Raw genomic sequence first — 72,089 nt, 5'->3', positions numbered from 1 at the left:
CCAAAACTTTGTCGACATTTTGAAAAACAAAATTCAAAATATGCCAAATATTTTCAAAAAAAAGGTCATGCTTTTCTGACCGAACTACGCGAGTCTGATTCTCACCGGATGTGAGATACGTAGGCAAACCTCATCGGTTCCGGTCCCAATTTTCAAAAATTCAAAAATATTTTCCTTTAATTCCTTCTTTAAAAGTTTTTCTTTGACACATAAAATCCAAAACTTTTCCTTCTTTTGTAGAAGTTTTTCTTTTGGAAATTTAAAAAGAAAAAGTCAAAATCCAAAAATATTTTTCTTTAATTCATTCTTTAGAAGTTTTTCCTTAGAATCCAAAATCCAAAAATATTTTCTACTTTTTTTTTAGAAATCTTTCTCCAAAATATATTAAAAAATCCAAATAATCTTTTCTTTCTTTTCAAAAATTCTGGAAAAAAAAACAAAGAAATCGAAATCAAAAAAGAAAATTCTTTCTTCTTTATAAGTCTTTCGAAAATTAAAAAAAAAAAATCAAAATCTAGAAGAAAAAAAAGAGTTAGTTTATTTACTTTATTCCTAATCTTTCTAAACTACGCAAGATCTGATTCATGCGGCGTCATGATACGTAGGCAATCCCCATCGGATTCAATCATTGACATCAAATAAGCTGAGTGAAAAAAAAAGAGAAGAAAGAAAAGAGTGACAAAAATAACAAAACAAAAAAAAGCGAAAAAAAACAAAGAGCGAAAAAAAAAACTAAAAAAAAAAGCAAGAGTGAAAAATTCAAAAAGAGAACTGTGTGTCCATATTGACAAAGAAAACCGTGGAATATTTTTGTGATTATGCTGTCATATGGCGCGAGCAAGCCACCAGGGGAAAGCCTCCGATAGACGAAACAGAAATGGTTACGGTCTTCCTACTGGCCCAAGAGGCGAACTACTTCCAAAACATGATGTCTGCAATGAGTAATCCGTTCGCCGATGCTATCAAAATTGGGAAGATGGTCGAAAATGGTTTAAAAACGGGCCAAATCTTGAGTCATGTTGCCTTTAAGGCCACATCACAGGCCGTTCAGGCTGGTTCGGAGGGTTTGATGAACAGAAATTGGAGAGAAGAGGAAATTGATACGGCACTGAAGGCCCTTACAGCCCTTGCCGAGATAGAGAAAAAGCCAAAAATGGTCGCCAAACCTGAAAGTTCCCTATCAGACGGGAGTCTTATTAGCCAGTCTTGCTATCCTTTCTGCGTCCGGATTATCCCAGGGTGTGATCCGAATGTTTTACTTTATTGTCTTACCTTTTGGTGTAAACCCTTCTATCTTTAAAATTCAAAAAAAAAAAAAATCAATCAAAATAATTAAAAAAAAGAACAAAATCAAATGAAATTAATATTTTATTGTCGAGGAATGTCTCTTTTCTTAATTTTGTCACTTCTCTTATTCTTTTTTCAATTCTGTTAAATGCAGATTTCAATAACATGGCATACTTGCGGACTTCATGCCCTGATCCTAAAATCCTGTCAAACTTTGAAATAATGAATCAAGAATCAGAATGCAATGAAGATAGGTTTAAGGAAATAAAATAAAGAATCGGAACAGCTAAAGGAAAATTGGCTTCAGGTTAGAAAGGTCCATACATTGAACAAGAGTACTGCCAAAAGACAGCGTTGTACTTGGGACACATTGAAGAAAATGTCCCTGAAATAACTGTCAACGCATGTGCAGTTAAAAGGTACTATGTTGGATCCTCTATATAGCATTAATGTTCTTCGGTTAGGATGAAGAAGGCTTTCTTTCTCACTATCCAAATATTTAACCATTTGCAAACCCTTTTGAGCCGGCTCCCATTCTTTGATTACCCTCATTGGAACCCGGAAGTCATTAAAAAAATGAATGAAAAAAAAAATGAAAAGAGAATAAAAAAGAAATATAAAAAAAAGGAAGAAAAGACAAAGAAAATGAAAAAAAAAAGAGAAAACAAAGGAAAGGAAAAAGAAAGAGAAGAAACCAAAACAGAAAAGAAAACCAAAACAAAAGAGAATCAAAACCAAAGTTCTCGTCCTTGAACTACGTTTGACTTGATTCCAAAAGGATACATAGGCAGCCTCTCTCTGGGGTTCAGTCACACCAAAATAAAAATTCATATTCCCCAAAAGTTGAAACTAGGGCAGAATTTATAATGGTTTGGTGATGGTTTTGTCTAAAAGGTTCCAAAGTTGTAATTCAATCCAAATCTTTTTTACCCAAATCCTTTTCAAATCCCTCCGATCAATCGGCAAAGAGATTCAAAATGGGAGGATACAGTTACCCGGATCTAATACAACAAAATGAGAGAAATAAAATAAGAGAGTCTTATCGGTGAAAACCCTCACGGGCACCGTAAGGTAATGGTAAGCAGAGAAATTCAAAAATGAGAGAGTCTTGTTAGTGAAAACTCGCAAAGAGCACTGTAAGGTGATGGTGAGAAGAGAAATGAGAGAGGCCAACTGGTGAAAACCCGCAAAGGGCGCCACTGATCGAAAAGAGGATCCTCACAGTCACTGGCATCGACACAGTCCTGGGCAAAGTTTCTCAGTCTCAAGGCAAGAGTTGTGATGAATTTCTGAGAGTTGGACGGTTTACACAGATCAGGCATCTAGTCCAAGAGGCATGTCATGTTCATTGAAGTCCGTATACACTCCAGATAAGTCTTTCTTTCTTTTCCCCGAAAGGGATACCTCTCGTCTAAATTCATTTGTCCATTCTATTGTTTGCTTTTCTTTGAATCCTTTCGGCCTAACTCTGTTTCGAAACTAAGACAAAGAAAGGATGGCAAGACTGATTTACAAGGTTCTCACTTGATACAAGCCAATATGCAAAAAAGATACCCAGCCTCGGCAGGGGCATCAAGTCGACTCCGACTGGCCATGGTGGCCGATGCTTCAAAATCAAAAACTGTTGAAAGAGGAAATTCAAAGTTAAATGTCCACAAAGGCAAAATAAAGTTGGAAAGGTTAAGTCCCACGTGACTGACCGTCATGGTAAAGTCTGAAAAAGCCAGAGGTTCTCCAAGGTTAGAAATACAGTCGGTATTCAGGAAACAACCAGTTGCAGTTGAAAGGGCCGAGATCAAGTGCTTGAAACAATCAAGGCCACAAAACCAACCACCGTTTCAAACTGACAAATTATTCTTTGTTTGGAAAAACAGGAAACAAGTGTAATCCAAAAGCAACCTTGCAAGAAACACGTGCAACCAAAAGGAAATTGTGCAAAGGCTAAAACAGTTTTGCAGCAACCACTCCAAAAGGGAAGTCTCCTCCAAAAAATTATTTCCCGGATTTACTCATTCTCTGAATTAAAATAAAAATGACGAAAAGAAGGAAAAAAGAAGAAAAAGTTCAAAATCATGCTAGTATAGGGTCTCCAATACCTAGCGGCGTTTTTCCAACATAGGGTCTTCACTCCCTAGTTGATTTTATTTTAGATATAAGGTCTCCACTCCCTAGTCTCTTTTCCAACATAGGGTCTTCACTCCATAGTTGATGATTTTCCAACATAGGGTCTCCACTCCCTAGTTGAAGTTATTTTAGACATAGGGTCTCCACTTCCTAGTCTATTTTCCAATATAGGGTCTTCACTCCCTAGTTGATGAGTTGCCAACATAGGGTCTCCACTCCCTAGTTGATGATATTTTAGACATAAGGTCTCCACTCCCTAGTCTCTTTTCCTACATAGGGTCTCCACTCCCTAGTTGATGATTTTCCAACATAGGGTCTCCACTCCCTAGTTGAAGTTATTTTAGACATAGGGTCTCCACTTCCTAGTCTATTTTCCAACATAGGGTCTTCACTCCCTAGTTGATGAGTTGCCAACATAGGGTCTCCACTCCCTAGTTGATGATATTTTAGACATAAGGTCTCCACTCCCTAGTCTCTTTTCCTACATAGGGTCTCAACTCCCTAGTTGATAATTTTCCAACATAGGGTCTCCACTCCCTAGTTGATGATATTTTAGATATAGGGCTTCCACTCCCTAGTCTGCTTTTGCAACATAGGGTCTTCACTCCCTAGTTGATGATTATTTTAGACATAGGGTCTCCACTCCCTAGTCTCTTTTCCAACATAGGGTCTCCACTCCCTAGTCGTTTTTCCAACATAGGGTCTCCACTCCCTAGTTGATGATTTTTAGACATAGGGTCTCCACTCCCTAGTCGTCTTTCCAACATAGGGTCTCCACTCCCTAGTTGATGATTTTTAGACATAGGGTCTCCACTCCCTAGTCGCTTTTCCAACATAGGGTCTTTATTCCCTAGTTGGTGATTTTTAGACATAGGGTCTCCACTCCCTAGTTGATGATATTTAGACATAGGGTCTCCACTCCCTAGTCTTTTTTTTTAACATAGGGTCTACACTCCATAGTTGATGATTTTTAGACATAGGATCTCCACTCCTTAGTCTGTTTTTCCAACATAGGGTCTTCACTCCCTAGTTGACATTTTTAGACATAGGGCCTCCACTCCCTAGTCTGCTTTTCCAGCATAGGGTCTTCACTCCCAAGTTGATGATTATTTTAGACATAAGGTCTCCACTCCCTAGTCTGCTTTTCCAATATAGGGTCTCCACTCTCTAGTTGATGATTATTTTAGACATAGGGGCTCCACTCCCTAATCGTTTTTCCAACATAGGGTCTCCACTCCCTAGTTGATGTTTTTAGACATAGGGTCTCCACTCTCTAGTCTGCTTTTCCAATATAGGATCTCCACTCCCTAGTTGATGATATTTTAGACATAGGGTCTCCACTCCCTAGTTCATTTTATTTTAGACATAGGCTCTCCACTCCCTAGTCGCCCTTTTCAACATAGGGTCTCCACTCCCTAGTTGATTTTATTTTTAGACATAGGGTCTCCACTCCCTAGTCGTCTTTTTCAAAATAGGGTCTCCACTCCCTAGTTGATTTTATTTTAGACATAGGGTCTCCACTCCCTAGTTGATTTTATTTTAGACATAGGGTCTTCACTCCCTACTCGTCTTTTCCAACATAGGGTCTCCATTCCCTAGTTGATTTTATTTTAGACATAGGGTCTCCACTCCCTAGTCGCCCTTTTCAACATATGGTATCCACTCCCTAGTTGATTCTATTTTAGACATAGAGTCTCCACTCCCTAGTCTTTTTTCCAATATAGGGTCTCCACTCCCTAGTTGATTTTATTTTTAGACATAGGGTCTCCACTCCCTAGTCGCATTTTCCAACATAGGGTCTCCACTCCCTAGTTGATTTTATTTTAGACATAGGGTCTCCACTCCCTAGTCTCTTGTCCAACATAGGGTCTCCACTCCCTAGTTGATTTTATTTTAGACGTTGGGTCTCCACTCCCTAGTCTTTTTTTCAATATAGGGTCTCCATTCACTAGTTGATTTTGTTTTAGACATAGGGTCTTCACTCCATAGTCTCCTTTCCAACATAGGGTATTCACTCCCTAGTTGATTTGATCTTAAATGCAGGGTACACTACTCCCTGATATCTTTGCCAATATAGGGTATCCCATTTATTTTTCCAACATAAGGTACACCAATCATTAGTTGAGACATCCTTTTGACAATAAAGGAACACCATCCAAAAATATCAGCATGACTTTTTCGGGGTACACCACTCCCGACCTTTTATTGCTTTCAATAAAGAAGTAGTTTAGAATTTTATTACAATAACTCACGAAATTTTCCTAGTACAAACTGGGGCAGAAATATTTTGTCCGTTTGTTTGTTTTGGTGTCTGAGTAGGTTTTACCTCGAGGCACAGGGTTCAAGATGACCAAAAGAAGAAGTCCTAATTCAAAAAAAAGTGAATCCAAAATGCAAAATTAGTTGAAAAGATGTGGAATGCTCAAGACATGACTGAAGCCACGGGCATTAGAGTCCCGTTTTGATTAGAAGAAGCTATAGAATAATGAACTAGAACCTACAGCTAGAGAGCATCAAAGTTTAGATCAGAATCTGCATGAAGAACCAGTCAAGACTCAAAATCAAGTTTCAGAAGACTCATAGATAGGAATCTTGTAACTCATAAGTGATAGGCTTGTTTAGTTTCTTTTCTATTTTGATATAATAGCAGGACCGCGGACCGGAGCCTCGACAGAACCTCACTCGACTCCTTAACTCATCACTCCATCATTCTCCTTGAACTATATGCGACCCGATTCCCCTATAAACCGGGATATGTAGGCTGTCCAAAACCAGGACTCGGTTGCACCGTATCTTTTATTTCTTTTCCTTTTGAATAATGATTTGGTCACAAATTAGTCACATGGCTCACCTAGTCTTTGCCTGAAAACTCTTCATGTTTTCAAGCAAAGAGGGGCAGCTGTGAGCACCTAATTTTTTACTATATTTGAATTTTTATCACATTTTACTATGTAAATATTTTCAAAAATTTAATATATATATTTGAGCTTTGTTACACTTTTATATATATATATATATATATATATATATATATATATATATATATATATATATATATATATATATATAGGGTAAAAATTAATAATAATTTAAAAGGTTAATTATTACTATTAGTATTATTTTTATTTTTATTTTTATTTTTAAATAAAATGAATTAAAAACCGAAAACAAATAAACATTAATTAAATTTTTTAATTAATTTTAAAACAAATTTCGGATGGGAATTAAAAAATAGGAAAATTAGAAATATAAAATTAAAAAGTAAAAGTAAAAGTAGGTGAAAATTGTTTAATAAAAAAAGTAAAAGAAAGTGGAAAATTAAAAAAAAAAATTAAAAGAATGTCGAAATTTAAAAAATTAAAAGTAAAATAAAGTTGGAATTAAAAAATAAAATTAAGGGTATCTGATTTTTTTTTAATAAAAGTAAAAGTAAGTGGAAATTTTTAAAAAGAAAAGTAAAATAAGTGGAAAATAAAAAAGAAAAAGTAAAAAAAGTGGGATTTTAAATATAATAAAAGTAAAAAAAGTAATAAATTAAAAAATAAAAGTAAAAAAAAGTGGGGAATTATGTTTTTTTTTTAAAAATGGGAAGTGCAAATTCTTTTTAATTAAAAATAAAAAAAATAAAAAAATAAAAAAATCTGAAAATTTCGAAATTTATTTTTCTACAAATAGAAGAGAAATGTGAGGGAAAACAAGGGGGACAAAAAGAAAAAAGAGGGAGGAGGGAATTGAGAGGAATTTATTTTCTTATTTTAGGATAAGGGAATTTCTACTTGCGTCATTCTTTCTTCGTCTTTCTTTCGAAAAAATCAGTAGCTTCACCACCCAAAAACAACCTTTAAACCTCCATAGAACAGCCCTTTTAATACCATAAACTACCATCCAAACCCAGTCGAAACAGTGAGGTTTTTAGTTGAGGTCGTCGGTGAGTTTCGGTGCTCCATTTGAAGTCTTGCGTGCGGTCTGAATGAGTTTAAGATTCAAAGCTGTAAAATCGTAAAGTTTCAGATTCAACTTTTGAGGTCCACTTCTTATCTTGTTTTGATTAATGATATGAGTTGCTTCTTTTTCTTTTGGTGTTCTTTGGTGTTCATTTATATCTTGAATGAATGAAATTATTCTCTGTTAAACATGCCAATTTTTGAGCTTCCTCTTTGTATATTTATTTTAATTCATTAGCATGTTCTCTTAAAAAAGGATTCATCCATAAATGGTTGTTGAAGGAAGTGGAGTTGTGAGGTTACTATAGGCTAATGAAGAAAGTTATTTTATTTTTGGGTCAAAACTTGACATCTGCTAGGCCCATTAATCTCATACAATGGCCCATTTTTGTAGTTCTTGAATAATTAATTTAATCTATTTCATACTTTTCTACAATGACATACTCTTATGGCTTTACAAATCTCAAATTAGTTTAAGACAAATAATTCATAAACGTCGTAGCTTGATTTAGGCGTGATTAATAAATTATCGCGGCCATGGGTACGGTTCCCGTGGCATGGTCACGATATATAAATCTCAATTCGAGTGCGCGTTTCACGTGACTTGACCATAATTTTAAATAATAATAATAAACATGTTGTAAATCTCTTGTGCGTTTCACGTAGCGCGGTTTGCAATGTGTATCAAACGACAAGTGTACGACATCGTAACTTATTTAAGAAATAACTCCATAAATGCTAAAAATTGATTTAAATACATAATTAAAAGCGATCAAAGGTAAAATGCACAATAAGTTTAAAACAAGTAATAAATCAGATAATTAAAAAATAAAAAAATAAAAATCAGATAATTAGGCCAAGTATTAATTGTTAAGCGACCGTGCTAAAACCACGGAACTCGGGAGTGCCTCACACCTTCTCCCGGGATAACATAATTCCTTACCCGATCTTCTGTGTTTGTGGACCATAAAAAGAGTCAATTTTCTTTATTTGAAATTTTAAAATAAATCGGTGACTTAGGACACCATAACTTATTCCAAGTGGCGACTCTGAATTAAATAAATAATCCAATTTCGATTAAGGTCACTTTAATTGGAAAAACTCCCTACCCCTACCCCCTAGGGAAAAAGGAGGTGTGACAGTGTCTTAGGCACATTATGGAAAGGTTGAATGTGTAAGGTAATTTTCGTCTATAAAAGGTGTGTAATAGGGATTTGGCCCATATTTGAGGGGTAACTTATGTATTTTGCCTAAAATATCTAAAAGGAAGTTTGTCCCTCTTTGCATAATAATTAATTAAAATGGCAGTTCGGTGCACAAAGCATCCCGCGTTCACGCAGAATCCGGGAAAGGGTCGCACTCCAAGGGATGTGATGTAGACAGTCTGCTCTGATGCAAACGTCAATGACTGATTTCACAGCTCGAACCCATAACCTATAGGTCACACTGAGATAATTTGACAGTTCTCAAGGTTCCCCTTCTTTGTCATAATTAATTGAAAAAAGTATTTACAGCAGAGTGAAAACAAGAAAAGCATTAAAAATGCATATATTAACAGATCTTTTTGATGTGCTTAGAAGGAGAAGAAGGAAAGCAAAACAAAAAGAAGGAGTGCTTAATTGTTTCTTCTTCTTCTTGGTTTATTCTGAAAATGGGTGTTGAGGTGAGTAAACAGGTGGAAAGAAGAAAATCTATTCATACTCAGAAGAAAATCTTGTATGATCTCAAGGAGAAAAATGGATGCAACTTTTCTTCAGGTAGCCACCGGCGTTTTATCGTCGGCCGGCCTCGATGAAGAAGCGTTTTTCTTTTGAGGAACAGTCTTTGATATTTTTTCCATTTTTGTATGGATTTGAAGTTAAAAATAGATGCAGATGATAATTTGGTATTTTGAGAGGATGGTAGCAGTGAAAATCGTAGATGTGCAGATGAAGAGGTTAGAAAATATAAAAAGTTTTGAAGATTAAGAATCTGAAAGTAAAAGTTCGAAATAATGGAAAGAGGGGCTATTTATAAATTTCACAACAAAGGTTCAATATTGGCGGTGGCCGACCATCGACTGACGCGCAGTTAATGCCTATGAAACTGTACAGATGGGACGTTTCAGTCACTTCCGTCGCTTACGTCACAAGGATGATGTCATGACAGGTCGAGATAGAAAATCGAAGGCTCAATTCATTTCTTGTCATTACACTCCAAAAAAATGAGGGGACTATCTGTATACGGTTAAAATCGGACCAGCCCGATTTTACTGTTTGACCGAGACCGAGAGTTTACATCGAAGGACGACTCCAAAGTAGATCGGATCGAGGCACGAAGATAAGGTACCGAGATCGGGATTTAAGGCACCTGCCAAGATCGAGGCCGACAGCAATCGAGACCGAATGAGACAGGTATCGAGCAATAACGAAGATTGTGTAATAATGAAAAAACGAGATATTCGCGACCGGTCGAAGATCATGGCGAAAATCTCGGAAAGTATCGAATCAAGAATGGTTGTTTAGTTAATCATGAGATTTTCATCTGTAATTAGAATTGTACCATACATAGAATTCCTCTACTATATAAAGATGAGTTCTAACCATTTGTAGCCACGACTGATAACAAAGCAATATAATTTTCTTCCTCGCTCACACTCTTGTTCTTCAGCTTATTGTATTTTTATTGTCCTTGCATCAATTAGTTCGAGAATACTTTAACTTAAGGGTTGAGTGCTACTCAAATACTGGTTTGATTTACTTTAATGTATAATTCTATCTTTAATCTTTATATTTATCAATCGGTATTAAGTGAAATCACGTGCCCTTAAATTCACATTATAAATTTAATTGTTATTTAATTTTGAAGGTAAACAACCATCATTGCACTTGTCATAAAATTGGCCTTCTAACGTACCAAGGCACGATATCCATTTTCTTACCGTATCAAACCTTGAGACACGGTTTCCGCGGTTTAGGAAACCTCTTAAAGATTTAAAAAATAAATCATAGCACCAATTAATCTACTAATACTTTCCTTTATGTTGCTTAATTACCTTGTTTTGAAAATGTGTAGCCTTGATTAGAACTTGATCGATGAGGTTAAGCTAACGTAAAGTTTACGAGGTACAGGTGTCTCTGTGTGTGTGGAATTTATGAAGTCAAAGAACCTATATGGAGAAGAATATATGAATCCGAAATCAGTAGGTGATCCTCCACGGGTTCAGGATTTTTATATGACGGGCACAATATTTTGTTTAACCGTATTCCCTAAAGGCCTTTTAATATTAAGGGTGACAACTACTTTAAATTAATTATTTTAAAAGTATATACGTATACATATACAAGATATCTCACGAAACTTATTGGGTCTGGTGACCCCTCATGGTAACACGTACCAGTGTCGGCCCAAGGGTAAGGCTACTAAAGCAGCTGTGTTGGCTCTCATAATTTTTGGGGCCCCAAATGTTTATAATAGGTTATATAATAATTTATTTTTAGAAGAATATTTAGTGCTTTAAATGAGAAAGTATAAATTTTTATAGCAAAAACGTATGATTAAATTGTTGATATAATCCCACAACGTATATATCTCAAGAAAAATTAAATGGATTAGATAAAATTATTAATAATTTTACATATGAAAAACTAGAAATACAGAATTTAAATGAAGTTATATATGAATTTTTTTTTAATATAAAAAAGGGTCTCATTGAATTTTTGCTTTAGTCATTCATATATATTGAGCCGCCCCTGTTACGTCCGGCTCTGGTGACCGCGATAGCCTACAATTGAACACTTTGACCGGACACTTTGATTTGATATATAATGCGTATTCAGTACGATAGAAAACGGTGTCCAAAAACTGTATTTTGAAAATAAATTATTTTTCTGATCTTTAGTTGTTAGAAAATATTTTTCACCAACAGAAGAAATAATTTTCTTCACTTTTGAGCGGAATAGACATTTTCCTTCATAACTAGTTAGCTCATAACTTGATATCACTACTCCGATCATAGACATAATTATCAATCTTTAGTACTTCAAAATATTTCATGGAATCACTATACAATTTGCTAACTTTATTATTATAAATGTCATGGGCTTATTTCCATCATCGACCCATGACCTCTTGGACGCACCCCATAGCGTTCTGGCAAGCATCCCAACGCCTAGCGCCACGGTCGGCCCCGTGGTCTCGGCAGCGCCAAGTGACAAGCGCACATGCACCTCTGTCACCCCACCGATAAACAGTGTCAGCGCCCAGCGACTGGCGAATGCCAACAATGTCGCGCGCACAAACCATTATGTTTCCAACAGCGCTGCATGCACAGACAGTGCCGCCCGTGCAGATCCAATGCCAAAGCACCCAGCCGCAGGCAGATCCAAATAGTGTCGCGCGCGCCGACAGTAATGCGCGCGCAGACCCTGATGCTCAAGACAAAATTGTTGTCATCGGACTTGCTTATACCTTGTAGAAGACTAAGTCCTTTTCATTGTAATTATAGAGTAGTTTTACATCATTTTCTTTCAGTGTGCTTTTACAGCTTTCATAGGTCAACTCATGTAACTTTGGTTTAATTTTTTTAAGCATTATTAAGGGGGACCAAAGCATTCAAGCAAACAATCATTTCTTTGTACTGGTGTCCCTCCATTCCCCCCCTCCCCGGACACCGCATAGCACTTTGTAATAGCTTTTGTCATTATCAATACAATCATCAGCTTTCATCATCAATTGTTCATTTTCGCTGCTCATTTGCTCACGACATTAGTTTTCCTGTACGACACTGACAATCTAGTATAGCGTATGGAGGGGGCCTCACTTGGCGGACAGCAACCACACTGACATCGGTTGCTTAAACTTACGTTGCCCTTCCAAGGAACCTCAGGAAGGCGCCGCGTAACAGTTGGTATCAGATCATAGGCTCGACATCGGACGAGGGAACTCATTGCCATCACCACCATTTCTGACCATGGTGAATTATGGGGATCGAATCGCGACCCTTCAAGAGACGGTTGACGTATTACGGGCCATCGTGGATACGGTGCCTGATCTAAAAACTAGCCTAGTGCAAAAGGTTGGACGACCTGGACCGCAGAATGCGGTGGGCTGAAATTGACATTGCAAACATCAGTCGCGAGTCTGAGGAAGACCGGGAAACGGCAACCGTCGAGGTAGCCGAAATTCATGGCAAATTCGAGGACCTCCAACAGGAGCGCGAGGATTTAGATCATTGGGAAGTAGAGGCAAACTGACTGATTGCCATGCAGCAAACCACAGAGAACTTGATAGGCCAGCTCAATGTTGTCAATGCTACCCTTCAAAACCTTCTCAAAGGAGGCGAAAACCAAATCAGGGGTGCAATGAACTTTGCCCCTATGCCACAAAAGCTGAAAATCCTGGAGCCCAAGCCATACAACGGAGCTCCTGATGCTAAAGAAGTGGAAAATTACATCTTCGACATTGAACAGTACTTTGATGCCGTATGACAGTTGGAAGAAGCCAAAAAGGTAGCAAATGCTGCCATGTATCTTCAAGATGATGCTAAACTCTGGTGGCGAGTGAAATACGAAGCCATCAGGGCCGATGAAGATACTCTCCAGACATGGGCAAAATTGAAGGCAGCCATACGCCTGCAGTTCTTACCCGAAAACGTGGAATACAATGCAAGGAGAAAGCTGCGTGAACTCTGCCACACCAGGTCAGTGCGGGATTACGTGCGAGAATTATCCACACTCATGCTAAACATACGGGATATAGGGGACAAAGACAAACTATTCGCATTCATAGAAGGTTTGAAACCTCATGCTCGTATGGAGCTGTAAAGACCAAAGGTAGATACCTTGCCCAAGGCCATTCAAGCTGCAGAGTGCCTTGGGGATTATCATATGGAAACTCAGAAGGATAGGCCCCAACCGCCTGTCCGAGGGGGATACAACGGGAGCCAACCTAGCAACGGTAGCCCTAACAGAAACGGAGGAGATTGAAGTGCATCCAAATCTAAGACTCATTCCTCAAGAAGCAACAGTGTTGCATCAGTCAACAACAATCAGGGGAGAAAGCCCCCTTAAGAATGCAGTCATTGCGGCGGGGAGCATTGGAACAATCAATGTCCAAATACACAGATCAATGCTCAACGGACTGTTGAAGATGAGTCAGATCATGACGACTCAGACGGCGCAGAGCAAGTAGGTGCCTTCAATGCATTTGTTGGCTCCATTCCTAATACATTGGCGGGAACCAGTGCTGGTAACCCCAATCATGCCTCATGCCCAATTTTCAATAAAGGGAAAGAAAAGGTGGATGAGAGGCCTCCAACCACACAAAAGAGGACCTTAATGTTCGTCGACATAAAAGTAAATGGCAAACCCATTCGGGCATTGGTAGACACGGGTGCTACCCACAACTACCTGGCCTCAACTCAGGTGCAGCACCTCGGTCTAGCGGTGCAAAAGAGTAGGGGTCGTGTCAAGGCTATCAACTCTCTATCCCATCCAGTAAGTGGAATAGCCAAAGAAGTGCAAATGAAGCTTGGCCCATACAAGGGAATATTCAACCTATGCATGGCTATCATCGATGACTTCGAAGTGATAGTGGGATTGGAATTCCTCAGGCAAACCAATACCATCCCGGTACCATATGCCAACATAATCCTAATGATGGGAGACAATGGGGCCAAACCCCGCACTATACCGTGCATACCCATAAAGATGGCCGCTGAAAATATCTCGGTCATGCAGTCAAAGAAGGGAATCAAAAGACCTGAACCTACGATTCCAGCTTCCCTCAGCATCATCAATCAAACATCATATCATCAACGTCCAACAACTCATGGCGCCCCTCAGTATGTGAAGACTTGTCAAACATGCCAAAAGGACAAGTCGGATCGCTCAGCACAAGCGGGACTCTTGGAGCCGCTACATGTCCCACAAAGACCTTGGAAAAGCATTTCCCTGAATTTCATCACAGGATTACCCAAGGTCGTAAATCTTGCAACCATCTTGGTGGTAGTAGACCGGCTTCCCAAGTATGCTACCTTCATAGCAGCCCCACAGAACATATCGGTAGAAGATACAACTCGACTCTTCTTCTCTCATATTATCAAATATTAGGGTATGCCCAAAGACATCATTAGTGATTGCGACTCACGCTTCACTAGAAAATTTTGGACCCATCTCTTCAGGTGCCTCGGATCCAAATTGAGTCATAACTCAAACTTCCATCAACAAGCAGATGGCCAGATAGACCGGTTCAATGACATGCTGGAGGAATATCTCCGCCAATTTGCAATCGGATCACAAACAAATTGGGTGAAGCTTCTGGATGCTGCTCAACTGTGTTTCAATTCACAAAAGTGCTCCAGCACAAACAAAAGCGCTTTTGAAATTGTTACCGTACAACAACCACTACTCCCACAAATGGCTAATGCACCAAACATGCCATCATAGCTGCGTGCTGCCAGTTTCTCGAAAGAATGGGATCAAACTTTAGAGATAGTGCAGAGCTATCTTGTCAAAGCCCAAGAGAGGGCAACGAGGTATGCCGAACAAAACCTTTGCTTTGCCCAACATCAAGCAAGAGACAAAGTGATGGTAAGAACCCCGAGGTGGAACTTATTTGCAAAGAGGACCCATATCCTCGCCTATTGCAAAGATACATCGGACCCTTTTCATTGAAAGACGCATCGGGAAATCCACATTCCAACTGAACACACCAGCCTGGAGGAAAATTCATCCAATCTTCCATGTCAGCCGCCTCAGAGCATTTCAGAAATATATGGAAGATCATTCGGAAATCCACCTCACAAGACCGAGGGGAACAGACCTCTCAGTCAACAAGAGCCTGACCAATCATCATCTTGCAGGTAAGGCTCCGAGGACGTCGCCAACTCAAGTGGGGGAGAATGTCATGGGCTGCTTTCCATCATCGACCCATGACCCCTTGGACATCCCTTGTGGCGTCCTAGAAAGCCTCCCAATGCCTAGCGCCATGGTCGGCCCCGTGGTCTCGGCAGCGCCAAGTGACAAGAGCGCATGCGCCTCTGTCGCCTCACCGATAATCAATGCCAGCGGGTGGCGAATGCCGACAGTGTCGCACGCACAAACCATCATGTTGCCAACAGCGCCGCACGCATAGACAGTGTCGCGCGCGCAGATCCATAGCCAAGCGCCAGCGCCCAGCTGCAGGCAAATCCAAATAGTTTCGCGCGCACCGATAGCAATGCGCGCGCAGACCCTGATGCTCAAGACAAAGTTGTTGTCATCGGACTTGCTTCTACCTTGTAGAAGACTAAGTCCTTTTCATTGTAATTAGAGAGTAGTTTTACATCATTTTCTTTCAGTTTGCTTTTACAGCTTTCATAGGTCAACTCATGTAATTTTGGTTTAATTTTTTTAAGCATTATTAAGGGGAACCAAAGCATTACAGCTCTTCAAATCCTATTCAGTCTCATTAGATATGTCACTGAAACAAAGTGATTTCATTCTGTCTTTGTGTGGTACGGAGTAAGAGCCCTTCTCACCTCCTACGAGTCGTTCGGCGGAAAAGACTTTCTGAATGTACCGAGCATTTTAGGGGTTTAGCTCGCTGATATAAAAAAGCGGAAGATTCAATCCAGTCCCAAGCGAAATATCTAATCCTCCTTTTCCATGTCTGGTGAAGCCATTCAAGCAAACAATCCTTTCTCTGTACTAGTGTCTCCCCCTCCCCCGACACCGCATAACATTTTGTAATAGCTTTCGTCATCATCAATACAATCATCATCTTTCATCATCAATTGCTCATTTTCGCTGCTCAATTGCTCATGACTGGAGGTGTCAATGGATATTCGAAAATCGACTAAACCGACCGAATTATACCGTACCGAACTGATTTTTAGGTTTCTTTTAAAGAAATCGTAGGTTTTTTATATAAATCTATAACTGTACCGATAATTAGGGTAGGTTTTTATTTTATAAAAATAAATCGAAAAAATACCGAATTGTACCTAATAAATTTTACATGTGAAAAATATATTTATATAATAAGTTTTAAAATAACAATGCATTAAATTATTCTTTGGGCGTTGGAATTATGAAAACTGTTACAAGCCAACAAGTAATTAAACTCAAAATACTAATTCCTAAAATTTATTATGCTGCTTCTACTTAAACTAAGTTATTTCAAGTATCTTCATTAGCAAGACACAAAGTATTCTAGCGATTATGAGTAGCAAACTACAATGTATTGAATATGTTTTCTTTTATATAATTTAGATTTATCTTTTTGAATATTTAATATTTTATAAACTTTATTCTTGAGTCCCAGTTTGGTTAATATCTTTCCACTCGTGTGATTTATATTTTTTTTGCCTTTACTTGGTTCTTTTACGTTATTGTAGAATAGTTGATGGATCTATACTCTAGCCATCTTTCATTTTTTTTATTCATCGCCCTTTAAACAGTAAAAATATCTGGAAAGTTTTGCTAAGTCCTATAAAAGAACGTATGCTATTACATTCTACTTCTACTGGTGAATTTTACATGATATTTAAAAATATCAAAAATTAACCGAACCATACCGATAACGAAGAAAAACCGACATGATTGGGTCGGTTTCAAAAAGTCTAATTTTGGTTATACATAATAGAATAACCGAAAAATTGGTATGGTACAAATTTTATAAAATAACCGGCCGAACCGAACCATTAACACCCCTACTCACGACATTGGTTTTTCCGTACGACACTGATAATCTAGTCTAGCGTACGGAGGGGATCTCAGTTGGCGGACAACAACCGTACTGAAATGGTTGCTTAGCCTTACATCGCCCTTCCAGGGAACTTCAGGAAGGCGCCACGTAACATAAATCATACTCCCTACATAATCATTATTTGTGCATACTTTGACTATATACGAAGTTAAGGAAAGAAAACACCTTTGAAATCTGTGATCGAAAACAAACCGTAAACATTTGTATAATTATAAATTATCTTATTAAGGATAACTAAATAAGAAGTTTAAAATTAAATTATTTCTATATATATAAAGATTTTATTCTTTTTAGTACATAGTAAAAAGGAAGATCATGTGCCATGTAAATTGAGACTTATAGAGTAATAAATATTTAACTTTTCAACCAGTACCACAAATTAAAAAATTAAATCATTTTTGAAAAAGCTTTTATCAAACACATTGGGCTAGCTGGTTGGTATGTTGAAGTTGTTTCGAGGAAAGTATGTTTTGCACTGCAACCACATGTCCACACCAAAATAGAAAGAAGAAGAGAATAATCAAAATTGGCGGTCCAACCACTCCCACCTAAACAACTTACCAATGAGAAAACAAGAAACTAACTCCATTCTTTTCTTTCTAAATTCATCCAACCTCTCTCTGTATTTAAAAATAAAATAGTTTGGTCATTTTTGCTATGTGCGGGGTCCAGAAAAATTAGGGCTGGAATATAAGGGTCACTCTTACCAGCCTTACTCTATATTTCTGTAAGAAACTTTTTCCACGGTTCGAACCCGTGACCTCTTTGTTCATGTTGCAACAACTTTACCGGTTACGCCAAACTTCCCAACCTCTCTGTATATTTATCGAAAGCACATGAAGTTTGGGAGAAATCAAAGACACAGCGAATTAGAGAAATGGGAAAGCTAAACCTAATTCTATTGCTTTGCTCCATTGCTATTACCATATCATCAATTCCCTTTGGTCATGCCAATATTTCCCAAGAACCTAAAGCAGTAGAACAATGGTTCCAAAAACTTTCCCATACAAAACCAAAACTAACCAAACTTCATTTCTATTTTCACGATATAGTTAGTGGCAAAAACCCAACTGCAGTACCAATTGCACAAGCCAATTCTACTTCTCATTCTCCTACATCTTTTGGTTTGTTAGCAGTGTTAGACGATCGATTGACAATAGGACCAGAAATCAATTCAACAACGATTGGACGAGCTCAAGGAATTGTAGGTACAGCATCTCTTGACGAATTCAGTTTGTTAATGAGTCTTAATTTTGTGTTTACTAATGGGAAATATAATGGTAGTACACTTAGTCTACTTGGCCGTAACACAGTTTTAAATGAATATAGAGAAATGCCGATTGTTGGTGGTTCTGGAGTTTTCCGGCTAGCTCGCGGCGTCGCCACCGCAAAGACGTATTTTTTGAGTAATAGTAGTGGTGATACTATTGTTGAGTATAATGTTGTAGTATTGCATTACTGAGTTGTATATGCTGTTGGGAATGGAGTTGTTGATTTTATTTTGTTTTTGAATCTCTATTTCTACGGTCTATTTCATTTTGGATTCCAGTATTTGTGTAATTTGATATCATGTTGAGTAAATAAAAATTTATCAGGCTAGAAATAAATATGTTGCGAGTCTTGTGACAATAATTCCTCTTAATTATTTGGTGAAATTCCATGACCAAAGTTCGAAAGCTGCGTGCAAACATTGAAGGAACTTCAGTCAACTTTATTGTATTATTTAGGGGAAGAATAAATTGCAATAAAACTTCGAATATAAATAAAGTTATGTATCTAAAGATAAAATGAAAATTTAAAAAATTTCAAATGTAAAATGTGTCAATTTATTTTGGAACTGTCAAATAAAATGGAATATTGCAGGTAGGGATGTACAAAGAAAACATATAAAACGCACCAAACCGATAATTCGAGTCAAACCGGAAACAAAATTCAATGTGGTTTGGTATTGGAAAATAAAACTCGACCATAATTGGTTTGGTTTGGTTTTAACTAAAAAAAGTCAAACCGAAATCAAACCAACCCGATAGTACATTTATATAAGTTTTAGAAATATTTTATACATATAAATATATATTATAATGTAATTTATAAATATTTCTTAAATATTTTCACAGCTTTTTCTTTTTATATATTATTTCAAGTTTAGACTTAATATTTTTGAATCTTAAATAAATTTTAAAGCTCATAAATGTAGTAACTCAAACAAAGTTCAAATCAATACTAATGCTAACAAAAGAAATTAAACTCAATACTAGGAATGACGATAGTGTTGAATAATTATTTTAGTTTTACATTGGTTTATAATGAAAATGCATAACTTAGTTTATCTTTTTCTTTAGTGCTTAGTTATGTAATTAATATTAATACTTATTAGCTATACTTATTTTAGCATGACATATATAGTATTTTTAGATTATGTTAACTTTCATTATGGCTTATTAATTTACAATATTTGTTTTATGTAATTTTATTATTTTATCTTTGTTATTGAATATTTTAGTATAAGGCTCTTTGCTATGAAGACTTTACTGGAAAAAAACTCGAAAACTCGAATAAACCCGAAAAACTCGAGAAAAATCGAGATTGAAAAACCTGACTTTGTTGGTTTGGTTTGGTTTATAAATTAAAAAACCCCGACACTATTAATTTGGTTTGATAATTGAAAAATTCGAACCAACCCGACCTATGTACACTCCTAATTATAGGGAGCGCTAATATATGCATTTCAAATATCAAAATTTATAGTTGCTTAAAGGTCATCAAATATGAAAACATGTAGTAAGGATCAAGTCCGAGCACCTAAATTCTGAATGTAACTTTTATTGTCAATTGTTTTAGAAGTCAAATATCAAACTCCTAAAGGTGATACAATATTTCTACTTTTGCAAAAGTGCTCGCCAAATGTGACCTCAGTGTTGACCGAATCTAAAAACCACATCAATCCGAACTTCAAACCAAATTAATTAAAAAATCTGACTAATTTGGTTAGATTTCGAGTAAACAAATTCGAACCAAACCGTCATATAAATATAAATTATATATATACTTTTAAAACTTTAGATAGGATTTTTTAAAAAAACTTTTTAGAAATATTTGGGATCCTCTCATGGGATGCAATATTCAATAGAACTATATAGTTCGTTCATCTTTATTTACTTTAAATAATAAGTTATATCACTTTCTTATCAAGTGTTATTGAAATACGTCAATCATTTCTTTATTCTTCCATATGTCAAGATTTCTTATATATTTTTCGAATTGGAAATGGTATTTCGGTAATATTAAAATTAAATAGGACATATCATTATTTAGGTATCACGTTGATTTTTATGTTTAATTATTAAATTCGGTTAACCTTGAAAACGTACGCTCAATGAAAAATTAGACGAAATAACTATCATGTGTTACAAAAAGAATTCTCTCATAAGAATAGTTTAATAGATCTTATGTTTGTTAAAAAAAAATTAAAATTTTACTTAAAATATATTCACTTATCAAAACTTTATCTATAACTTCAACAAAGTAAGATTGAAAAAATATTCATATAACAAAAAAAATCTGAAAAACTCGACAAAAATGAATCAATCTAAACCGATATAGTTTGTTTGGTTTGGTTTTGATCAAAGCTGAACCAACTCGATACATGTACAGTTATTGATTTTAATGTCCGTTTTTAGTATATAATATATTTAGTCCACTTGCTTTATGCCATGCGTATAATCATGGTTAGTCTGACATTGAAAGTCAAAAAAAAATAGTATGTAGTGCGTTAGGCATCATCTATTTGTTGCTTTCGTATTTTCTTTAATGATACTCTTAAATCTTAATGGCCAAGTTGTTCGTGTGAGAAAATATATTGCGGTAAATACAATTCAATATTTAGGATATTTATACTTGTACTTTATTTATTATATTTGTAAAATATAAATATATTAAAAATTATTTTGACACAAATTTAAAAGGATATTCCTTAGTTTCGGAAGATCAAAGTTGAATTCAGGGATAAGAATATACTTAGAAGCAGATTGACCAATATCATAATTTTTGCATGTATGACGTTAATGTCAAAACTTCTATATACCATTTGTGTGTTATTACATAAGTTATTCGGTGTATCTGAGTTTTTCAGTAGCATGAAGGGCATATTTCTTTTCAAAATTAACCTATATACAATGGAAGATTAAAGTAAGGTAGAAGGCTATTTCATATTAAAGTATTTAAGTATTTTTCTTGGTAGTAATTATTGATATCATTTTCTGTTAGTCAAAAACTGAAAAATATTTTATTTTTACTATAAAATTTTGCAATCAACCTTTTATTTGGTTGATTAACATATTCATTTCTACTAGCTAAGATAGTTTTTTAATTCTATCATGCAATTTGCACAAATTACGTTTTAATCTTATGATAAAAATATTTCTTATATTAAATGCACTACTATTATCATTGGGGTTGATAACCAAGTATTCAAGAAAGAACCAAATCATCTTTTATTGGATGCTCTTCTTCGTTTTCGAAACGAAGCAAGAAGACACTGAATATTGGAACTGTTCTTACTTTATATTTCTTGTCAGTTGAATCTTTTTCATTTGAGGCCAGAAGTATAACTTTGGCAAGATAGCTTTTATTGTCTCTGCTTTTGTCGATTTTGAAACTACTAGTAGTACTTGACAGAAATGTGATGACCCAAAGGGTCATCTTATGTTTTAGAACTCGAATCTATGCTCTTAAGCCTTTAAAATCTCATTTTTACCCTCCTTAATTTACGTGCACAATCCGGGCAGATTTTCGGAAAGCTTTTATGTTAAAAACTAATGAAAATAAGAAATTTTGCCTTAAAAGTTGATTTTAGTTGATTTCGGTCAACATTTTTTGTAAACGGATCCGGATCTGTATTTTGACGGTCCCGATAGGTCCGTATCAAATTATGGGACCTGGACGTATACCCAGAATCGAATTCGGAGGTCCCTAGCTCAAGTTATGAATTTTTGATGAAAATTAAAAGTTTAAAAATTAATTATTTTTAAGAATTGATCGATGTTTGGCATTGTTAGTATCCGGTCCGTATTTTAGTTCTGGAGCCCGGTACAATTTTATTATGATAGTTAAGAGTTGTCTGTTAAATTTGGTGAGAAACGAAGTCGATTTGACGTGATTCGGACGTCGAGTTGAGTGGATATGGATTTTAAAGTGTTCTTGAGAATTTTATTTGATTTGGTGCTAAATTCGTAGTTCTAGGTGTTATTTTGGCGATTTGATCGCGCGAGCAAGTTCGTATGATATTTTAGACTGGTGTGCATATTTGGTTTGGAGTCTCGAGGGCTCGGGTGAGTTTCGGATAGGCCGCGAGATGTTTTGAACTTGGGAAAAATCTGGTTTTCTGGAGATTCTTGTGTCTGGCATATCCTTCTTCGCGTTCGCGAAGGTCCTCTCGCGAATGCGAAGAGTAAACTGGTGAGGCTGAGACTTTTTCTTCGCGAACGTGAAGCCCTGGTCGCGAACGCGAAGTGATAGGGGATTTACCCTTCGCGAACGCGACCTGACCATTGCAAATGCGAAGCACTTGGGGACCTGGGGGAGGGTTGGTCATGTTCTTCTAGGCGAACGCGTCCACTGGGTCGCGAACACGTCCACTGGGTCGCGAACGCGAAGGCTAGGGGAGTTGCCTTACGCGAACGCGTAGGAAGACTCGTGAACGCGTAGGCCTTAGGCCACTGTGCATCGCGATCGCGACAGGCCTCTCGCGAACGCGATGAAGGCATGTCCAGTGGGTTAAAACAGACTCCAAGCACGGGTTTGAGCCATTTCTTCAACATTTTCAAGAACCAAACGGATAGAGGCGATTTCCAAGAGTCATTTTCTTCCCCAAAGTGTTGGTAAGTGATTCTAAACCATTTTCTTTCAATTACCCATTACATTTCTTGAATCTTTAACCAAAAATCTAGAGTTTTCATTGTAGAATTAGGGAAGGAACTAGGAATTTCGGGAATTTGGGAATTTAGATCTCGATTTGAGGTCGGATTCCAAAACTAATTACATATTTGGGCTCTGGGGTGAATGGGTAAAAGGATTTTGGTCCGAACCTCGAATTTTGACCAAGCGGGTCCGGGGTCAACTTTTCGACTTTTTGGAGGAAAAAATTTGGAAAATTTAATTTATGAAATATAATTGATTCCTTTAGCAATATTTGATATTATTGAGTCATTTTTGAATAGATACGAAAGACTTGGAGGTGAATTCCAAAGGAAAAGTAGTTATTGAGAATTAAGTGGCCTTCGGAGCGAGGTAAGTGTTGTGCCTAACTTTGGCTTGAGGGAATAGGTATTGTGTGAGTATTTGCTACGTGTTTTGTTGTTGAATACGTCGTCTAGTTGAGGTGACGAGCATCTATACATTGTGGTCGATTCATAGTACGCGAGTGAAATTCCATTATTGTAAATTTGTAGTCTTAAATCTTGTTATCTATTCTTATTGTTGTTGTTGAAATGTTGGGAAACTTGTATCCAGTTCCACTAAGGACGATAAAATTGTGAATATTGATTCGAGGTTGAGATGTTAAATTGTGAAAGTAATCATTTATGAAATATTAATTTTCTTGTGAAACTCCTCTCTATCCGTTGTTATTGATTTAATTATATTGTGAGGAAGAGTGTAAAACACGAAGGGTGATGCCGTGCATAATTTAATTATATTGTGAGGAAGAGTGTAAAGTACGAAGGGTGATGCCGTGTATAATTTATTTATATTGTGAGGAAGAGAGTAAAAGCACGAAGGGTGATGCCGTGCAGTCTTATTTGTTATTTGGTGAGGTTGAGAGTAAAGCACGAAGGGTGATGCCGTGCAGTTTTCCTTGGTGACTTAATTGCTCAATTCGTTTAAGGATTTCTGGTTTAATTATGTTTTTTCATTATTCTCACTCCTTATGTTGTATTTCCCCATTGTATGTTCCCTTCCCATTATTTTTGCGTTATTTTTTATTTACTGTTGTTGCCACTAGCATGATTATACTGTTCAGGTTATATGTGGGTGTTTTGTCCTAACCTCGTCACTACTTCGCTGAGGTTCGGCTCGATACTTACCAGTACATGGGGTCGGTTGTACTGATGCTGCACTCTGCACTTTCTGTGCAGATTTTGATACCGGCTCAGGTTGATCGAGATTTGCTACTGGTTCGCTGATCGGAGACTCAAGGTAGATCTGTCGGCGTTCACAGACCTTGAAGTCCCCGTCTATCATTTATGTCTTACTGTTTTCTTTCATTCAGATAATTGTATTTCTTTCAGACCATTACTTGTTGTAAATTCTAGAATGCTCGTGAATTGCGACTCCAGATCCGGGTGGTAGTAGTTAATACAGATTTATGATATTCCGCACTTGTTATATTTCATTGTTGTTAATTAATGTTAATTACTGAATGAAAATAAAAAATTGGTAAATGATTCTCTAACGTTGGCTTGCCTAGCAAGTGAAATGATAGGCGCCATCACGGTCCCGTCGGTGGAAAATTTGGGTCGTGGCAGTTGGTATCAGAGCACTAGGTTGCTTAGGTCTCACGATTTACGAGCAAGCTTAGTAGAGTCTGGAGGATCGGTACGGAGACGGCTGTGCTTATCTTCCAGAGGTTATGAAGTTTAGGAACAAGTTTCACTTCTTTTCTTCTCTGTCGTGCGATTTTTGCTTTCTCAATACTAATTGAACTCTTCTACTCTTATTCTCTCACAGATGGCGAGAACACGTACCGCCTCCTCAGCTGAGCAGCAGCCAGAGCCTCCAGTGGTAGCTCCTACGCGGGGCAGAGGTCGAGGTCGAGGCCGTGCCAGAGGCCGAGGCACGGATCAGCCTAGAACCCGAGCAGCAACCCCAGCAGTGGAGCCTCAGATAGAGCTTGAGGAGGAGGTTCCAGTCCAGACTATTCCTGCCGGACCAGCTCAGGTTCCGGAAGGGTTCATTTCCACCCCAGTACTTCAGGACGCTTTAGTCCATTTGGTGGGCCTTATGGAGAGTGTGGCCTAGACTGGCGTATTTTCCATGGCACCAGCAGTCTCTCAGGTTGGAGGAGGAGCCCAAACTCCTACCACTCCCACTCCAGAGCAGATCGCTCCCCAGTATCAGGCTCTTGCAGCTCAGCCAATCAGATTAGTTCAGCCGGTTATTGCGGCACAGGTCGGAGATGGGCCAGCTATGTCTTCTGAGGTCTTATAGAGATTAGATAGGTTTATCAAGCTCTTTCCTGTTCACTTCAGCGGTGCTCCTTCAGAGGATCCCTAGGAGTATTTTGACAGTTGTCACGAGGTTTTACGGAACATGGGTATAGTGGAGACCAATGGGTTCAATTTTACTGCATTTCAGATGACGGATTCCGCCAAGAAATGGTGGAGAGATTACTTGTTGACCAGACCAGCTGGGTCGCCTGCTCTTACTTGGGACCAGTTCTCTTAGCTCTTCATAGAGAAGTTTCTGCCTATCACATTGAGAAAGGAGCGTCACCGTCAGTTTGAGCGTCTCCAGCAGGTCAGTATGACTGTTACTCAGTATGAGACCCGTTTTGTGGATTTGGCCCGTCATGCTATTCTTATGCTTCCCACCGAGAGAGAGAGAGGGTGAGAAGGTTTATTGATGGACTTGCTCAGCCTACCAGATTGCAGATGGCTAAGGAGACGGGGAGTGAGATTTCTTTTCAGGCGGCTGTTAATGTCGTCAGACTAGTCGAACCGGTTCTTACTCAGGGAGGTTAGGGGTCTGACAAGAGACCTCGTCATTCCAGTGAGTTCAGTGGTGCCTCACCTAGAGGCGGGAGTACTTTTGGTAGAGGCCATCCTCCCAGGCCGTTTCATTCAGCGCTTCAGGCATCTCACGGTGCCTCAGGTGGTAGTGGCGCTCAGATGTATTATTCCGACCAGCTAGCCTACAGTGCACCACCAGCTCTTATTAGTGCACCTCCACTCCAGATTCATCATGGTGGTTATTCAGGTCGACAGGGTCAGTTTCAGGGCCAGCAGTCACATCAGTCAAAGTTATGCTATACTTGTGGTGATTCGAGGCACATTGCTAAATTTTGCCCTCGGGCAACGGGCATCTCACAGCATCAGAGTTCTCATGCCACGGTTCCTGCACCAGTTGCTGCACCACCTGCTCAGCCAGCCAGAGGCAAGGGTCAGGCCGTTAGAGGTGGAGGTCAGGCCGTTAGAGGTGGACACCAGCCAGCTAGAGGTCATCCTAGGGACGTAGTTTAGGGTGGTAGGGCCCAACCCCGGTGTTATGCTTTCCAAGCCAGGCCTGAGGCTGAGTCATCTGACGCTGTTATCACAGGTACTGTTTCAGTTTGCAGTAGAGATGCTTCAGTTCTATTTGATCTGGGATCTACTTACTCCTATGTGTCATCCTATTTTTCTTCCTATTTGGTTATGCCCCGTGATTCTTTGAGTGCTCCTGTGTATGTGTTCACACTAGTGGGAGATGCTATTGTTGTAGATCGTGTTTATCATGCGTGTGTGGTCACCATTGGGAGTCTTGAGACTCGTGTAGATCTCTTACTTCTCGACATGGTTGATTTTGATGTCATACTGGGTATGGATTGACTGTCACCTTATTATGCTATATTATATTGTCACACCAAGATAGTTAACTTAGCCTTGTATGGGTTACCTCGATTAGAGTGGAGAGGAAATCTTGGCCATTCTGCCAGCAGGGTTATCTCTTATGTGAAGGCTCGGCATATGGTCGAGAAGGGGTGTCTTGCTTATTTGGCTTATGTCCGCGATTCTAGTGCGGAGGTTCCTTCCATAGATTCGGTGTCGGTTATTCGTGAGTTTCCAGAGGTGTTTCCTACAGACCTGTCGGGGATGCCACCCGATAGGGATATTAATTTCTGCATTGATTTGGCTCCGGGCACTCAGCCTATTTCCATTTCGCCATATCGCATGGCCCTGCCAGAGTTGAAGGAATTGAAAGAGCAGTTGTAAGATTTGCTTGATAAGGGCTTCATTCGACCTAGTGTCTCGCCCTCGAGTGCACCTATGTTGTTTGTGAAGAAGAAAGATGGATCGATGAGGATGTGTATAGACTATCGGCAGTTGAACAGAGTCACCATCAAGAGCAATTATCCATTGCCGAGGATTGATGATTTATTTGATCAGTTTCAGGGTGCCAAGGTGTTTTCAAAGATTTATTTGAGATCTGGCTACCATCAGTTGAGGATTAGGGCATCCGATATTCCTAAGACAACTTTTCGGACTCGGTATGGACATTATGAGGTTCTAGTGATGTCATTTGGGCTGACAAATGCCCCAGCAACATTCATGGATTTGATGAACCGGGTGTTAAAACCGTACTTGTATTCCTTTGTAGTTGTGTTTATTGATGATATCTTGATCTACTCCCACAGTCGAGAGGAGCATGGGCATCACCTTCGGATCGTTCTTCAGACTCTAAAAGACAGCCAGTTATATGCTAAGTTCTCAAAATGCGAGTTTTGCTTGAGTTCAGTTGCTTTCTTGGGTCACGTTGTATCAGTAGAGGGTATTCAGGTGGATCCTAAGAAGATTGAAGTAGTTCAGAACTGGCCTAGACCCACATCAACTACAGAGATCCGTAGTTTCCTAGGTTTGGCGGGCTATTACCGTCGATTTGTGGAGGAGTTTTCATCCATAGCAGCCCCGTTGACCAGATTGACCCAGAAGGGTGCCCCGTTCAGGTGGTCAGATGAGTGTGAAGCGAGCTTTTAGAAGCTCAAGACTGCTTTGACTGCGACACTGGTATTGATGTTACCCACATGTTCAGGATCTTATACAGTATATTGTGACACATCTCGTATTGGTCTGGGTGAGGTATTGATACAGGGAGGCAAGGTTATTGCATATGCTTCACGGCAGCTGAAGGTTCATGAGAAGAATTACCATGTTCATGATCTAGAGCTGGCAGCCATTGTTCACGCGCTGAAGATTTAGAGGCACTATCTTTACGGCGTGCCATGTGAGGTATTCGTTGATCTTCGGAGCTTGCAGTATTTTTTCAAGCACAAGGAACTCAATTTTAGGCAGAGGAGGTGGCTGGAGCTATTGAAAGACTATGATATCACTATATTGTATCATCCCGGGAAGGCAAATGTGGTGGCCAGAGCTTTGAGTAGAAAGCCAGTCAGTATGGGTAGCCATGCATATATTCCAGTTGGTGAGAGACTGCTTGCATTGGATGTTCAAGCCTTGGCCAACCAGTTTGTGATGTTAGATGTTTCTGAGCCCAGCCGTATTCTAGCTTGTACAGTTACTCGGTCTTCTTTGTTTAAGCGCATCAGAGATCGGCAGGATGACGATCCTCATTTACTTGTACTTAGAGACACAGTGCGACACGGGGGTGCCAATCAGGTTACTGTTGACAGATGATGGAGTTTTGAGGATGTAGGGTCGTATTTGTGTGCCTAATGTGGATGGACTTTGTGAGTTGATCCTTGAGGAGTTCCACAGTTCCCAGTATTCTATTCATCCTGGCGCCGCCAAGATATATCAGGACTTGAGGCAGCATTATTGGTGGAGGCGAATGAAGAAGATCATAGTTGCCTATGTAGCTCGGTGCCTAAATTGCCAGCAAGTAAAGTGTGAGCATCAGAGACCTGGTGGGTTACTTCAGAGGTTAGATATTCCTGAGTGGGAGTGGGAGCGTATCACTATGGATTTTGTTGTTGGACTCTCACGGACTTAGAGGAAGTTCGATGCAGTTTGGGTTATTATGGACAGGCTGACTAAGTCAGCGCATTTCATTCCTGTGGCAGTTACCTATTCCTCGGAGCGGTTGATAGAGATTTATATTCGGGATATCGTCCGTCTTCACGGTGTGCCCATGTCTATCATTTTTGATCGAGGTACGCAGTTTACCTCGCACTTTTAGAGGGCAGTTCAGCGTGAGTTGGGTACGCGGGTTGAGTTGAGCACAACATTTCATCCTCAGACGGACGGGCAATCCGAGCGTACTATTCAGATCTTGGAGGATATGCTCCGCGCTTGTGTTATAGACTTCGGAGGATCGTGAGATCAGTTCTTGCCCCTTACAGAGTTTGCCTACAACAACAGCTACCATTCAGTTGAGGTCAAAGAGTTACCCTTCAGTTCAAATGCAGTGGAGAGGTCAGCCTATTGAGGCAGCTACTTGGGAGTCCGAGTCAGATATGCGGAGTAGATACCCCCACTTTTTCACCAGCCCACGTACTTTTCTATGTCCGTTCGAGGACGAACGGTTGTTTTAGAGGTGGAGATTGTGATGACCCAAAAGGTCATATTATGTTTTAGAACTCGAATCTGCGCTCTTAAGCCTTAAAAATCTCATTTTTACCCTCCTCGATTTGCATGCGCAGTCCGGGCAGGTTTCCAGAAAGCTTTTATGTTGAAAACTAATGAAAATAAGAATTTTTGCCTTAAAAATTGATTTAGTTGACTTCGGCCAATATTTTTGGTAAACGGGACCGTATCCATATTTTGACGGTTCTGGTAGGTCCGTATCAAATTATGGGACTTGGACGTATTCCCGGAATCGAATTTGGAGGTCCCTAGCTCAAGTTATGAATTTTTTATGAAAATTAAAAGCCTAAAAATTAATTATTTTTAAGAATTGATCGATGTTTGGCATTGTTAGTATCGGGTCCGTATTTTGGTTTCGGAGCTCAGTACAGTTTTATTATGATATTAAGACTTGTCTGTGAAATTTGGTGAGAAACAGAGTCGATTTGACGTGATTCAGACGTCCAGTTGAGAGGATATGGATTTTAAAGTGTTCTTGAGAATTTCATTTGATTTGGTGCTAAATTCATAGTTCTAGGTGTTATTTTGGCAATTTGATCACGCGAGCAAGTTCGTATGATAGTTTTAGACTGGTGTGCATGTTTTGTTTGGAGCCCCGAGGGCTCGGGTGAGTTTCGGATAGGTCACGGGATGTTTTGGACTTGGGAAAAATCTGGTTTTCTGCAGATTCTGATGTCTGGCATATCCTTCTTCGCATTCGCGAAGGTCCTCTCACGAACGCGAAGAGTAAACTGGTGAGGCTGAGACTTCTTCCTCGCGAACGCGAAGAGATGGGGGATTTACCCTTCGCGAACGTGACCTGATCATTGCGAACGCGAAGCACTTGGGGACCTGAGGGAGGGTTGGTCATGTTCTTCTAGGAGAACGCATCCACTGGGTCGCGAACGCGAAGGCTAGAGGGAGTTGCCTTATGCGAACGCGAAGGCCTTTGGCCATTGTGCATCGTGGTCGCGATAGGCCTCTCTCGAACGCGATGAAGGCCTGTCCAGTGGCTTAAAACAGACTCCAAACACGGGTTTGAGCCATTTCTTCAACATTTTTAAGAACCAAACGGGTAGAGGCGATTTTCAAGAGTCAGTTTCTTCCCCAAAGTGTTGGTAAGTGATTCTAAACTATTTTCTTTCAATTACCCATTACATTTCTTGAATCTTTAACCAAAAATCTAGAGTTTTCATTGTAGAATTAGAGATTAGGGTAGGAACTAGGAATTTCGGGAATTTGGAAATTTAGACCTCGATTTGAGGTCGGATTCCAAAACTAATTACATATTCGGGCTCGGGGGTGAATGTGTAAAAGGATTTTGGTCCGAACCTCGGGTTTTGACCAAGCGGGTCCGGAGTCAATTTTTCGACTTTTTGGAGGAAGAAAATTTAATTTATGAAATATAATTGATTTCTTTAGCAATATTTGATATTATTGAGTCATTTTTGAATAGATACGAAAGACTTGGAGGTGAATTCCAAAGGAAAAGCTGTTATTGAGAATTAAGTGGCCATCGGAGCGAGGTAAGTGTTGTGCCTAACTTTGGCTTGAGGGAATAGGTATTGTGTAAGTATTTGCTACGTGTTTTGTTGTTGAATACGTCGTCTAGTTGAGGTGACGAGCATCTATACGTTGTGGTCGATTCATAGTACGCGAGTGAAATTCCATTATTGTAAATTTGTAGTCTTAAATCTTGTTATCTATTCTTATTGTTGTTGTTGAAATGTTGGGAAACTTGTATCCGGTTCCACCAAGGACGATAAAATTGTGAATATTGATTCGAGGTTGAGATGTTAAATTGTGAAAGTAATCATTTATGAAATATTGATTTTCTTGTGAAACTCCTCTCTATCCGTTGTTATTGATTTAATTATATTGTGAGGAAGAGTGTAAAGCATGAAGGGTGATGCCGTGCATAATTTATTTATATTGTGAGGAAGAGAGTAAAAGCACGAAGGGTGATGCCGTGCAGTATTATTTGTTATTTGGTGAGGTTGAGAGTAAAGCACGAAGGGTGATGTCGTGCAATTTTTCTTGGTGACTTAATTGCTCAATTCGTTTAAGGATTTCCGGTTTAATTATATTTTTTCATTATTCTCACTCCTTATGTTGTATTTCCCCATTGTATGTTCCCTTCCCATTATTTTTGCGTTATTTTTTATTTACTGTTGTTGCCATTAGCATGATTATACTGTTCAGGTTATATGTGAGTGTTTTGTCCTAGCCTCGTCACTACTTCGCTGAGGTTCGGCTCGATACTTACCAGTACATGGGGTCGGTTGTACTGATGCTGCACTCTGCACTTTCTGTGCAGATTTTGATACCGGCTGAGGTTGATCGAGATTTGCTACTGGTTCGCTGTTCGGAGACTCAAGGTAGATCTGTCAGCGTTCACAGACCTTGAAGTCCCCGTCTATCATTTATGTCTTACTGTTTTCTTTCATTTAGATAATTGTATTTCTTTCAGACCATTACTTGTTGTAAATTCTAGAATGCTCGTGAATTGCGACTCCAGATCCGGGTTGTAGTAGTTAATACATATTTATGATATTCCACACTTGTTATATTTCATTGTAGTTAATTAATATTAATTACTGAATGGAAATAAGAAATTGGTAAATGATTCTCTAATGTTGGCTTACCTAGCAAGTGAAATGCTAGGTGCCATCACGGTCCCGTCGGTGGGAAATTTCGGGTCGTGACAAGAAATCACCTCCCAAATCATTAATTTTTCATCAAACGTTTTATTAATATCCAATATATCTCTAGAACTCCGGGCAATTATTTAGATCGTTTGACACTTAGCCATCAGTGCTACATCCCATATTATCAATTTTGCTTTCCTTATAAATTTAGCACTATTGCTCTGCTTTGATATATATATATATATATATATATATATATAGTTATTTAATTTGTTTGAAGAGGTATATCAAATCTAAAGTGGGTGGCCTCACAATAAAATTATTTATGGTACATCACTTGCTATTATTGCTAACAGTATTATGCCTCTTGATATGATATTTGCAAGTAATGACATGGAAATATTATTTTGATTCCGCCGGAGGCATCTACAAAGAATAATTCCGCTATACCAGAGTCTACTCTTTATAATATAGTCTTAAAAGACTGTTCTTACTTAGGATTTAGCTTTGATTGTGCTTCCTCAGACACTTGTATATCATTTTGATTCTTAATAATATACTAACCTTTTTACTTTGTGTTCTAATTTTTTAAATCTCTAATGCTCTTTTTATGAAATAAATTTGTGTATCCTAACATTATTTTTTAACTTGAATAAGAATTTTACTCATATGATAAATTTAAAAATAATTGAATTGGATTCTCTTGCTATATAATTAATTAAAAGATTTAATTATTGGTTTTAACATAAAAAATAATTTATTCTATGTTGATTCAGATCTTAATATTAGTTCATCTCTTGTTTTGAATATTTAATCTTAATTATAATTTTATCCACCATAAATTTTATTTTCAAAGAGTAAAAGATTGATATGACATTTCACTTTTAGATCATTATGTTTGTAGAATCATTAGTGGTATTGACTCTTACCAACCATTTTTTTCTCTTTCTCACATATTTATATTCTTAAATATTTTCTTAGTTGTTGTTTAATAATTGGATATTTTTCAGTATTACACAAAAAATTGATTAAAAAATATTATTTGAGTAGAAAAATAATTTAAATATAATATAAAAATATATTATCGTGGGGATATTTTTTCTTCTCAATTTCAACTCTTTATGCAGTCAATTTAATTTTTATTTTTTTATTTTTTATTTTTTATGGAGTGGTAATGTATTGCCAATATGAAGGATTATTATGAAATTGATTTTATTAAACCTTCCTACATATTTTTAATAAATGTTAATAGATAAAATTTTATTAACTTTAAAATTTTAAATATTAAAATTTAGCATAGAAAGTATTATAGTCCAAAAAATAGGTTATCGTAGTTATGTCCTTTCCCTATGAGTTCTTCCATATTTTAGAGTTATTTTGATCTATTAATATTGTATTTGTGCTTTTATAATAATATAGGCTCTCCTTTTTCTAAATCGATTTGGACAATATAATACACTCACAAATTAGTCCAAAAAATAGGTTATTGCAGTTATATCCTTTCCCTATGAGTTCTTCCATTTAATATTTTAAGGTTGCTTTGGTATATTAATATTATATTTGTACTTTTATAATAATATAAGCTCTCCTTTTTCTAAATCGATTTGGACAATATAATATATTCTCAAATTAAATTAGTAATAGGACATTATAATACGTTTTCAAATTAAATTAGTAATAGGAATTTTTAAGAAGTATATCCTAAAAGTAATATGATTACATGACTAAAAATATATTTCTACCACTAAAGTAATTATATTAAAAGGAAACATAACGTGTTCCTAAAGGTATTAGGTATACATGCTAACATGTAGTATTATATGTCTATGCCCAAAAGTAATTATATTAATAGGATTCCTAAAGGTAATCATGTAAAATTCCTAACATGTAGGATTATGTCCTAAAACTAATAGGATTATATGGCTAATATCTAAAATTTTGATTATATCCTTTTATTATGAGTTATTATGCTTAATATTATAAGGTTATTTTTATAAACCGATATTGTATTCATACTTTTATAATAATATAGATAGATAGATATAACTTAGGGACTAAAAATGCGTCTTATTATATTGTCTCTTTTCTTTAACGGACTTGTTGAATATGTATATTTGCACCACGTGGCCTCGTGGGTAGCTACTTCTACTTGACCTTTGACTTCATAAGTTCCGCACACACAGGAGCACCTGTACATTGTAAACTTTTGTGTGTCGTTTGGCATATATAATAATTTCGGGATAAAATTTGAGATTAATTTTATTCTATATTTGGTTTGAGATATTAATTAATTCGGGGATAACTTTTATACTAAAATAGTTGAATTAGTTATTCCATATAGAATGTGGGATAGATATCCCACTATTGTGCCAAACAATCCCTTAGTTGTTTCTAGACCTCATTGACTGATTCTCACCAAGGATTTGTTTATATTTTCAAATTTGCATATATTAAGCAGTATAAAGAAAAGTATGAGGGATTAGTTGCTGCTATAGTTTCTTTATTAAAATAATTAAGGTTTTATTTCATCGATATTCAGTGGACATCTTTATTGTAATGAATAAACAAAGAAACTATAAAAGTGTTGAATATAATGAAAAAGGAAATTACAAATGAAAATCAAAATTGACGAAGCATCAAATGTCATAATGCTGGACTATAACATTATACTCAACAATAGCATCAACACTGGTTGTATTAATCCAATAGGTTTTAGCAGTAGCAATTCCCTGAGCTAAGTTAAGGGTCATAAGTAGACCAATCTCATTTTGATGAGCTGCACCATATATTCCTTGGGCTCTGGCCCAAGTGTTAGTGGGTCGTCTATCATTGCAAGAAACCCAAAAACAAAGGGAAACTTTACATAACTGTCACAATTTAAAATAAATATAACAAATTCGTAGCATAAAATTCAATATTACAGTTATGACATAAAAATATTTATATTTATAGCACACAGTTCCATTAAAATAGGAATATTAATTATTAATCTCTAAACATAAGCAATTTGAATGGAAAGTCAATAATTCTTTGTACAAAAATCATGCCTTTTTTTTTTCTCTTTATCTATTAGCTTTTCTTCTTTTTCTTCATCTTCTTAATTTTACTTTATGCCGAAGTCAATATATTTTCTAAATTTGTTCCATTCGTTTTCTTTTTAATTATCTTTCTTAAGTTTTTCTTTTCCTTCTTTCTTCCTTTCTTAACATAAAGATCTTACTTCGATAATAATATACGTTAATATATGTAAAATATATATAACAAAAATATATATTGAATTAACACATATAAAATATACAAAACAATATACATAAAAATACATCTTCAATTAAGATGACACTTAGACATGTGAAATATACATAAAAATATATATTTTAAATTTAATTAAGATGGCATATAAATATACAAAAATATATATATAAAAAAAATATTCTGAATTAAAATGGCTCTTGACATATACAATATATTTGAAATATACATTAAAAATACATCTTAAAATACGATGGCACTTCACAAATAAATATTCAAAAATTATATACATAAAAATATATTTTGAATTAAAGTGATACTTGATATACAAAGTATAAAAGACGTATAAATCAATACATCTTGAATTTAGGTGGCATTCACATATGCATTAGATTTTAAAAAATAAAGTGAAGAAGATGAATGTTGGACTTAATTTTTGTAATATGCTAATAATAATAAAAAAAGTGTTCTTTCTGAAATAAACAATAAATGATACTATTTTTTTAAATAATAGTTAAAAAATGATCAAGTTTGTAAAAAAACTCAAAACAGAAAGTTGGGGATTTGGCAGTCATATTGGACTGAGCTATTTGAACTGCTGTTGGATTTTTCCCGCTAGTTATGTCTTGAAAATAGAAATGAAATTTGGTTACCTTTTGCTTTGCATGGGGAAGTTTTTCAAACCATTTTTCAAAAGCCTTGGGTCCTAAGTCAACTCCTTGAGCCATTGGCATAGTGTTAGGATCGGAAATTCAGGTAGTGCGGAATTTAGCCAAACAACGGTATAATGACAATAACAAAGACAATGAAAATTGATAATAACGGCAATTAAAGAATATAAAGAAGACACAAATTTAACGTGGTTCGGTCAAAGTGACCTACGTCCACAAACGGAGATGAGCAATTTACTATAATAATAAGAGTACAAAATTAGAGTAAATATTCTAATTAATCCCAAATACCCCAAGAGAATAACCTCACAAGATCACTCCAAAGAAAGAGTTCACACAAGTGTTTCCTAACACTCACTCTCTTACAAAATACTCTATAATGAAATAAAGGAGGAGAAAGAAAGACAAGAGTGAAAAGCTCTTGAATTGGTGTGTTTACAAATGAGGAGAAACTCCTCTATTTATAGCAAGAAATCCTTGGCCTAATAATGAATATTATGTCATGGCAAATGTCATGATCCACAAATTTGTTATAATGGATATTATGTCATGGCAAATGTCATGAACCACAAATTTGTTATAATGAATATTATGTCATGACAAAATATCCATTATTAGGCCAAGGATTTCTTGCTATAAATAGAGGAGTTTCTCCTCATTTGTAAACACACCAATTCAAGAGCTTTTCACTCTTGTCTTTCTTTCTTCTCTTTTATTTCATTATAGAGTATTTTGTAAGAGAGTGAAAGTTGGGAAATACTTATGTGAACCCTTTCTTTGGAGTGATCTTGTGAGGTTATTCTCTTAGGGTATTTGGGATTAATTAGAGTATTTACTCTTATTTTGTACTCTCTTTTGTACTCTTATTGTTATAGTAAATTGCTCATCTCCGTTTGTGGACGTAGGTCACTTTGACCGAACCACGTTAAATTTGTGTCTTCTTTATATTCTTTAATTATCGTTATTATCAATTTTTATTGTCTTTGTTATTGTCATTATACCGTTGTTTGGCTAAATTCCGCACTACCCGGGTTCCCGATCCTAACAAATTGGTATCAGAGTCGGATCTAACCAGGTTAGTTTCAATAGCCAAAATGACTCTAACAAAGACCTATGTTGAGAAATTTGACCGAAGTGCAAACTTCGGAATGTGGCAATTAAAGATGGAAGCTATCCTAATTCAGGATGGCTTAGACTTGGTGTTGCAAGGAAAGGAGAAGAAGCTGGATAAAATGACGGACGAGGAGTTTGCCATCATAGACAAAAAGGCAAAAGCTTGTATCATTTTAAATCTCTCAAATGAGGTTTTACGTGAAGTTTCTGTAGAAACCACAGCTAAAGCATGTGGGAAAAATTAAAAATCTTATATATGAAGAGGACGGTGGAAAATAGACTTTACCTGAAGCAGAAGCTTTATACAATCTGTATGGGTGAAGGTACCTCTATTCTCTCTCATCTTGACACATTTGATTCCATTCTTAAGGATTTGAGTAATATAGATGCTGAAATTAAAGATGAGGATCAAGCCGTGTTATTGCTTTGTTCTCTACCCCCATTTTTTAAGCATATAAGAGATACTATGCTTTATGCAAAGGATAATATTTCTTATAAGGATATTAAATCTATCTTAAAATTAAAAAAAAAACAGATAGATAGTGATATTACTGGGGAAGCTAGTGGAACTCAAGCGGAAGTTGGCTTGTTTGTTAGGGGCAAATCCGACTCCATATCCAGATACAATAATTTAGAGTGTCGCTATTGTCATAAGTAAGGTCACAATATCTTCGAATGCTATAAGCTGAAAAATAAAGAAAAACATAAGGAAAGAAAAAATGAGCACAAAAATACTAACACTGCCGAAACAAGTGTAGCTGCTGATAAGACTGGGAGAACTATTTTTTTAGCAACTAATAATAGTTTCAAATCTAACAATGAGTGAATTTTAGATTCGGGTTGTTCTTATTATATGTGTCACAATCGGTATTTATTTACCACATATGAATCTATTGGAGGTGGAGTTGTGTCGATGGGCAACAATGTTGCTTGCAAAGTTTTTGGAAAGGGTACAGTTCGAATCAAAATGCACGATGGTGTGGTGAGAATTCTCACTGATGTTAGACATGTTCCTGACTTGAAGAAAAATCTCATCTCTTTGGGTACTCTAGAATCTCTTGGGTGCAAGTACACAAGTGAAGGTGGAGTTCTGAAAGTTTTTCATGGTGCTCTTGTGATCATGAAAGCATACAGATCTGGTTCGTTGTATACTTTATTGGGATCTACCGTTATAGGCCTTACTATAGTTTCGGTATCAGACAACTTGTCTGATTTTGATGGCATTAAATTTTTACATATGCCCATTGAGGCTTTTGCGGAGAAGGTGGAGAAAATTTACTAGATTAGCCAAAATTAGGCCAAGGTGGAGATTTATAATTATGATCAATATTTTGGCTAATGGAGTCCATCTCACATAAGCATAAGTATTTTTGCAAAGTGTAGACTTTGTTGGCAATATTCTTTGGGACCCAAAAATATTGCATTGTGTGTTGGACATCATTTGCACAAGTTGTATCTCTTCTTTTACACCTAAAAGGCCAAGACTTTTTTGCCTATAAAAGGGAAGGTCATTAGTTCATTTTAGACACACCAACAAGACTTGTCTTCTTTATCTACTTTAATTGTCGTTGTTATCAACTTCTATTGTCTTTGTTATTGTCATTATACCGTTGTTTGGCTAAATTCTGCACTATCCGGGTTCCCGATCCTAACACATAGCAATAGCTATGAAACGAAGCAATAAAACTACAGTCATCTTTCCCATCTCCTTTTTTAAAAAATGCATTGCAGATACAAGGATATGAATTGAAGAGCTGAAATATTAAAAGAAAAGAAAAGAAAAGATAGGTTATTCCTCATTTAGAGTAGAATATAGAAGTTGTTAGTTAATTAACTTTTAAATTTCTATCTTAATGCAGAAAATCATTTCAAATCGGAAAAATGAAATAAAAGAAAAGAAAAGAAGATGCCCTTTGCATTTAAAAGTATAATTTGAGATTTTCTATCGGAAACAGTCTCTCTGTCTTGCTAGAGTAGAGATAAGGCTGCGTACATCCTACCCTCCCCATACCCACTTGTGTGATTATACTGGATTGTTATTGTTGTTGTTGTCTGAGATTTATACCCCTTGGATGACCCTGCATGAACGGGGGATATGTTACACACCGGACTCCCATTTTTAGTCCGAAAGTTGTACCGAGAAGTATAAGATTTAGAGAACCTTAGTTTTGGAGTATCTTTAACTGCTTTATAATTAAAAGACTAATTATTTACGAAATAAGCCCAATGGAGCAGAATAGATGATTCATATTACCTCCTATACTATAAATAGAGGTCAAAAAAGCATTCAGCCTTCTTAAACAATTTCTCCATCACAATTATTTTCTAAGTTAAAAACGAATTCAGAAGTGATTTAAATATATCAAATAAGAAGATTAAGTCGTAGGAATCACATTAGATGCATCATTATTGATGATCCATGATCATACATATTGTTTAAATTAAAATAAGTGTTATTTATTTGATGAATAGACAGGTAGATTGAAAAAATCATGTTCATGCTTAACAGAAAGCCCACACACGTTTGTATAAGCTCAACAATATACAATCCCTCTATATCTTATTTAACGCACATCTTATTTTTCAAACTTCTTGTCATGAACTTCACATAATTATCAAGTGATGCCATCTGACGGTTTTGAAGTCCACCAATCCATTATTAAGATACACCCTTTGAGGTTGAGAAGAGCTTTTTTCAAAGCGACAACTTAATCACTTTATACAAATAAGTGCGACCAAAACTGATAAAGCAACAATCATAAAAATTAAAGAGCAGTTGAAATCAGAAAGCACACAATGAGGAGATTAGTGTTGGTCGCCATTATTGACTTAGAGAAGCAAAACTTGATCGTAAAGAGTGATTGGTAAAACCTGGAAAGAGGAAATCAATGTGAACATTTGACGGTAAGAAATTTGATTAAACAAATGAATTAGAAATAGTTTTAGTGGTTGCAATGGGGCTTAATGTTACGATCAAACATAAGATTAAATATGTTTATAAACCAGGGAAATTAATCCAGTCATCCGAGTCAAATTTTGAAGGTAATGCACGTAATAATTGTAATAGTTAAAGACAAATCACAAAACTAAAATTCTCTATAATTGTAGGGAAAACATATCTTAACATAATTCCTAACACATTTATTTTGATTCTCATCAAAGAAGTAAGGAACCAAATTTGCATTTCAGGATAGATATTTACTATAATTTATTTGAGAACTTAGATAGTACAATTTACTTTTTACATCTACAAAATGGAGGTAATAATGTGGAAACAAAAATATACTGAGAATTGAGGAAAACAAAAACTGATCCAAAGAGAAATTCAACCTTGACGAAGTTGCTCATCTCTTGTGATGACCCAAAAGGTCATCTTATATTTTAGAACTCGAATCTGCGCTCTTAAGCTTTAAAAATCTCATTTTTACCCTCCTCGATTTGCGTGTGCAGTCCGGGCAGGTTTTCAGAAAGCTTTTATGTTGAAAACTAATGAAAATATGAATTTTTACCTTAAAAGTTGATTTTAGTTGATTTCGGTCAATATTTTTGGTAAACGGGCCCGGATCCATGCTTTGACGGTCCCTGTAGGTCCGTATCGAATTATGGGACCTGGGCGTATGCCCGGAATCATATTCGGAGGTCCCTAACTTGAGTTATGAATTTTTTATGAAAATTAAAAGTCTGAAAATTATTTATTTTTAAGAATTGATTGATATTTGGCATTGTTAGTATCGGGTCCGTATTTTGGTTACGGATCCCGGTACAGGTTCATTATGATATTTAAGACCTGTCTGTGAAATTTGGTGAGAAACGGAGTGGATTTGACGTGATTCGAACGTCCAGCTAAGAAAATAAAAATTTTAAAGTGTTCTTGAGAATTTTATTTGATTCGGTGCTAAATTCGTAGTTCTAGGTGTTATTTTGGCGATTTGATCGCACGAGCAAGTTCGTATGATATTTTTAGACTTGTGTGCATGTTTGGTTTGGAGCCCCGAGGGCTCGGGTGAGTTTCGGATAGGCCACGAGATGTTTTGGACTTTGAAAATCTGGTATTTTGCTGCAGCAGGTGTTCTGGCATGTCCTTCTTCGCGTTCGCAAAGGTACTCTCGCGAACGCGAAGAGTAAACTGGGCAGCTGAAGTTTTCTTCTTCGCGAACGCGAAGCGATAAGGGTGTTACCCTTCGCGAACGCGACTAGCTCCTCGCGAACGCGTAGTGTTAGGCACACCTGGGGGAGGGTTGGTCGTTCCTTCATCGCGAACGCGAGCAATGCCTCGTGAACGAGAAGGCCAGGGGGAGTAACCATCGCGAACGCGAGCAGGATCTCGCGAACACGAAGGGTTGGCAGCTAGTACCCTTCGCGAATGCGACAGTGGCCTCGCGAACGCGATGCACACTGTCGCCCAATGCATAAAACAGAATCAAACACGGGTTTAAGCCATTTCTTCAACATTTTTCAAGAACTAAACGGGCAGAGGCGATTTTCAAGAGTCATTTTCTTCCCCAAAGTGTTGGTAAGTGATTCTAAACCATTTTCTTTCAATTACCCATTACATTTCTTGAATTATCAACCTAAAATCTAGAGTTTTCATGGTAGAATTAGGGGTTAGGGTAGAAACTAGGAATTTCGGAAATTTGGGAGGTTTAGACCTCAATTTGAGGTCGGATTCCAAAACCAATTATATATTCGGGCTCGGGGATAAATGTGTAAATGAATTTTGGTCCGAACATTGGGTTTTGACCAAGCGGGCCTGGGTCGATTTTTTGACTTTTTAGAAAAAAATTTGGGAAATTTAATTTATGCAATATAATTGATTCCTTTAGCAGTATTTGATATTATTGAGTTATTTTTGAATAGATACGAGTGGTTTGGAGATAAATCTCAAAGGAAAAGTTGTGATTGAGAATTAAGTGGCATTTGGAGCGAGGTAAGTATTGTGTCTAACCCTGACTTGAGGGAATTAGGAGCCTTAGATTACTTGCTAAGTGAAATCTATGTGAGCGGCGTATATGTGAGGTGACGAGTACTTATGCGCCGCCAATTTACCTGTTTTCAATGTTTCTCTGTTTTTCTTATATTGTCTCTTTCCTATGCCAAATTGCTACGTGTTATACTAGTGTTGTTCAATTTATCGTTCTTATCATGTTTACGAATTTTTTGGTGATAATTGAGTTTTTATTTCAAAGTTGAGATTGATATTATGGAACCAAATGTTGAAATAAGGTTTGTACTTGTTATTCTATCTCCCTGTTGTTATTTATGCATTACATTATGGCAAGGGAGAGTGTTAATGCACGAAGGGTGATGACGTGCCATATTGTGAGTGTTAATGCACGAAGGGTGATGCCATGCCATATTGTGAGTGTTAATGCACGAACGGTGATACTGTGCCATGATATGAGAGTTAATGCACGAAGGGTGATGTCGTGTCGTTTCTATTAATTTTATGGTGAGATTGAGAGTAAAAGCACGAAGGGTGATGCCGTGCATTTTTCCTTAATGTATTCATTATTCCTATTGATTCATGGTATATTGACTGCTCAGGTGATCATTCTGTTGTAGTTCTTTATCTTGTATTCCCCTCAGTATGTTCCTCTTCCGACAATTCCTGTTTAGTTCTTCATTTCTGTTATTTGTATATACATTGTTAAATTGTACAGGTTGATTTGTAGGTGCCTTGCCTTAGCCTCGTCACTACTTCATCGAGGTTAGGCTCGACACTTACCAGTACATGGGGTTGGTTGTACTGATGCTGCACTCTGCACTTTCTGTGCAGATTTTGATACCGGCTCAGGTTGATCGAGATTTTGTTATTGGTCCACTGTCCGGAGACTCAAGGTTGATCTATCGGTGTTCACAGACCTTGAAGTCCCCGTCTATCTTTTATGCCCTACTGTTTTCTTTCATTCAGACAGTTGTATTTCTTTCAGACTATTACTTGCAGTAAATTCTAGAATGCTTGTAAATTGTGATTCCAGATCCGGGTGACAGTAATTAATACAGTTTTATGATATTCCACACTTATTATATTTCATCTTAGTTAATTATTGTTAATTACTGAATGTGAATAAGGAATTGGTTTAATGATTCTCTAATGTTGGATTGCCTAGCAAGTGAAATATTAGGCGCCATCACGGTCCCGTCGGTGGAAAATTTCGGGTCATGACATCTCTGCGCTACTGCATAAACTGCACCAAGGCAAGTAAACTATTTATAAATCACCAGATCGAATAAACATAAAAAAGAAAAAAAAATTATACAGTAATTCAAAAGTGATGTGTTTATTCTTGTGGATTTATTTAACAATCATGTAGACAGGAAAATTTCCAAAAAAAGAAGAAAAGAGATAAATCGTACATCCCTGAGCATGGGAGGTTCCACATCAGATTTTATTTTTTTAGCTTTATATTTGTATATAAATTATTGACAAATTTTAATCAAATTCAACATGCAAAGATAATGTAAACATTACTGACTTCCTTTATGTACAAAAATTTCATAGTCAACAACTAAAACTTAAGGGAGGAAGATCCTACATTTCCCGTAAGCATCCATGATAATTTTGTGATAGCTCTACTTGTGTCGTCTCAAATGAGCGCAATCGTCTTTAGGGAGTAAAATGCTAGAACTGAAGGATAACTCGAGAAGATGAATACACTAACCTCTTGGCAATTAAACAATCTGTTTCGTGTTAAATCGGAGGTACTCAATTATAAGGGAGAACCATACAACTAAGCACATTACCGGCCTCATTCTCCAATAGAATGATGTAAATGTCCAGTGTCTTTATGGTTTAAAATTATACACAATACACAACGCAAGTAGAGTTTCATTTTTCAATTAGAAAGAGTATAGTAAATTTTAATATAGAACCGCTATATAAGACCCAAGAAAAAATACACGATTCAACGTCTTTTTCGTATCTTTATCGGGGCGTAATTTATGCCAGACAACCTTTGCAAGTTTTCTTTGAAATAATGGACACAATCTGGAAATTGAAGGTTACCTAAATAAGCTTCCTACATGTCAAAAATAGAGTGAAAGGAAACTCAACAAGGGAAAAGGAAGAACTAATATTTGCTAAATTACCTAACAAAATATTAAACACATTTGTGACTGAAACAAAATCTTAAGCCAAAGAAATGACTACCTGAATGGCAACATCTTAAAGAGCTGCAACATCACGTGCCAGATACCTAGTCGGGCGAGAGGATAATCTAACCTGTCAACAAAATGACAGATTGAACAAAACACATTCAGACTTTAAGAAGAAGAATGGATGAGCGGAAGATCCATTTAAACATCACCAAGAAACAGTCAGAGTTAATGAGGCTTTTGGGTTTTACAACAGAGGATAACGGTATAATAATACTACTATAGCAAGAATTCTATATAATAAAACGAAAATAATACGTACCAGGATCTATCCGGTACTAATATCTGAGGTCACAATGAAAATCTAATATAGTTTAAACTCCATATCAGTAAACTATAATCAACATTTATAGACATAAAAATAAGTTCAATGGTCATCAATCATCACTATTAAATAAAATAAAAAAATATTCCCTAACCGTTAATAATGAGTGATTGCACTTAACTCTCCCTATGTCGCCTCATATGTGCATTTTTGTGAGCATCTTCTTCTCTGGCTTTTGTGCTTTTTTTCCCTCTCTTATTTCTAGCACTATTTCTGTGATGTCGATTTAGTATTTTAACTACCTTCTCTCATCCCTTCATCGCTGCTACAACCGTTGGTGAGTCTTAATCTTCATTGGTTTTTCCTTCAGTTGTTTTCCAATTTGCTATTTATATGGATATTCATTGCAGGGTAGTTAGTTTTCTTCCTCCTTAATTTTCTTCACCCATAAATATATTATATACACATATATGATAAATCTTTATCAAGTTGAGTTAAGAAGGTAAAAAAATTGCTACTGATTAGGGATAAATAACAATCAATTTACAGTAGACCAATTAAGCAATCAATTATGCCGCATAAAATTATGTCATGATTATCTGTATTACTTCATATCCGATATTCTAGCCTTAATACTCATTTGGAAATGTTATTGGTTCTCTGCAAAGTAAAAAGGTTCTCTTAGATACAAAATATTTCCCATGCATTTAGGTTTAAATTTCTTATAAAAGTTTTAGAAGTTTTTTATTGCATTTTTTCTTACAGATTTCAAGTTAGTTCAAATGCGTGTTCTTGACAGGAAAATAAATTGTTGTAATCAAAATAAGGAAAGAACCTTGGTAGAGCAGAGTAAATTTTATAGGAAAAATGTTGATTTTGTTTGGTTCTTGATTATTTTGGAGTATTATTGATTTTATAACCTCCACCAATGCTCTCTGACTTTGAATTTTTTTTCCTTTAACCTTTTAAGTTACGTGTCTCAGTGTCTACATCAAGAAGATCTTATTTTAAAAACTAATTCGCAATGCTTTGAGTTTGAATACCAATATATGAGGCTACAATGAAAATTTAATATAGTCTAAACTCCATATCAGTAAACTATAATCAACATCGTTGACGAACTCTTTAACCATTAAAGTATCAGTAAAGTAAAATTCGGGTACTCCATATCAGGCACACCGTTAGTTATCAATTTTGAAAAAGTAATGTATATTAGAATCTTCATACTTTTGGTTATCAATTGTGCAAAAAGCATAATAATAGTTAAGAATCTTCGGAACGTACCTCAAATACGAATGGAGAAGGCCAAACTGAATCTTTTCACGGCCTTTTGTTCGTTTGCACTACCATCTATCAACGTAAAAAGAAAAATAAATCATGTGCTCAACTGAATTGTTAAACTTCAAGGGTCTAACATTTAAAATGCTGAAAAGATATGCAAAGAAGGCGCAGTTGGTAAAGGTTAACTTTGAAAGGATTACAGACCGGCAAGTGTTGATTAAATTTGCAGCATTTTCTGAATCTGTGGGTAAGATCAAGTATGGGGCATATTTACGAACGCTTCATGGGCGTCAAAATAAGCAGTCGTTATCCAATTCTTCTGCGCTGGCGAAGGAGTAAGTCAAAGACAGAGCATAATCAAAAATCAAAGTGCAAGTAAGTGAAAAACACAAATGGAAACGGCGGTGAGGAAATAATTTAGAAATTAGCTAAGGAATTAAAGTAAATCAACAAAGGTGTAGCAAAAGCAGTGTAGAAGAGAAAAGAGGGAGGAGTATAGGGAATTTCAGCAAAGGCAAACAAAAAGGACAATAGGAAAATAGAAAGACAAAGGACGATGAATACATAGATAGAGGGAAGAAGAGAAACAGAGAGAGTAAAGAATCTGTTATAAAAAAAACGATTGTTTTTGAAGCGTTGTGTGTTTTTCTTGTACGGTGAATTTTGGTTTTTGACGGTGAAAAATCAAAGAAACCCGTAGAAAATCATAGACAAAGAAAAATTGGTGTTATGTCTGTCTATCATGAAAATGGTGTAGTAGTTTACATAATAATAATAGATTGGGTGAAAAAAATTCTAAAATAATCCAAAAAAATAATAATTATATATGATAAAACGATGGAAAAAATATGAAGGGACAAAGGAAATGTATAAAGTCAATCTATTGTAAGATAATATGTGTTCTCAGCTCGTACCAAAATAAATGTAGGATTACTTCAAGCATTTCTTTTATGAAATTGCTTATTGATCTAAAACCTTTTCGAAACACACAAAATACAATATGCAAAAGTATATGAAGAAAAATTAAAATGTACAAGGAAAATATTACAAAGAAAATAATAAAAAAAGGAATTATTAGTAAAAAAAGTACAAAGAAATAATGATATTACCAATTGAATAATGATATTATTCATCCCCTAAATTAATAAGGTACTCATCCGAGCAAAAATGATACTATCTCTTGTATCGTCTATCATTTTTTATTCTTTTTCTTTCTTTTCCTATAGCTACTTCCTTTTTCTCTCCTCTTTTCTACGTTACTGAAAAAGATAGAAGCTTTGGCCCATCCCTTCACCCTCTTCATGTCTATGAAAGTTTTATTTTCTCCTATTTCTCCGAGAAAACATTCAAAATTGCTTCTTTTGTTTCAAGATAAATTTTTTTGTTTCACATATAAGCATGGAGGAAAAAGTGTCTATTCGAATTCTTTTAGAGTTCTTGTTTCTTTCTGTTCCACTAACACTTCAAAATTATTTATCCTTTCACATAATTAATACAGACTTTAAAAAATATGTAACAAAACAGTTCAAACTTATGATGTTACCATGTAAATAGTAAATCATGACAACTTCATATAATCACATTACTATTGCTCAGTTGTAGTAATCTAAATAGAATAAAAGAAAATATTTGAGGGATAATATAATAATTAGAAAATGTGAGAATACTTATAAAAGAGTTTACTTTAATCCTTTTACGTTAATTATAGTATCATGAAATCAGTGGCAGAGCCACTTGCACCCAAGGGGTGTCAACCGATACCCCTTCGTCGGAAAATTATATTGTTTAGCTCGGTAATGTTTTTAAAAATATGTATATATACTATATAATGACACCCCTTGACTTCTTGGTGAGTTTGTTTCTTTATATTTTGACTCCCCTTAATGAAAATCCTGGCTCCGTCACTGCATGAAATTTATCTATACGCAATGAAATCTGATCTTTAACATGAAGAAAATAAAAAAGGTTACTTGTAATACTATTTACCAAAAATCTTGTTCTTGCCGGTCTTCCCATGTGCATCATCATGCCTCGAAGCTCCAATTTCTCATTTTTCCCCCCCCTACAAATCCTCTCCTGAATTGTATCATTAAAAAAAGGGCTCCATTATAATTAATTCATCAAACAACCTTTACTAACTCTTCTTGTGCTCTGTTTCTTCGATCCTTCTTCCACTGATGTTATGTAATGCATCTGTATTTTCTAATATACAAATGTAAATGTATGTGAAATTGTGTGTGAGAAAGAAGAAAATAAAAGAAGCGTAATTAAGTAGATTAATGGGAAGAAAAGGAAATCTAGTTTTTTTGGCTTTCTTAGGGAAAGCAAACGTATAATTGAAAAGGTAGAGGGAAGATTTGAAACGGTGCTTTAATTGTGACTCAATAAGTGAGTGACGTTTCAATGAAACGTTTGGCTAAATGGTTAACTAATGAGGTAAATGGCTAAAATAAGAGAATAATCCAAAACAATGTGGGAAAAGATAAATAGAATTCCTAGCTTTTGAGAAGTGCCACGTCATCACTCTTTTCCCCTCAATTATATATATATATATATATATATATATATATATAAAAATATTTTTCAAACTATTTTGTGCCACCAAACAAAAATGAAAAAATTGTACCAAACACACCCTGAATTGCTTCAACACATCGTTAACATCCTTAGAAACATGTTGCTTAATTAAGCAAAAGGGGAACTTTTGCTCCGGACAATGCTATTGTATTGTTTCTAATTGGGTCGTTTCACGTACTGTATTATTATATTGTTAAGAGGAGCATCTTATTGTGGTGACAAGCTAACTATTGATGTATGAAAGATTAGATTGATGTGCAAAATATCTTTTTTGGTATTTTTAGCTCTTTAATGGGTCGTTTGGTACGGTTGTTAAGTAAAAATAATTATGGGATAAAACTTTTAGTATCGTCTAATCTTTTGTTTGGTTATTAAGCCTGAGATTAGTTATTTCAGAATTAAAAATAGTATCGGGATAACTTATACCTACCATATGGTGGAATAGTAATCGCGAGATAAATTATCCCATGATAAAGAAGGAAAATTGACAATCCCAGGATTAATACAACATATCAAACAGTTAATAAAAAATAATACCAGGATAACTAATCGCAGCATAACTAATCTCAGTATAACTAATCTCAGCATAACTTGTCTTCAATCCAAACAACCCTAAGTCTTCTAACTCTAAGCGGAGGCGGATCCAAGATTTAAATTCTATAGGTTCAACCTCTAAGGTTTTTAGCATTAAACTTATTACTTTATTTTTAATATTGTGAGTTTATATCTACTATCTATTGCAATTTTAATAAAGTTTACACATAAATTTATGCTCTACTTCAAAAGTTATAGATAAATTGAACCTGTAACTATAGTAGTACATCCCAGTGGCGAAGCCACCTTACAAGAAGGAATGTCAAATACCACCCCTTCGTGGGAAAAATATACTGTGTAGCTAGCTAAAAAGAATATATATATATATATATATATATTATGTATTGACTCCCCTTAATTTTCTGATATGCTTACTTTTATATATTTTGACACAGCACCTAACGAAAATTCTGACTCTTGCCCCGATACATCCGCCGTGCGTCCAAGCAGGGTATAGTTTCATATCATCAGCCATATCATCAGCAGTTTACAAATCTTGTTGATTTGGCACTTCTCCACAAATATGATTAGTACACCTTGGATCAATATTGAATAATCAACCTTGCCACTTTAGATGAATAATTAGTCTTGCTCCTTTGGACTATTTTGTATTTCATTTTGTACCAACTACACCATCGTATTGATCTTGACGTTGATATGACAGATGTTACCAACAAATTAAATTAAATTCAAACCAACAAATTAAATAAGGATTATGATAGCCACATGATAGATAAAATAGCAATTATCACTCTTTACCAAAAACCAATAATTCAAGCAAAGGCGGACCCCCATTATCACCAAAACTGCTTTCTAATACCGCAAGTCTATTTCCATCCCTACAAGGCTACCTACCCCAAGAAACCATGTCCAGATAGTATGTTGAAACGAATAAAATATCTAAAAGGAAGTTTGTCCCTCTTTGTCATAATTAATTAAAAAAGAGTTCGGTGCACAAAGTATCTCGCGTTCACGCAAGGTCCGGAAAAGGGCCGCACTTTAAGGAATATGATGTGGGCAGCCTGTCCTGATGCAAGCATCAATGACTGATTTTACAGCTCGAACCCGTAACCTATAGGTCACACGAAGACAATTTGACCGTTGCTCCAAGATTCACTTTCTTTGTCATAATTAATTGAAGAAAGTATTTACAGCAGAGTGAAAACAAGAAAAGCATTAAAAATGCATAAATCAACAGATCTTTTTGATGTGCTAAGAAAGAGAAGAAGGAAAGCAAAACAAAAAGAAGAGGGAGTGCTTAATTGTTTCTTCTTCTTCTTGGTTTATTCTGAAAATGGGTGCTGAGGTGAGTAAACAGGTGGAAAGACGAAAATCTATTCATACTCAGAAGAAAATCTTGTATGATCTCAAGGAGAAAAATGGATGCAACTTTCCTGGTTGTGATTATCATGTACAAGACAGAAAAAATTGGATGTCAGCACTTATCCCTGAGAAACTCCATGTCAACAAGATTGTTTGGCCAGGTACCTAACGGCGGATTCAGAATTTAAATTTAATTAGTTTTAACCTTGAGGTTCTTAGTATGAATTCGTTGCACTTTTGAAAATATTTATTAAAATTTTGATGATTTTCTATGCATATGTCTCCGTGTGACTTATAGGTCATGGGTTCGAGCTATAGAATCAGCCACTGATGCATGCATCAGGGTAGACTACCTACATTATCCCTTGGGTGCGGCCCTTCTCCGATCCTACGTGAATTGGGATGCTTCGTGCATGGGCTGCCTCTTCTACATATATATGTCTGCTATGTGTCGAAAATACTGAATTCAATTAAACCAATTAATTAAGTATTCCATCCGCCTCTGCAGGTACACATGATTCAGCAACTAACAATATAGGCATCCCATTCATATCTCGCCCTTTTGCTCAATGTCAATCTCTGTCCATTTATGAACAACTAGTAATTGGCGCTCGCGTCCTTGATATCCGTGTTCAAGAAGATCGTCGTATATGCCATGGCATCCTTCTTTCCTACAATGTTGACGTCGTTATCAACGACGTCAAAAAATTTCTGTCTGAAACACATTCAGAGATAATAATCCTAGAAATTCGTACTGAATTCGGCCATGATGATCCCCCGGATTTCGACAAGTACCTAGAGGATCAGCTAGGAGAATTTCTCATCCACCAAGATGACAATGTTTTCAACAAGACTATTGCAGAGTTATTGCCAAAGAGGATAATATGTGTTTGGAAACCAAGAAAATCACCTCAGCCAAAACATGGAAGTCGGTTATGGAGTTCATGTTACCTAAAAGATAACTGGATAGATACTGACTTACCTGAAACGAAGTTCGAGAGTAACATGAAGCATTTGAGTGAGCAGCCACCTGTAACATCCCGGAAATTCTTTTACAGAGTGGAGAATACGGTCACACCACAGGCTGATAATCCAGTCCTGTGTGTGAAACCTGTGACAGATCGGATTCATCCGTATGCGAGGCTGTTTGTTATGGAATGTATTGCTCGAGGTTATGGTGATCGGTTGCAGATATTTTCATCAGACTTTATAGATGAAGATTTTGTGGATGCATGCATTGGTCTTACAAATGCAAGGATTGAAGGGAAGTTCTGAATCTGAACAAATGTTTATAGGTCTAAATAGTATATATGTATGTGTTTCAGAAATTTTATTTTTATGTATATAGTTTGAGTAGCAAGTAGGAGTGCACCCCTACTTGCCGAAGATGGATTATTTTCTAGTCTGTATATAGGTCTTGTGTGGTCCAACTTGTTTGAAATCGAGACTCAATTGTTATTGTAATTCGTTTTCTGTTGTAAGATTGTTTTGAGGAATTGAGTATATGCGAGAACATGATATATGAGAAGAAATACACTCTTAGCTGTCATTCCCAATATAGAAATTTACGATGTTCTTTTGTCCCTCTGGTTAAAACAGTTCAGTTTCTCAAAAAAGTAGTCTCTTTTTTATAATACATCCTCCATTTTTTTTCATCAAACAGAAACTTGTTTTGTGCAACAAATATTAAAAAACTGTAAGGTAAAAAGGGTCAGCCCAATGCACGAAAAATCTCGCATTCACGTAGGGTCCGGAGAACAACCTCACCCTAAGCGGTATGAGGTAGACAACTTACCTTAATGCAATGATTGAATATTTGACACGTTGGAAGTGAATGACTTTGTTGAACAACCAACCAAAAGCTTCCATTATGAATCCAGGAAAAAAAGAAAAAGGAACATTGAATATTAGTAGGAGATTTTACCCAATGGTTTACATTGAATACAAGCACAGCCTGATGAATATCTTAGGATTCCTCCTATAGCCTCAAACGAGCCATTTTTGTGTCTTATATGGAAACAGATTAGTATGTTGTGCTCAGGGTCTTTAAAGGAACGTTCGGGTACAGCTGCTTTATCTCTTGTATCGTTGGCTCGGGACAATGAACGATATGGGAAGTTGATCATAGAGGAAAGTGGCCGGGGTTGGACCATTATTGAAGTTGGTAAAGAAGGAACAATGGAGGGTCAAGAAAATGCCTTAAGGGCAATTGGCCTTCTTTTAACGTGATCCAGAAAGCGCCGAACACATCGTAAAAGCTGGTGTTTTGTTCAGTGTTTGAGAAAATCCTCAAAGAAGGGAGCATGAAGGTTCAAATTATGGTGGCTTGGGCTATATCAGAACTGGCTTCACATCATCCTAAATGTCAAGATCAATTTGCTCAAACTAATACTATCAGGTTATTAGTTAGTCATCTTGCCTTGCGAAACCATCCAAGAACATAGTGAGTATGCTAATGCTAGCAAACAGAAAATCTCAGTCACTCGGCTGGGAAGGCCACATCCAGCTCTAACACTGCTAGCGAAAACAGTGACGCAGAACTTAGGTGGTGAGTTTGAAGATGATGAGAAAAGAATACAGTGTAAAGTGGAGTGTGTATAAGATTAGCCTTGCTGTATAGGCAAAACACTAACCTTGTCTAATCGACAGAACATATCGTTCATTGTTGTAGTTGTGCTTTTACAGTTTACTCTCTGATTAGCATAGATTCAGAGATAACATTTCATCTGTGCAAGACTTGTAGTACTTTATCTTTCCCTTCATGTTAGTAGGGGAAGAGAGCTGTTAGAAGCTTCTTTTTTCAAGTTCCATGGTTCTTATTTGTCAGCCATAAGGATTATAAATGATTTGATTTGTCGAATGTTATTATCATATTATGCATTATGAAACAAAAATGCATATACTTTTCCTGGTTTAGGTGGGGCTCTATGAAGCCAATGTAACTGGTTTTTTCTTTTTCTTTTTTTCTTCTAAGTTGATACAGATGATTGATGAAGACAAAAGATACATACCTTATAGAACTTGACAAAAGATCCAGATGAAAAAGCAAGCTGACAGGAATAGAAAGAGTAGAATCAAGAAGAAATAACCGACTAATGGAAAGAAATTCTCCTCTTTAACTTGCTCTACGTGAAAGCAAACATTGAGGAATGTTGATTCTCTCAGACAAGTGAAATGTTACTTGTTTTATTGCATTATTATTGCAATATCACTGGAGATCTTTAATTATCAAATTCGCTTGTCAAAGTCCATTCCATACTAAAACAAAATAATTTGCCAGTCTAGCATACAAATCTTCAAAGCAACGGGGTGTTCGCAAATCACAACCACCATTCCACATTACACTTAATTAGACGCCCACATACATGGTCTTACGACTTTGCAAAGACCTGTCTTTAAGGTAAACAGTTGCCCGGGCCTGGTCACCGCAACCCCGGGGTGAAGAGGCACCCCTTCTCCCAAAGTTACAGGGCTATTTTGTTGAGTTTTTTAGAGAGTTGTCTCGCACCCCTAGATACTCTCTACCTAAACCAAACTAAACCATCTAGAGAGTTGTCTTGCACCCCTAGATACTCTCTACCTAAACCAAACTAAACCATTCATATCAACTGTTGATGTAGTCAAATTTAGTCTCATTCACAGAACCGGTCAATTACCAGCAGTTTCTCATAAATTTACAAAGAACCAAGGTCCCAAACAATACTGTCCAAAGAACCAATCTCAAAATACATGCTGCCTGATGAAAAGAAACAATCACAAGCAATAAATAAAAGCTCATTTCCATCCATAACCATATATTATGAACAAAAACATAAAAGCAGCATATGTAAAATGTAAATGGAAGGGCAATAAAAGCTACAACAATAACAACCCACTGGAATCCCACTAGTGGAGTCGATTCCACTAGCGGAGTCGATTCCATTAGTGGAGTCTTGGAAGGCAGTGTGTAGAACTTATGATAGAGAGGCTGTTTCCAATGGAAACTCGGCTCAAGAAAGATGAAAAAATAATAGAAACAAGCAATATCAACAAAGAGGGCCAGAAAGATAGTAACAATTATTACTGAGCCAGAAAATAGATGGAAGGAAACAGAGGCAAAAACAGAAACAACAGCAAAATACTACAAAACCGTAAAGCTAGCAGCTGATAATTGATCAATCTTCCAAACATGTATGTATATACATGTACAGAAAATGCACATTTCCAAAAGCTTCAAGCTGAAACACTAGTCCATAACCAATACTACACTAATCCTAATAGGCAATAATCAAGCAGAGGGAACCATAACCATATCCTAATAATAGTTCAAGAAACTAAAAGGTGACCATATGCAATACGATCATTCAAAAAAACATTAAATGGTTCATCCCTTTTAACACTTCAAAATGACATTAACAAAAAAAAAGTACTAGAAAGCATAGGAAAAAGGAGTGCAAAATGTGAATATACACATTTACCCTCTCAGTTCTACAGAGCTTCAACGACCACTGCTGTTAGGGCATTCACGTGCAAAATGCCCTTCTTCCCCGCACTTGAAACAGCCACCACCACCTCCTCCGCCACTACCACCATATCTCCCACCTCCACCACCATATCCACCGCCGCCGCTGCCATATCCGCCGCCTCCACTATCATAACCGCCGCCGCCGCCGCCCTGAGTACATTCCCTCGCAAAATTCCCTTCTTCTCCACACTTATAACACCCGCTTCCACCACCGCCGCCGCTGCCATATCCGCCGCCTCCACCATACCTACTACCACCACCGCCGCCGTATCCACCGTCACCTCCATACCGACCACCTCCGTAACCAGCATCACCTCCACCATATCTACCACCTCCACCGCTGCCATATCCACCTCCACCACCATATCGACCCCCGCTGCCGCCTCCACCGCTTCCGCCACGGCCACCACCTTGAACAGGCGCACCATCCGGTCCAGTAACATTAACAGCCTTAGTACGGCCATCATCACCAGACTCAACTTCAAACTCAACAACTTCACCTTCAGCTAAGCTACGAAAGCCTTCAGATCTGATACCAGATTGATGAACAAACAGATCTTCACCGCCGTCATCAGGAGTAATGAAACCGAAACCCCTTTGATCATTGAACCATGATGTTTGGCATATTTCGATATGTGTTGATGTTACTTTACCCATGTCTTAACCGCTTCTTGATGTTATTTGATCTTTAAAATGCCCAACATGGTTTAATTATTGGTTTTATGACTAATTGAGTTGTGTGTGGTGAATTAGGGTATTTGGAGTGCAAAAATATGAAGAAAAGGTGCTCTAGGTAGAGGAAGAGAGGTCGCATCCAATCTAGAAAAAGATCAGTTCGCGCACCCTTAGCAGTGAAGTCAGCCCATAGCATCCGCCATAGCATCCGCACCTGGGCAAAGCTGAGATGGAGGAACTAGGGGTGGATGCGTCGCATCCACCCTCGCATGCAAAGCTGAGAAATAGAGGACAAGGTGGATGCGTCGCATCCACCTTCGCAGGCAAAATTGAAATGGAGGACGAGGTGGATGCGTCGCATCCACCTTAGCATCAATCCCTGAAGCCGATTTGGACTAAGGTTAGGAGAACTCTAGCCCACGACTTTTGTACGCAATATATAAGCTAAAAACGCCTCTTTTAGGTCAGCTAACATATGGGGAAGGGAAAAAAAGCCACGACAAAGCTGTGGAGGCCGGAATTCATCAAGTTCCATCTTTCTCCCACCAAACTTAGTAATCTTTATGTTTCTTTGTATGATTTGTTGTTTGGCTACCATGTCTATATGGAGCTAAACTTCACGTTCTAGGGTTGTGGTTCTTTCATGACTATTGTTATTCGGATATTGATTTTGACTTCTTGATTTATCATATTAGTTTATTTATTCAATCTTGCGCTTAATTATTTAATTGCTTGATCACCAATTGAATATTATCTACGAATCTAGAATTGAACTCGAAAGTGGGAATTCTATATTGCATATAGGATTGAGTAGGGCAAGTTCTTGAACTCGGGCATCGGGGAACGGATTCGTAGTTAGGATAGACATATACCTAATTGCCTTGCTTGGTTGATTTACAGGAATTATAAATGCGTTCTTGTTGATTCTAACTCCATAGACATATAGGCGTTAGGTTAGCTTGAATAGGCGAGTAAGAACTCGACAGATTCTTATGAGCATTAACCCTGTCAACCAATAAGCTAGATAAATTAGTCGGTCAATTCAATTGAAGAATACAATAGGATTGTTAGATAGCCCATAACCCTAGATCGTTTTCATTACATTGATATCATTAAAATCTGCTCTTTCTCTGTTCAAAGTTCATTATTTATATTTTTCTTATTTAATTAGTTTAGAATAAAATATTTTTAGATTTAATTCTTGTTTAGATAATTGGGATAGTCTAATTTAGTTAATAGTTAATCATAAGTCCTCGTGGGTTCGACATCCGACTTTTAGTCACTTTATTACTTTACGACCGCGTATACTTGCGTGAGTGTGTTTGGTCGCAACAAACCATTTCACGGATCCCTTGATCCTACGTCCCTGATCACTCTCCGACGCCATAGTAGCACAGAAACAAACCCTAGCGAAACCCTAGAGACTTTTTTTGAGAGCTTGATCTCTTGGTATTTTCACCAGTACTGTGGGCTTTTTTATGTTGCGGTGGCTGAGTTATATTCTGATTGAGAGTGCCACGTTTTTGGGGAGAGAGAGGTGGTGGGCCCATTGGACCGGATCTTTTTATCCGAATCCATTTTGTGCATTAAATTAATGTGTTTTTCATTAAATAAATAATATTCCTTTCATTTCTTTACTATTTTATACGGTAGAGTTTGTGTTTGACCTGTTAAGGCCACAGTACCAAAACTATTAGCGATGGGCGTTTGGATATTTTGAATTTTTTATTTTGAGACTATAGGTTGAGCTTTTTGTTCTTCTTATAAAAATAAATATTCAAATGAAATATTCATGTTAAATTGCCTAAAAAAAAATTCAATCTCACATTCGGAACATCCAAATGAAGTTGTATACGGTCAGAATCGGGTTTGCCTGATTTTGTATGGTTAATCGAGATCGGGATGGCAGACCGAGGTTCAATCCCAAGTTATATTGGATCGTTACATGAATAAATATTGCCTAGCTCGCGATTCAGGGATAGATCGAGATCGAGATCAGCTAAGGTCGAGACCGAGAAGGATAGAGATCTAGCGAGATCGAAGGAAGCCTACTAAGTCGAATAACAGAAAGCCGAGGAATCCGTGACCGGGCGAAGATTGTGGCAGAGATCTCGGCATGTATCAAGTCAAGATCGGTTGATTAGCCAATCAAATGATTTCATTTTGTATTTAGAATTATACCATATGTAGAACTCATCTACTATATAAAGAGGGTTCCAATCATTTTGTAAGGAGACATTCACGGATAACAAAGCAATATATTACGTTTCCTCTCTTAAGCTCTCTTATTCAGTTGTTCAGTTCTTACTTTTCAATAATATACTCAGTTGGTTCGAGGGCGACCTAGCTCGAGGGTCAAATTTGCGCGTTACATTGGTTTGCTTCATTTTACAGTTAATTTCTAACTTCAATTCCCATATTTCTCTGTTTGTGCCAAGTGAAATCACATATCCTTAAAACCACTTACAAATTTAATTGTCATCCAATTTTAAGGGTAAACAGTTTGGCGCCCACCATGGGGCTAAGAATAATAGTGATTACCTGGTGCTAATTTTCATAACACATACTGTTTTACACTTGTTCTTGTAAGCGTTTTTTTATTCCAGGATCAACATGTCAAACTCTCGAGCAGCACCCACATAAATCGATAATGGCCTTGGTTTTCATGGCGAAAACAATAATGTAGCCGCCCCAGGAAACGAAGTGCCTCCAGCTGATCTCGAGGGAGTACCAGTTGCAGGCCCCATCGACGTCAGTTCCCATGTTGCCCTGAATGCAAATCTGGGCGTCGACCCCGAAAATAGCATCCGTAAAGACGTTCGATCAGCCTGTCATAATGCACAGGTCAGCGAAGAAGGCGGAATTAGCCTTCAAATAATATTCGAAATGATGCAGGCTCAACAAGTTGCAATAGCAAAACTTCAAAATCAGAACCACGCACCGAGTAGGGTTGAACCCGAGCCATCACAGGAAGTTATTCACAGGGTCGAACCAGTGTCGGGGAGGTCAAATGCGAATGAGTCAGGGATCGACCCCGCTATCTTGAAAATGTTCGAGGAGCTGACAAAGCAAATTGAATCGGGGGAGAAGAAAATTAAAGCGAATGACAAAAAAGTAGAAACATATAACTCCCGAGTTGATCAAATTCTGGGGGCACCACCGATTTTGAAGGGTTTGGATTCAAAGAAGTTTGTACAAAAGCCCTTCCCCCCGAGCGCGGCTCCTAAGCCTATTCCGAAGAAATTTCGCATGCTAGAAATTCCTAAGTATAATGGAACTACCGACCCCAACGAACGTGTCACTTCTTACACATGCCCAATAAAGTGGAACGAAATAGAGGACGATGAGATTGAGTCTGTACTGATGAAGAAATTCGGAGAAACGTTATCAAAGGGGGCGATGATATGGTACCATAATTTGTCACCTAACTCCATTGATTCTTTTGCCATGCTCGCAGATTCCTTCGTCAAAGCACATGCCGGAGTGATAAAGGTCGAGACTAGAAAGTCGGACCTCTTCAAAGTAAAACAGAGAGACAACGAGATGCTCAGAGAGTTCGTATCTCGGTTACAAATGGAGCGTATGTATCTTCCCCCGGTCGCCGACGATTGGGTCGTTCAGGCTTTCACTCAAGGCTTAGACATACGAAGTTCGGTAGCCTCACAACAGTTAAAGCAGAACTTGATCGAAAATCTAGCTGTAACTTAGGCCGATGTGCATAATCGGTACCAATCAAAGATTAGGGTCGAGGATGACCAGTTGGGGGATCCTTCCGGATCCGTTTATCCAAACAGGACCATCGACAGAGTTAAAAGGGATATTAACCGGGAACCACGATCTAACAGAGATCGATATCAGCCATACGGTGGAGATCGGAGAAATAATGGGCATGGACGCAACCTCGTTCGAATTGATAGAAGAAATGATCGAGGACAGACCTCTCGAGGGCCCATGAGTAAGAGCAGTTTCTATAGAAATGTCGAACCCAAAGAAGCACCACGACTATCGGAATACAACTTCAACATTGATGCATCAGCTATTGTATCGGCCATTGGGCGCATCAAAGACATTAGGTGGTCCCGACCTCTGCAGACTGATCCGGCCGAGAGAAATCCTAATCAAATGTGCAAATATCATGGCACCCATGGTCATAGAATAGAAGATTGCAGACAGCTGAGGGAGGAGGTAGCCCGTTTGTTCAACGAAGGGCATCTTCGAGAATTCTTAAGCGATCAGGCTAAAAACCACTTCAAGAACAAAGATTCAAACAGACAGAATGAGCAAGAAGAGCCGCAGCACGTGATCCACATGATTGTTGGAGGGGTTGATATTCCTTAGGGGCCCGTATTCAAAGGCACCAAGGTGTCGATCACGAGGGAAAAACGGACTCGAGACTGCATACCGGAAGGGACCTTGTCTTTCAATGACAAGGATGCAGAGGGGATCTTACAACCCCACAATGACGCACTGGTAATATATGTCCTTATTAATAAAATTCAAGTTAAACGTGTTTTGATTGATCCAGGTAGCTCGGCCAACATTATTCAATCGAGGGTCATAGAACAACTCGGCCTACAAGATCAAATTATGCCTGCAGCCCGAGTACTTAACGGCTTCAACATGGCAAGCGAACCCACCAAAGGTGAAATTACTTTGCTAGTGAACATGGCCGGGACCATCCAAGAAATAAAGTTCCATATAATCGAGGGTGACATGAGGTACAACGCCCTGCTCGGAAGGACGTGGATCCATAACATGAGGTCAGTACCCTCGACCCTTCACCAAGTTCTGAAGTTCCCGACATCGTAGGGAGTCAAAACAGTGTACGGGGAGCAACTCGCCGCCAAGGAGATGTTTGTAGTCGATGAAGTGATACCGGTATTGGCAATCTCATCAACGAAGAGATCGGATTCGAAGGGAAAGAAGAAGGCCAAATAACAACCACAGACACCGGCCTCGACCCAATTGCAGGAGCAAGGGATCGACGGGGATGACGACTACTGGATCCCTTGATCCTTCATAATTCCTGATGACTCCGACGCCACCAAGTTAATGGTCGAAGAGCTGGAACAAGTCTCACTGTCCAAGCATCATCCCGAACGAAAGGTTTACCTGGGCACGGGGCTAACCCCCGAGCTCAGGAAAAAACTTATTCATTTCCTTAAAGATAACACGGATTGCTTTGCTTGGTCCCACTTTGATATAACAGGGATCCCACCAGAAATTACCACTCACAAACTGAGCCTGAACCCTAAATTCCGCTCGGTGAAGCAAAAAAGAAGCCCCCAGTCCGAGGTCAAATATGCCTTCATCAAGAACGAGGTAACCAAACTTCTCAAAATAGGATCCATTCGAGAAGTAAAGTACCCCGAATGGTTAGTAAACGTAGTGGTAGTCCCTAAGAAGGGAAACAAACTTAGAATGTGTGTAGATTATAAAGACCTGAATAAAGCATGTCCCAAGGATTCTTTTCCTTTGCCTAATATCGATCGTATAATCGATGCCACGACCGGCCATGACACTCTCAGTTTTCTCGATGCCTACTCCGGGTACAACCAGATACAGATGAACCCGGAGGATCAGGAAAAGACCTCGTTTATCACTAAGTACGGTACCTATTGTTATAATGTAATGCCATTCGGTCTAAAAAATATTGGTGCAACTTATCAACGCCTAGTAAACCGAATGTTCGAAGAACAAATAGGAAAATCAATGGAAGTTTATATTGATGACATGTTAGTTAAGTCCCTGTGAGCATAGGACCATCTAAAGCATTTGCATGAGACTTTAGATATACTGAGGAAGTACAATATGAAGCTCAACCCCGAAAAGTGTGCATTCGGGGTTGGCTCGGGCAAGTTTCTTGGTTTCATGGTGTCCAATCGGGGAATCGATATCAACCCCGATAAAATTAAAGTTATCGAGGATATCACGGTAGTGGATAATGTAAAAGTCATGCAGAGGCTGATAGGACGGATAGCCGCCCTAGGATGATTCATTTTGAGATCCTCAGATAGGAGCTACCGATTCTTCTCGCTGCTTAAGAAGAAGAGCAATTTTGCATGGACTCCGGAATGCCAGCAGGCCTTGGAGGAACTAAAGCGGTATTTATCGAGCCCGCCACTGCTTCACACCCCGAAGTGGACGAATAGCTTTACCTGTACTTAGCAATCTCAGAGATAGCTGTAAGTGGAGTCCTGGTCCGAGAAGAACAAGGTATGCAATTCCCTGTCTATTATGTTAGTCGGACCTTAGGTGAGGCCAAAACTAGATATCCACACTTAGAAAAATTAGCGCTTGCTTTAATAAGCGCCTCTAGGAAACTAAAACCATATTTCCAATATCATCTAATATGTGTTGTAACGACTTATCCTCTTCGAAATGTTTTGCACAAACCCGAGCTTTCGGGTCGATTAGCCAAATGGGCCGTAGAAATCAGTGGGTACGATATTGAGTATCGACTCCGAACTGCCATTAAGTCTCAAATCTTGGCGGACTTCATGGATGACTTTACGCTAGCCCTCGTGCCCGAGGTTGAAAAAGAACTACTGATAAAATTGGGTACATCTTCGGGAGTCTAGACCTTCTTTACGAACGGTGCTTCAAACGCAAAGGGGTCCGGATTAGGCATCGTACTAAAATCACCCACATGTAATTTAGTTAGACAGTCTATCAGAACTACAAAATTGACTAACAATGAGGCTGAGTATGATGCCATGATTGCAGGTCTCGAACTAGCTAAAAGCTTGGGAGCAGAGGTCATAGAGGCTAAGTGTGATTCCCTCTTCGTGATAAACCAAATAAACGGGACTTTTGAAGTCCAAGAAGACCGAATGTAGAGGTACTTAGATAAACTACAGGTAAATCTACATCGATTTAAGGAATGGACCTTGCAACATGTACTACGAGAACAGAACAGCGAGGCCGACTCTCTTGCAAACTTAAGTATGTCGGTCGAGGACGACGAACTCAACTTGGGGATTATCGTATAACTCATGAGATCGGTAATCAAAGAAGGTCACACCGAGATAAACTCTACAAGTTTAACCTAAGATTGGAGAAATAAGTACATAGAGTACTTAAAGAATGGGAAGCTTCCATCAGATCCAAATGAGTCGAGAGCTCTGCGCACAAAGGCAGCACGGTTCACTTTGTCCGAAGATGGAACGTTGTTTAGAAGGACGTTCGATGGACCGTTGGCAATATGTTTGGGACCGAGAGATATCGACTACATCTTACGGGAAGTTCACGAGGGCACTTGTGGAAATCATTCTGGTGCCGAATCGCTGGTCCACAAAGTAATCAGAGCAAGGTACTATTGGACCGATATTGTCACACCCCAAACTCGAAAAGCGCGACCGGTGCTCAACCGAGTGAACCCGGTCGAGCAAGCCTGTTGAATACTTTCTACCCAACTCACCCATGATCAAGAAAAGACATGATTACCTTAATTAGACAATAGGAAGTTCATTCATACAATATTAAATTATTTCATTAGTTACTCCACTATCAAGTCCCAAAATACATATATTTTTATAGTTTGAGTGGAATAAGTGATCAAAACATAAAATAACTTGTTTAGCATTCCCAACACCCATATACAACCCACATAGTGTCTACGGAGCCTCTAAAAATACAAAAGAGAGTAAAGATGGTGCCGGCAACAAGGCCCCGGCTATACCTCCAAAAGTGCCCACAATATAAACATAAGGTACAATACATGACCCCGGAATGAAATGGGGCTCATCGAGTCCTCTAAGAAGAGGATGCAATAATATCTGTAATAAACATTGTCTCTTATGGAACCACCTGCATCCATTTAAAAATGCAGCACCCCCGGTAAAAGGGACGTTAGTACTGTCGAATAGTACTAGTATGTAAAATTAAACACCATCTCAATAGAATGAATAATAATACAAGGGGAAAACATTCATGAGTTCAATAAGGGCTTCAAACAATACTAAAACATCAAATAAGGATCGCATAAGTTTTCGAGTCAATTTTTATGTTATTAGGTTGGGTGATCTTTAGTGCCGGTATTCCAGAAATCACAATACCTCTGTATTCTTATACGGAGTCCGATCTCAACCCGATCGGCTAAGTCATCCCATTTGAGACATCAACCATAAACCACAATTTCAATTATTATTTTCAATACAGTCACCACCATATGTGCGGCATGGCGTCCGATCACGGCCCGATCGGCTAGACCGTCTCACCCAATACATTACCCTTTTCAGTCAATCATCTCACATCATACTTCATTCATATTCTTTCGATTCATTGGCACTAGTGATCACGATTACAAAGTCATTCTTGGTACTTGGCCGTATTTCATAGTTCTAGTTCCTTTTTCCATATTCAAATATCATTATCATTGTCAAAAATAATAGGGCTTCCTATTCAAGTAATTAAATTCACATATAAGCAATCTGAGAAATTTTAGGCACATAGAGGCTTTTCATATAATTTGGCATAACAATCTTTATTTCGATATTGACATAAAATCTTAACATTTCTAACACATATTCCACATTTTGAATACATCTTCAAATGAAAAGATGACATGTTGGAGCATTTAGAATAAGTATTGAACATATATCCTTCAACACAACCATATTAGGAATATCCAATTCAATAATGATCAAGGACTTACTCCAATTACATGAACACTGTAGGATTCGATTCTAAGAAGAAGGGGGTTTAGCCAACATACCTCAATTAAGCTTCCTTAAACTTTACAACGTTCTGGAATTCTTAGCAACTTCGATCTATTTTAGAAATATAACAAGTTTGACTAAAATTAGGAAGATTATCATGATTCTAGCTCATTTGAGCACATTATTAAACACTAGGTGGCATTAATGTTTTAAGGCCCTTTTTGTGGATGATTCCACAATTTTTCAACCCATTCTCTATCATTTTTAGCTCACAACCTTCCCACATACTTCAAGGATACATGCATGCAAGACAACAACCCTCACACCCAAGAATTTTCTTTCTATTTATCCCTCTTTTTAGAAGATTTTCGAAATTAAGAGCTAGGGCATAGATTCTTACCTTTAGGATGAAGACCTAGGGTGTTTCTCTTGATAATCTTCAAAAGTTTATGCAGGAATTGAAGAGTAACTTGATGAACATCACTTTCTCCCTCAAGGACTCTCTCTCTTACTCTAAAGTATGAGGTTTTGCTCAAAAATAACTCCTTACATCTATTTTAACGAAGTAGGGTCGGGTTTTAAAAACTAAAAAAATGAAGCTAAGGAACAGGTTTTGTGGCTGTATATGGGACCTCATAATGGTTATGTGGTCCGCGAAATGACCGCGAAATTGTGGTGCCAAAACTGAAAAGGAACTGAGTAGGTATGCGGTCACTATGCGGCCCGCGGACCTGTTCTGCGGTCGCATAATGTACCGCAGAACGGTTCTGCGGTCGCATAGTGTACCGCAAAACCTCCCTCCGAAAAATCCCAAAGTAGGATACGCGGCAAGAGTGCGGCCCGTGAAATGGTTATGCCGTCGTATAATGGACCGCAAAAATGACATTAAAAATGGCCCAAAAGACTGCTCCACTCTGCGGCCATTCTGCGGTCGCATAATGGACCGCAGAAATGCCTACTTCTGCCCAACATTTTCCTTCAACTCCCCAGCGCACTTTCAATCCAAAAAGTCCGAACCGCGGCGAGCTTTATTAACCTCTACGCCTATTTCAGCATCACGAAACCCTGTTTTTTAGGAAAAGTTTTACGGGGCCTTACATCCTCCCCCAATTAAGATCATTCGTCCTCGAATGAGGGTCAAGGTTCACTATTTGCATCTTATGCAACTCAGTTTTTATACCACACACCGGCAACCCCAAATTTAACTAACTCCCCAAATTTCCAAAAATATTGCCAGAGTTTCCTTTGTAAATAGGCCTATCCACCTGTCAGATAGCCCGAGAATCACGTCCTAAAAATATGTACATAAACCAACGATGTAACATAACTCATAACAATACCAACCGTGGCCTCATGTAAATAACATATAATCAAAAGGAATACCTTTACATTAACTAAACAAGTGATACAAAATTCATAGGTGACAAATTCATAAAAAGGATTACATAGCTATTCAAACAAGTAAGGATACTTCTTCTTCATCTCTTCCTCGGCCTCCCAAGTGACCTCTTCAACCTGCTGGTTTCGCTATAACACTTTCACGGAGGCAATTTCTTTATTTCTCAACTTTCGGACTTGTCTTTCAAGAATGGCAACTGGAATTTCTTCATATGACAATTCTTCATTAACCTCAATGGTCTCAACCGGCACAATAGTTGACGGATCTCCAACTACCTTCTTTAACATAGACACATAGAATACCGGGTGCACTAATGACATCTCGGGTGGTAGCTCAAGCTTGTACGCCACCTGACCAATCCTATGAATGATTTTGTACCGTCCGACATACCTCGGACTCAATTTCCCTTTCCTTCCGAACCGCATTATACCCTTCATGGGGGAAACCTTCAAGAATACCCAATCATCTTTTTCGAACTCTAAGTCTCTGCGACGAACATCCGAATAGGATTTTTGATGACTCTGAGCAGTGTTCAACCGCTCCTTAATTATTTTAACCTTTTCCATAGCCTGATGCACGAGGTCTGGTCATATCAAATCAGCTTCTCCAATATCGAACCACCCAATGGGGAATACATCTCCTACCATATAATGCCTCAAATGGTGCCATCTGAATACTAGCATGGAATTTGTTGTTGTAAGAAAATTCTATGAGTAGAAAATGATCATCCCAGCTACCCTTGAAGTCAAGAACACACGCACACAACATGTCCTCAAGTGTCTGAATAATCCGCTCTGCTTGCCCATTAGTTTGTGTATGAAATGTTGTACTAAGATTCACATGAGTACCCAAACCTTACTGAAATTTCTTCCAAAAATTTGTCGTGAACTGAGCCCCTCGATCGGAGATGATAGAAACAGGAGTGCCATGCAGCCTAACTATTTCCTTGATATACAACTGAGCATATTGTTTCGATGTGTCGGTAGATTTAACTGGCAAGAAATGAGCTGATTTCGTGAGCCGATCCACAATCACCCAAATTGAATCAAACTTGCGTGGAGTGCGTGGTAATCCTACCACAAAATCCATATTAATCATTTCCCACTTCCACATTGGGATTTCTATGTTCTGTGCCAACCCACCAGGCCGTTGGTGTTCGGCCTTTACTTGCTGACAATTCGGACACCTTGCTACAAAGTCTGCCACATTCCTTTTTATGTCATTCCACCAATAGACTTTCTTGAGATCATGATACATCTTCGTGGAACCTGGGTGTACGGAATACCTAGAAGTGTGAGCCTCGGTCATGATTCTTTCCCGAAGACCATCTACATTTGGAACACATAGCCTCCCTTGGTACCTTAATGTACCATCATCCGTGCCAAGAGTAAAAGCCATAGTTTTATGTTTGTGAATCCCCTCCTTCAACTGTACCAACAATGGATCGTCGTATTTCTTTTCTTTGACTTTCACAACAAGCAATGATTCAGCCCTATTTTACATAATTACCCCTCCTTCACTAGAGTCCGCAAGACGAACTCCTAAACTAGTTAACTGGTGAACCTCCCTGGCCAACAGCCTCTGACATGCCTCCAAGTGAGCCAAACTACCCATAGATTTCCGGCTAAGAGCATCCGCCACTACATTGGCTTTCCCCGGGTGATATAGGATATCGATGTCATAGTCCTTGAGTAACTCAAGCCATCTTCTCTGCCTCAGATTTAGCTCCTTCTGTTTGAAAATATATTGAAGGCTCTTGTGGTTCGTGAATACATCCACATGGACCCCATACAAATAGTGACGCCAAATCTTCAATGCAAAAACCACTGCCGCAAGTTCTAAATCATGTGTTGGATAATTCTTTTCATGATTCTTGAGTTGCCTAGAAGCATAAACTATCACCTTGCCTTGTTGCATTAATACACACACAAGCCCGATCTTTGAAGCATCGCAATATACCATAAACCCTTCTGTACCCTCTAGCAGGGTCTACACCGGCGCTGTAGTCAATCTCGATTTTTACTCTTGGAAGCTCCTTTCACAAGCATCGGACCATTGGAACTTAACCGCTTTCTGAGTCAATTTAGTCAACGGAGAGGCAAGAGTAGAGAACCCCTCCACAAACTTCCTATAATACCCTGCTAAGCCCAAGAAGCTGCGAATCTCGGTTGGCATTATAGGTCTAGGCCAATTCTTTACTACTGAAATCTTTTGAGGATCAATCTTAATTCCTTCTCTGTAGATAGCATGACCCAAGAATGTGACAGATTCGAGCCAAAATTCACAGTTTGAAAATTTCGCGTACAATTGGTGCTGATGAAGAGTTTGTAACACTGTCCTGAGATGATCAGCATGGTCCTCTCGACCTCGTGAATACACAAGAATATCGTCAATGAACACTATCACAAAGGAATCGAGAAAAGGCTTAAAAATCCGATTCATAACATCCATGAAAGTCGCTAGGGCATTTGTTAGCCCAAAAGACATTCCCAGAAATTCGAAGTGCCCATACTGGGTCCTGAAAGTTGTTTTCGAAATATCCTGCTCCCTGGTCTTCAATTAGTGGTACCCGGATCGTAAATCAATTTTGGAGAAGTACCTAGAGCCCTGTAACTGATCAAATAAATCATCTATTCTTGGTAATGGTTATTTGTTTTTTATTGTGACTTTGTTGAGTTGCCGGTAGTCAATGTACATCCTCAGTGATCTATCTTTCTTCCTCACAAAGAGAACCGATGCGCCCCATGGTGACACACTCGGTCGGATGAAATCCTTCTCTAACAAATCCTTCAATTGTTCCTTTAGCTCCTTCAATTCTGCTGGTGCCATCTTGTAGGGAGGAATAAATATAGGTTGCATGCCTGGCATCACATCAATCTTAAGATCAATCTCCTTGTCAGGCGAAATCCCAGGGAGCTCATCGGGAAAGACCTCCAGAAATTCATTCACCACTGGCACAGACTTGAGTGTAGGTGCCTCAGCATCGGTGTTCGTAACCCGGACCAAGTGATAGATATACCCCTTATTAATCATCTTCATGGACTCAAGGTAAGAAATAAACCTCCCTTTTGGCATTACATTATCCCCCTTCCACTTAACAACTGGCTCATTTGGAAATTCAAACCACACAGTTGTAGTTCGGCAATCGGGCTTGGCAAAACATGAATAAAGCCAATCCATTCCCATAATTACATCAAAATCGACCATCCCCAATTCAATGAGATCGGCCACGGTGTCCCGACCACGTACCGTGACAACATAATCCCTATAAACCCATACGGCCACAATAGACTCACCAACCAGAGTAGATACAGAGAACGGCTCATGAAGGTATTCTGGTTCTATCCCAAATTTCATAGCAACATAAGGGGTAAAATAGGACAAGGTGGAGTCGGGATCAATAAGAGCATATACATCATATGATTGGACAGTCAATATACCTGTGACAACAACTAGAGAAGCCTTTGCACTCTGTCGACCACTTATAGCATAAACAGTTGGGTCCTCCTGAACTCTGTGCGTCACCCCTAGCTGCACCATGCCCTGCTGGTGCTGGAGTGCCTCGAGCTGGAAGGGGTGCTGAACATGTAGCAGCTGCGGAACTGGATGGCTGTATTGTGACCCTGCCCGTACCCTGGCAGGATAATCGACACTCCATCTGAATATGACCCCTCATTCCGCACCCGTAACATATAGGTAGGTCCATGTAGCAGATTCCCAAGTGCATCTTCCCACACCTGGGGCATGGGGGCTTCCGCTACTGCTAGAATCTCCCTCCTGATCGGCCCTGCTGGTGGGGTCCCCTACTACCCTGATTGGGCCTGAAATGACTCCCCTGCTGCTGACTGGGCCCTGCTAGCGGTGCACTGGCTGAAGACTGAGAAAAAGACTGGGATGGCCTTGATGACCCTCCCCTGAAAGCTAATCTTCCCCCACCAAATGACTCCCCAAAGTTGCCCGTGGACCGGGCCTTGCTGGTAGCCTCTCGCTCCATTCTGTTCTTCAACTTACGGTTCTCTGTAGCTTGAGCAAATGATACCATCTTCCCATAGTTCATATCTAAATTCAAAGTAGCTGTAGCAGCCTCGTTGATAACCAAGGGGCTAAGTCCATACACAAATCGGCACACTTTAGCCTTCATACTGGGCAACATGAGAATGGCATAATTAGACAGGCGCGCGAACTCCATGTGATACTCCCACACACTCTTACTACCTTGTTTAAGGTTCTCAAACTCTGCAGCACGAGATGACCTAGTCTCGGCCGGCAAGAAATGGTCCATGAAAGCATCAGCAAACTCACTCCACCTCGCTGGAGGAATTCCCTCCTCCCGAGAGTCCTCCCACATCTCAAACCAAGAATAGGCCACCCCTTTCAGGCGATAGGAGGACAACTCCACTCCCTCCGTCTCAGTAGCGCACATAACCCGAAAAGTCTTATGTATCTCATCAATGAAGTCCCATGGGTCCTCGTCGGGATTAGCAACCGTGAACACCGGAGGATCCAACTGAAGAAACCTGTTCACCCTGGAACCACTAGAATCCCCCTTGTTGGCTAGAAGAAGTGGGTGCAACATTTGATCTCTAGGCTTGAGAAGACACTATCTGTGTCAGCATCTGGATAACTCCCCTAAGATCAACATCAGAAATACCAAAATCGGAAGCTGGGGCTGGTGGTGGAACTGGAATATCAGTTGAAGGAATATCTGCACCCACAGTAGGTGCAGGAACTGGTGTGGCCTGGTCAAGTGTAGTGGAATCAGACAGTGTAGGAGTCGGGGGAATATCCTCACCCCTCAGGTATTCACCCGCATCATTAAATAAAGGGTCAACTACCACTCCCGAGGCGGCATTGGCTCCTTGTACCACTTCTTGCTCTCTTTTTAGGTGCCATGTACTGAAAGTTAAAGGAATGCACGGGTTGAATAGTTTCACAATCCGTTTTATCGCACGATCTAAAATATCAAAGAAGGGTAGTATTCCTAAATGTCCAAGTAGCCTCCAACTTATAGATGTGGTCACCTACACACCGATAAGAAAGACTCTACTAGACACGGCTCCGAGACATCCTAGGACACTTTAGAATCTTAGGCTCTGATATCAAGTTTGTCCTCAAACTCGGGGAGCGCGACCGGCGCTCAACCGAGTGAACCCTATCGAGCAAGCCTGTTGAATACTTTCTACCCAACTCACCTATGATCAATAAAAGACATGATTACCTTAACTAGATAGTAGGAAGTTCATTCATACAATACTAAATCGTTTCATTAGTTACTCCACTATCAAGTCCCAAAATACACATATTCTCATAGTTTGAGTGGAACAAGTGATCAAAATATAACATAACTTATTTAGCATTCCCAACACCCATATACAATCCACATAGTGTCTACGGAGCCTCTAAAGATACAAAAGAGAGTAAAGATGGTGCCGGCAACAAGACCCCGACTATACCTCAAAAAGTGACCATAATATAAACATAAGGTATAATACATGACCCCGAAATGAAATGGGGCTCACTGAGTCCGCTGAGAAGAGGATGCAGCACTATCTGTGATCAACACTATCTGCTATGGAACCACCTGCATCCATTTAAAGATGCATCACCCCCGGCAAAAGGGACGTTAGTACTGTCGAATAGTACTAGTATGTAAAACTAAGCATCATCTCAATAGAAAGAATAATAATACAAGGGGAAAACAGTCATGAGTTCAATAAGGGCTTCAAACAATACTAAAACATCAAATAAGGATCACATAGGTTTTTGAGTGAATTTCCATGTTATTAGGTTGGGTGATCTTTAGTGCCGATATTTCACAATTCACAATACCTCTGTATTCTTACACGGAGTCCGATATCGACCTGATCGGCTAGGTCGTCCCATTTGAGACATCAACAATAACCATAATTTCAATTATCATTTTCAGCACAGTCACCACCATGTGTGCTGTAGGGCGTCCGATCACGGCCCGATCGGCTAGGCCGTCTCACCCAAGACATTATCCTTTTCAGTCAATCATCTCACATCATACTTCGTTCATATTCTTTCGATTCATTGGCACTAGTGATCATGATTACAAAGTCATTCTTGGCACTTGGCCGTATTTCATAGTTCTAGTTCCCTTTTCCACATTCAAATATCATTATCATTGTCAACAATAATAGGGCTTCCCATTCAAGTCATAAAATTCATGTATGAGCAATTTGGCAAGTTTTAGGCACATAGAGGCTTTTCATACAATTTGGCATAACAATCTTTATTTTGATATTAACATGAAGTCTTAACATTTCGAACACATATTCCACATTTTGAACACATCCTCAAATGACAAGATGACATGATGGAGCATTCAGAATAAGTATTGAACATACATCCTTCAACACAACCACATTAGAAATAACCAATTCAATAATGATCAAGGACTTACTCCAATCACATGAACACTGTGAGATTCGATTCTAAGAAGAAGGGGGTTTAGACAACATACCTCAATTGAGCTTCCTTAAACTTTACAACATTCCGGAATTCTTAGCAACTTTGATCTATTTTAGAAATATAACAAGTTGGACTAAAATTAGGAAGATTATCATGATTCTAGCTCATTTGAGCACATTATCAA

At 37.9% G+C, this 72,089-nt stretch overlaps 4 protein-coding genes, 1 long non-coding RNA gene and 1 pseudogene across 8 annotated transcripts; 2 read left to right on the top strand and 4 right to left on the bottom strand.

Moving 5' to 3' along the window:
* Positions 1-17,776: 17,776 nt before the first annotated feature.
* On the top strand, positions 17,777-18,691 carry LOC104113368 (dirigent protein 22-like). The gene has a single exon (XM_009623505.4). It carries the CDS (start codon positions 17,962-17,964, stop codon positions 18,544-18,546), a length of 585 nt encoding a protein of 194 aa, XP_009621800.1. The 5' UTR covers positions 17,777-17,961; the 3' UTR covers positions 18,547-18,691.
* Positions 18,692-34,640: 15,949 nt separating this feature from the next.
* Positions 34,641-38,742, bottom strand: LOC138899671 (dirigent protein 21-like; annotated as a pseudogene).
* Positions 38,743-39,649: 907 nt separating this feature from the next.
* Positions 39,650-48,413, bottom strand: LOC104107978 (uncharacterized). 3 transcript variants are annotated; one of them, XR_011411457.1, is made up of 4 exons: positions 45,943-46,464; positions 45,742-45,807; positions 44,188-44,259; positions 39,650-43,225 (listed from the first exon to the last, which is right to left on the bottom strand). It is a non-coding gene; the product is annotated as an uncharacterized lncRNA (long non-coding RNA). The 3 variants fall into 3 exon arrangements; XR_688900.4 differs by lacking the exon at positions 39,650-43,225 and adding an exon at positions 47,725-48,413 and having other exon boundaries at positions 43,311-44,259; positions 45,943-46,062; XR_011411456.1 differs by lacking the exon at positions 39,650-43,225 and having other exon boundaries at positions 43,311-44,259; positions 45,943-46,200.
* A 1,790-nt stretch (positions 48,414-50,203) lies between these two features.
* Positions 50,204-51,781, top strand: LOC138900468 (uncharacterized). Of its 2 annotated transcripts, none has more exons than XM_070187241.1 (2): positions 50,204-50,397; positions 50,745-51,781. In XM_070187241.1, the coding sequence occupies exons 1-2, from the start codon at positions 50,204-50,206 to the stop codon at positions 51,505-51,507; spliced, it is 957 nt and encodes a 318-aa protein (XP_070043342.1). In that variant the 3' UTR covers positions 51,508-51,781. The 2 variants fall into 2 exon arrangements, with proteins under 2 accessions (XP_070043342.1, XP_070043343.1); XM_070187242.1 differs by lacking the exon at positions 50,204-50,397 and adding an exon at positions 50,414-50,576 and having other exon boundaries at positions 50,741-51,781.
* Positions 51,782-54,350: 2,569 nt separating this feature from the next.
* LOC104112215 (glycine-rich protein 2-like) lies at positions 54,351-55,408 on the bottom strand. The gene has a single exon (XM_009622081.4). The coding sequence runs from the start codon at positions 55,391-55,393 to the stop codon at positions 54,710-54,712; it is 684 nt and encodes a 227-aa protein (XP_009620376.1). The 5' UTR covers positions 55,394-55,408; the 3' UTR covers positions 54,351-54,709.
* Positions 55,409-67,476: 12,068 nt separating this feature from the next.
* Positions 67,477-70,046, bottom strand: LOC138899670 (uncharacterized). Its single transcript, XM_070186350.1, has 5 exons — positions 69,482-70,046; positions 68,783-69,093; positions 68,332-68,620; positions 67,608-67,869; positions 67,477-67,543 (listed from the first exon to the last, which is right to left on the bottom strand). Exons 1-5 carry the CDS (start codon positions 70,044-70,046, stop codon positions 67,477-67,479), a joined length of 1,494 nt encoding a protein of 497 aa, XP_070042451.1.
* Between the last annotated feature and the right edge of the window lie 2,043 nt (positions 70,047-72,089).

Source organism: Nicotiana tomentosiformis, chromosome 10 (genome assembly GCF_000390325.3).
Source record: "Nicotiana tomentosiformis chromosome 10, ASM39032v3, whole genome shotgun sequence".
NCBI lineage: Eukaryota > Viridiplantae > Streptophyta > Magnoliopsida > Solanales > Solanaceae > Nicotiana > Nicotiana tomentosiformis.
The sequence above is the reverse complement of the archived record's forward strand: the minus strand, read 5'-3'. Positions and strand labels throughout refer to the sequence as shown.

Excerpts from the sequence above, each read along its gene's own strand:
- LOC104113368 (XM_009623505.4), top strand. The coding sequence starts at position 17,962 with ATGGGAAAGCTAAACCTAATTCTATTGCTTTGCTCCATTGCTATTACC.
- LOC138900468 (XM_070187241.1), top strand. The coding sequence starts at position 50,204 with ATGGGTGCTGAGGTGAGTAAACAGGTGGAAAGACGAAAATCTATTCAT. Across the intron at positions 50,398-50,744 it reads AAGATTGTTTGGCCAGGTAC|ACATGATTCAGCAACTAACA; the intron begins CTAACGGCGGAT and ends CTCTGCAGGTAC.
- LOC104112215 (XM_009622081.4), bottom strand. The coding sequence starts at position 55,393 with ATGGGTAAAGTAACATCAACACATATCGAAATATGCCAAACATCATGG.
- LOC138899670 (XM_070186350.1), bottom strand. The coding sequence starts at position 70,046 with ATGTTGCACCCACTTCTTCTAGCCAACAAGGGGGATTCTAGTGGTTCC. Across the intron at positions 67,870-68,331 it reads TAAGATTGATGTGATGCCAG|TGTTCATTGACGATATTCTT; the intron begins GCATGCAACCTA and ends CCTTTGTGATAG. Across the intron at positions 67,544-67,607 it reads AGCTTCTTGGGCTTAGCAGG|AAAGCGGTTAAGTTCCAATG; the intron begins GTATTATAGGAA and ends AAATTGACTCAG.